Raw genomic sequence first — 72,089 nt, 5'->3', positions numbered from 1 at the left:
AAACTAGTGAATGGAACTGTGGATAGTTCAGAACTCCTAAGCAAAATTTCAATTAAGGTTCCCTCTCGCATACCACGATATCCCATGTCATTATTTGCTTATAAAATCCAGAGAACAAACCTCGGTTATTATTCCCTCATGCCTAGACTGAGTAGGCTCTACAGAGAATTTACAGATAAAAACGAGTCATTAGACATCTTTGCAGATAACCTAGCTGTATTTAAGAATAAACCATTAATGTCATTTGATTCGTCAAATCAAAAGCTATGCAGCACTAATATTAATTTTTATTAATTTACAATAGTAATAGTTATGTATTTAGTTCTTTATTTTCTATGTATTTTTTTGTTTAAATCTTGTATGTTCAAAATCTTTTGAATAGGCAGACAACTTAATTGCCTAAAGCGCATGCTGTAATTACCTTTAAGAGGAATTATATGTAATTATGTAATACCTTGGCATATAACGGATTGTAATTTTTTTCAAACATGTAATTCTGATGGTGGTTCTTATTAAATAAATAAATAAATATAAAGTAACTTTTCCATCGCCGATATCTAGGAGTTGTTTTGAGAACGTTTCAGCGGATGGATCTTGTATCATTTGAACGCGCATATTTACTTTCAGCTGTACTTTTTCAACATTACGCCACAATGGCGATGATTTTAAGCAAGCGTTGATCTCATCAGCGTATGTTGAACGTGGAATGACAAACAATGAACGTGAAATACAAATTTTTACGATTTTTTTTACTATTTGCTATGACGGGTGACAAAATGACATCAGTGATAGAATGTTACAATGTAAAACTGTCAATTGGCGGGGATAACTTATAATTAACCAACTTATAATTTATCATTTATCTAGCTGGATGAAAAATGATTAAATTACTAAAATGGCTATTAAAATATTTTGTTTGGTGATAGAAACTTTAAAGTTTGGGTTGTATTCATTTTTTATGCCTATTGAGCGTGATTAAAAATGATTAAATTACTAAAATGAGTATTTATAAATATTGGGTGGTGATAGAAGGGTGAAAACTTAGGGTTAAATTTATTTTTTAATTCCACATTATAAAAATATAAAAATAAAAAATTTTGTCCAAAAAATATAAAAAAAAGTAAGGTGTCGGCCGATTCTCAGACCTACCCTATATCCACAAAAATTTTCATAAAAATAGTTCCAGCCGTTTCGGAGCAGTTTTTTAACTAACATTGTGACACGAGAATTTTATATATAAGATATATATTTTTTTAATGTATGTTCGGGAATAACTTCGTCTTTTATGAACCGACTTTGATAATTCATTTTTTGTTGCAAAGAAGATATCCCAAGTGTGGTACCATGATAAGGACACCAGGATCTGATGATGGGATCCCAGAGAAATCGAGGGAAACAATCGAAAATAGTAGTGACGACTAATGCGTTTGTTAATTTTTTTCGTTTACTTTCTATTACTTGTCGATGTAATTGAAGTCAGTTTTTTTTCGTTTGCGACCAAACAGAATTATTTCTTTATAGTCCGATCAAATTAGACCAGAAAATAGGGGTGAGGTTACAAAAATTTAGACTTGGCTGATTATTGGTAGGATTGTCCAAAACACTATTATAAATGAAATGTAAAACGTCCTCATCGATCCGACACCTGGAAAAAAAATTAATCGGGGTAAAAGGTCTTAAAAACGAGTGTTTCACGATTTTCGGCAAAACAGTACGTTTTATTAAAAAGTTTAGATTTTTCCGAAATAATTTCCATCAGTTTTTCACTTTCTAATGATTCTTCCTATACGCAAGTCGTACGTGTACCTAACGCATAGCATATAGATAATTCGCCAACTTGAATGATTAAATTGACCGGACTATTACAATTATAGATTCATAGTTATCTTTATTTTAAGTAAGGAAGGTTATATTGTACGTTGAAAGTAATCTCAGAGCATAGTGATATGAATTTATTAAGCTTGCTTAGAGTAATTGCGAGAGCTTTTTTATAGATACACTCAAGAACTTTTCTTCTCATGTAATTTTTTTATCAAAATTAAAAGATACAGCAATTTAACACGACTTAATACAGTATAAAAGTAGTACGTCAAGTTGTACATTTTCGTTAAGTCTGTATAAGTACCTACATAATAACTAGTAATTACTAGCAGACCTGGCAAAACTCATACGACTATATTTTGTTTCGTCAGTATAACAAGTGAGATAAAAAGAATTATTCAATCTAGTACTGACGTTCAAAAGTTATGTGCGTACATACATTTCAGCGATTCATTTTTATATATTAAAATATTTTAAGATTTTGAACACAGATGATTAAATGCTAGAAAAAAGATAGGCATTTGTATATTTATTTTAATTTGAATTATAAATAAACAGAAAACATCTGACGATCTGAATTTACGAGGTCGATTTCGTTTGTGATTACTATTTCAAAAATAGAATAGTTACGCATGTGTACTTGAGGCAGATTATTTTTTTTAACAACGTAATTAAAAATGTTATGGCTGTATCATGTTTAGATACAAAGCGATATCATTGAAGTAAAACTTCTTTACGTACGCTTGACTTGGGCATTAAGCTGGTGAATGCGTGATGACAATTGAGATAGGGCGCGGTGAACGGAAGTTGAGAGGGAGATATAAGTTAATGAAGATAGAAAGAGAGAGAGTTATGTTTCGTAAGCACACTCGTTTTATAAATTGTGAACAGTTTACAACAAATTAACAAAAAACACTTAACAGCAAAAAATGTGTTTTTGATCCGACACGCGACTGGAATTTGCTCCTTAAGAACGATTACTGTAGCACTTAACTTACAATGTTCTTTTAATTAAATCAAATTACAGTTAGTTAATATAACAAAATTCTAAAATCAAAACATAACGTGAAGCTTGCTATTCGTATCAGTACAGTAAGTGCTACTATTATTCCTACATAATTATATCTTACACTATGACGCAATGTAAGTTTCCGAAATTAGTTGAATTTCGGACCCCTTTTAATTGACAGTGGTAATGAATTTCAGAGACGACAAGTAAATAGTTCAGAGTTAAAGGACGAAGAATGGTATGGTTACCTTTCAAATTAGGTAATCATTTGAGCAGAGAGGCCGTTCGTTAATATATTATACAAAGGTACTCAAATTGATTTTTAAATCAGATCGGAGAAACTGGGTTGAAAACGATAAAATTAAGAATTAATAATATGATTTTCTATATGATGCGAATGTAACGCCAAAAACGTCCTAAAAATCGATTTCTAAAACATAAATGCAAAATTCGTATTCGTAAATTATTTATCACTAGCGTCCCGCCCCGGCTTTGCACGAGTGCAAGTCTATACTAAATATACATATACAACAATTACGTTTACAACTTTTTTTTCATTAGGCAATACAAACATGTTTTCTTTAGAGGTGAAAGAGCGACATATAATTGGCCATGTGAAAAACATTCAACGCTTAAATTTAAGTCAGCAACTGGTAAAATTTGACCTTGTGATTTATTAATGGTTAACTTATAAACCTGAGTGACCTTCGGAAAATTTTAGCTCTTCAAAAGCTATTTCATAGAGAAGTGGGGAAAGGGCTAGGGGGGTCTGAACCTTACTACCTATTATTTCTTTGTATTTTCTGAGAACATTTACCACAGTAATGTATATATTTTTTACACTATTAGAAAATAGAGATTTCAACGAACAAAAAGCCTACAGACTTTTAAAAAAAAGCTTATATTTTGACGTGAGAATGTTCAAATGAAAATGAGGGTGTTTATTTGATATTGAGGTCAAAATAAGGTGAAAAAAGAAATACTTTAAATAAAAAAAAATCAGCGTGCTTGGGACATAAAAAAGTACGTTTTTACTAAATTTCGTAAAAAAAAAATTGCTTAAAGTATAAAAATAAAAAACTAAAAACTTGGTTTTTTTGATTTTTCACATGAATTTTGAGGTTATGGGAAAAAAGTGTTCATAAAATCTTTTTAGTACCTACAACTTTGCCATTAAACTTTTTCCATAGGATACTTTAGCCGGAAATCGAGATAAACCGTTTTTTACCCTATCCCCCTCCCCCCTCTCCCCAGCACTTCCCGACCTCAAATCGCCCGTAATTTATTTTTCCTTTCATTTTCGTTGTATTCTCTTTCTTTAACAACGGGTTTCATTCTACTACGATCTAAAACGAAGAATTTCTTTTTTCTTGTTCTTAAAACTTTAGAAGTAGGTATTCATGTAAAAATTCTCAATTGAAACAAGTCTTACAAATACTCGTGGCGATGTTTGACTTTTGATGTACTGAAACAAACTGCGACCATTCATTTTAGTATGAACCGTACAACACTTAGTTGAGTGTTTTAGTGTATTTAATTATACTAACTCACGGTTTGATAATTTATATATCGTCATCACGTCATTATTCTGAAGTGCACTCCGATCCCTCGCTGCAACACGTTATAATTATTTCGAAAGTTTTCTCTATAAATGCTCGAGAGGGTAGCTATCAAGTCTTTTGTGCGATGCTTACAACTAGTGTGCTATCTTGAATACGCGTGCTTAATATAGTAACTCGTATTTATTAATGATTTTGTGACGAAGTTATCTAGTGTAAGTAAAAAGTTTATAGTAAACTTATTTTTACTATGTATGATCAGAAATTTAAAATAATGTACAGACAATTTTTCATTTATTACTCAAAGAAATGGGATGATTTTTTTTGTTTAGTAAGCAAAATTATGGAAGCCGGATACAAGCTATGGTAACTACTCGTAAAAGCTAAAGAATTGTTTTAAACGTGCTGTTACACGGGTTCCGAATAAACAGTTTTTAAAAAAAAGATTTTTAAAAATTACAGAAATTATTTATTTGAATTGAATAATATTACTTTTAAAATAATAAAATAAAACACACGGAACTGGTATAGAAAAAGATGTGTGACCGATATGAGGGATTCGAGCAGACTGACTGCGAGGTCCCGTCCCTACTGCTTCTTTAGAGACAAAATGCTGATGCAGCATCTAAGGCTTGCACCACAGCGCAAAGGGTGCATGTGCTAGGCTATAACAACCCCCCGCTTAAGATGAAACTTACACGGTCAGAGCGTGAAGTTTCTCATAGGAAGTAGGAAAAGGGTAAAATTTTAAACAATCCTCAAACGAGGTTGAGGATCTGGTGAACTTTCTAATCTGTCATCGGATTTTGTAGCGGATCTAGTGAGCTTTATTTTCTTTTGAAAGGTCAGACATCTTTCTTTACAGAAATAGTAAATTATAAACACTAAAAACAGAGATATAGAAACATAGAACATTATTGAATGTGGATTAGTAAATTCAAAATTATCATCTAGATTTAAATTGTTTATAAGATCTAGTAGACTATCAGTTTCGGAATTTAATTTAATAAATTTATTTAAATCTAATTTAGTATTTAATTTTACAGATTTATAATTAATCGTATTATTAAATTTCTTAAAAGCATTGAAGTTGCAACATGAATCATTAATAAGATTAAAATCAGAATGAATTGAATTTGAATAGATTTTAGGATTAATTGAACTTATAAGTTTTACATCTTTGCAATAGCCGTTACATTTTGGTTTCAAATTGACAATACCAGTACCTAGTATCGTTACATCAAAGTTATCGTTTTCACAATTGAGATGTAGTCTTGTGGGGGAGGAATGAGTAAAAATCCATTTATTATTTCCTAACGATTGCCAAAAGTGTACATCTCCCGAAATAAATTTTGTTTTACACTCTTTAGGAAGTGAATTTAGAACTTTAGACATAATTTCTGTTTCACAGATTGGGTTCTCGACAATATTAAATTCTTTTAAATTATTACAAATAAAATTGTCATTGAGGGTAGTTTTACAATTGTATAGATCATCAAGGATACAATAACTGGTTTTATCATTATTAACCGCTACATATTTTGCGGATGGAATAATTAAGGCAAAAGAATTAGGTATATTATTATCATGAGGCAAAGGAATTGGAATACATTTAAACAACTTAAATTCACTAATTAAAACTAATGGAATCTTAATAGTAAACAATAGCTTATTGTCTATAATACAAGAAATAATTTCAGATAATTTTAATACAATATTTATGTTTTCAAGTTCTAACGGTACAGGAAATTCAGTAAATCTAGAAAGATACTTAACATTAGAGACGAGTTCATTATATAAATCTACAGGAGTAATAATAGAAGGATGCAGAGTATTTGTCTTAGCAAATAATATAGAGTTAACAGTATCTTCTAATTTATAGGATAAGTTTAGGAGACTTGATTGAAGCACATTAAACACTTCCTGTATCTTTGCCCGAAATAGAAGAGAATCAGTATTTATTGTCATACTTGTTAAGCTAGATGATAGATTTTCTATGGCGTCGTTAAGTCTTTCTTCATTTTTATTAATTGTAGAAAGAGTTTCATTAAAATTAGATATAGCAGATTTAGAAACGATAAGATTTTGTTTCACTAACTCTAATAGTTTCTTGTCATTATCTTTCAAATGTTGAATCGCGTTACCGTAAAGAATTGCGTCGTTTTCATCCATAGTACCGAATATGTGCTTAAAAATAGTACCGACGCCTGATATCCATGCGGATCTCTTGGTTTTAGAAGATATAAGATGTGAAATAGAATAGTAATCTCGCGCAATATCGTCGAAAATAGAATTAAGAGGTCCGAATATATTCTGACATTCAGATGCACTGATTATCTTATTCCCAGGACAGAGATGTTGTGATGTGTATAACACATGTCTAACGTTGTCGATATGGGGTTTTAGATATTCTATATCTATAGGTATAACTACGTGCAAATAATCGTTAATTAATTTTATGGAGCCTTGTGGATTGAAGTGAATTCCTGGACTCTTCTTTATTTGTTCCACGAATTCTTCTTTATGACAAACTATTACGGAGCTGTAATTAATAAGAAATAGAAGTAGGAAATAAATCATGTTCACAAATAATTAATAGAAAAGAAACTTAGTAAAAAAACTTAATTGTAAAGAATTAGCATAATAAAAAAAAATATAAATGTTTAATGATAAGAGTAAAATAAAATAATTTCTATAATAATAATCATGTAAATAGTAATAATGTTTTACATTATAAATGAGTTAATATTCTAAACTAACTTTTATATCCAATAGGAAATAGTAAACTTAAACATCGACGTTAGCTAATTTTACTTGATCGTAATGATGTTTAACGTGTCGTCGATTTATGAGTAGGGAAAGGGTATGGTTTCCATGGATTTTAACCACCTTATAGGGGCCTTTCCATATGGGAGACAGAGCTTTTCTTAATCTTAAGTGGGCTTTGAGATAGACCCAATCACCGACTTTGTAAGTGACAGGACGAGAGTGTTGATCATAATATCCCTTGGATCTTTCCTTAGATTTAGCAATGTTTTCGAGAGCTTTGTCACGTGAGAATTTGAGACGGTGATTCAGCATTTTGATATATTCAAGGTAAGTATTTGCGGGATTAGTTTCAAATACAGAATTAGGTAAGTAAGGTTTGTGTCCAAAAAGGAGTTCGTAAGGGGTAAATTTTGTCGTGGTGTGGACGTTGGTGTTGTACGCTAACATTGCGGTATAAACATATTTATGCCAATTTGTTTGGTTATCGTTAACGTAGGATTTAAGATACTCCTTTAGAGTAGAATGACTTCTCTCTAGGGCACCTTGGGTTTGTGGATGATACGGTGATGACCACAACTGTTTTATTTTTAAAAATTCACATGTCTTTTTAAACAGGTCAGCTGTGAAATTTGTACCCTGGTCGGTTAAAATCATTTTAGGGATCCCAAACAAAGAAATAAAGTGGACGAGGCATTCACAACATTCTTCTGCTGTTGCGTTAGAGATGGGATACGCTGTAGAATATTTAGTGAGGTCATCTTGTAAGGTAAGTATAAATTTTAGATTTATTTGACCAGCATCAGGAAGAGGACCTACGATATCGAGACTAACTTTTTCGAAAGGAGCAGTGGAAGTGGATGTTATTTGCATCGGGGCTCGGTTTATCTGACGCAAAGCTTTGTTGGTTTGGCATTGAGAGCATTTTTTCACGTAATTTTCAACGTCGGTTCTCATATTTTTCCAGTGGTATCTTTCTTTGATTCTACTGTACATTCTGCTAGTGCCAACATGACCAGCGACGGGTATATCATGATTTTCCCTTAATATCTTGGGAATTTCACTCGGGGTTGGATAGATAATATTATTTCTATATATTTTAATAATGATGTCAGTGTTATGGAAAAGGAAATTGAGAATATTAAAGATTTTAATATACGAGAGTTTTACGAAAGGATCTCTAAAATCAGAAATAGCAATTTCTTTGCACGAGTCATGCAAACCGATTAATAATTCATTGCGGAGTTGTTGCAAGGATTTGAATAGATCTGGGTATGCCACATCATCAAAATGATGAACTTTAGTAAAAAGGAAATAGTAAGATTTAGAACTTGTTTCTAGCCTTAAAAATGAATGTAATCTTCTTTCTCTATTCAGAAATTCTGTGGTATCACTTTGATTAGCTAGGACCTCTTCGATATAGGGATTTGTTTCATCGAGGTCAATGGAAGTTGGTAAGACAATGATCTTAGAATCTGTCGATAATAGGTTATTTGTATACTCGTGAATAGTGGTATTAAAGTTTGTTTTAGGATCGGACATAGCTTTTAGGAATTCTGTATAAGAATTATCAGAAATACTTGGACTTGGTATGTCAATAGGTAAGTTATCATTAGGACTAGCAGAAGGGTTTAGGATGTCATCAGGAATAGGAGAGGTATGAGTTGGAGTGTTAGGGTTAGTTAAATTTTCATTTTCAGGAATCGCAGGAGGATTTAAAAGTTCATCCGGAGTTGGTGAATTGGTAGGTAAGTCAATATTTTCAAGGTTAGGAAGAGGAATCGGAGGTTCACCAAGTTGTTGTAGTGGATCTAAGAAAGGTAGGTTCCATTCGTCGAGATTCAGTGGACTATTCAATTGGTCTGTGTCGACGTATTCAGGATTCGGAGGATCTTGGGAGGTAGAAGGATTTTGCGTATTGGTTGGGTTAATAGTTGGATTAGAACCGGTTCCTATTATGTTTACAGGAGCAAAAGAATTAGGAGGATAGCGGGATAAAGCATCTGCAGCAGAATTAAGCTTGCCTTTTCTATATACGATTTCATACTCGTATTCTTCAAGTTTTAATCTCCATCTCTGGAGTTTGCTAGAGGGGTCCTTGTGATTAAAGAGCCACCTTAGGGGACGGTGATCCGTTATTATTTGAAACTTTCGACCATATAAGTAAGGTCTGAAAGTTTTACAACCATAAATTATTGCTAAAAGTTCCTTTTCTGTTGTACTATAATTAGATTCGCTTCGATTTAAGGTACGGGATGCAAATGCTATAGGTTTATCTCTTCCGATAGCACCTTGAGATAGGACAGCACCGACGGCATGATTTGACGCATCGCAAGTGAGTATAAAGGATTTGGTGAAGTCGGGATAACAAAGGATAGGAGCAGTGGTTAATTTGTTTTTTAATTCATCGAAGGCAACTTGTTGCTCGTTTTGCCATTCAAAAGGGGTATCCTTTTTTAAAAGCTTGGTTAAAGGTTTGGCGACTTTGGAAAATTCTGAGATGAATCTACGGTAGTATGAAACTAGTCCTAGAAAGGATTTAATATCTTTAGGGGATTTGGGTTTTGGAAAGTCAGTTACTGCTTTAATTTTTTCTGGGTTAGGTTTTACGCCATCTTCCGTGATGACATGACCAAGGTAGGCGACTTCTCTTCTTAAGAACTCGCATTTTTCAGGTTGTAATTTTAGATTATATTCTCTTAATCTTTGAAAAACGGATCTTAGGTTGTTAATTGCAGAATTTAAATCGAAACCGTATAGCACAATATCGTCAAGGTAAACGAAACAGCGGGTTCCTTGGAGACCTGATAAAGCAGTATTCATAAGGCGTTGGAAGGTGGAAGGAGCATTTTTGAGTCCAAATGGCATGCGAGTGAATTGATAGTGACCATGAGGAACAGAGAAAGCTGTCTTAACTTTATCTTCCTCTGCGACAGGGATTTGATGGAAGCCAGAAGAAAGATCTAAAGTGGAAAAATATTTACTTGTGCCTAACTGGTCAAGGATTTCATTAATTTGAGGAATGGGATATGTATCACCTATAGTGATGTCATTAAGCTGACGGAAGTCTATTACGATTCGCCATTTCTTTTCCCCTGAAGCATCTAGTTTCTTGGGTACCACCCAGATCGGTGCAGACCATGGTGATTTGGACGGTTCGATTATGCCTTGGTCTAGCATTGACTCTATTTGTTTCTGGACTTCGGCTTTATGGATTTCGGGAAAACGATAGGACTTTACATGGATGGGATTTTCAGATGTAGTTTTGATGGAATGTTTTATAGCGTCAGTGTGAGTTAATCTTTCACCGGGAAGGTGAAATATATCTGAGTAATCAGAACACAAGTTAAAAAGAGCGTCAATCTCTTCTGAATTTAGGTGTGACACTCTCAGATGATTAAGGACTTCTTTAGTGCGTTTATAGGAATCATGGTGCTTAATATTATTAATGGGATATTGAATTATAGGATCATGGGATATAGTAGGAGATTGATTAGTGTCGATTGGGATTAGAGTTATATTTAAGTTGGAATTTAGAGAAATAGGGGATTCCGAGGTGTTCAATACAGAGACATTAACTCTTTTGTTATTTTTTACTTTTACTAAGCAATTAGCGATGAGAATATCTTTTATTTGAGTCTGATCTAAAATCAATCCTTCTTTGATTTCGGGATTGGAAACAGAGCGGGAAAGCTACCGAGCTTGGGCTAATGCGTCGATGTCCCAGGATGTAAAGACCAGCGCATTAAAAAAGGAGTATAACTTTGCCTCCAGGTCCTTCAAAAGAGTCATCGCTGAGGCAAAAGCGGAGTACGTGGGCAGAATTGGGGAGAGATTGGTTCGACTTCCTTCGGGAACTCGTGCATTCTGGTCACTCGCCAAAGCTGTCCAAGGGAATTTTTGTAAGCCATCCCTACCATCATTGCACAGGAGGGACGACTCGTTGGCCCACACCGCGAAGGAGAAGGCCGATCTTTTAGGCTCTCTTTTTGCGTCCAACTCGACTTTGGATGATAGCGGAAAAATACCACCGACGATCCCTCGGTGTGATACAATAATGCCGGAAATAATTTTCCAACAGAGCTCCGTACGCAAAGCCCTTTTTTCGTTGGACATCAATAAATCGAGTGGGCCCGATGGCGTCCCTCCGTTAGTGCTACGAACTTGTGCTCCTGAGTTGGCACCCGTCCTCACGCGTCTTTTCCGGCACTCTTATTCATTAGGCGTTGTCCCACGCTCGTGGAAGATGGCTTTGGTGCACCCGATCCCTAAGAAAGGGGACCGCTCAGATCCGTCCAATTATAGACCAATTGCTATAACTTCCTTGTTCTCAAAGATTATGGAATCCTTAATCAACTGCCAGCTCCGACGGTATTTAGAGGAGCACCAGCTGATTAGCGATCGCCAATATGGCTTTCAACGGAGTCGCTCGGCTGGTGATCTTCTAATATTCTTAACTCACCGATGGGCGGAGGCGGTTGAGAGCAAGGGAGAAGCGCTGGCGGTTAGTTTGGACATAGCGAAGGCCTTCGATCGGGTGTGGCATAGGGCACTTCTAACAAAGCTACCATCCTATGGGCTTCCCGAGAAACTATGTAAATGGATCACCAGTTTTTTGACAGACAGGAACATCAAGGTCGTTGTTGACGGTGCATGCTCGGACCTCAAGTCTGTCAATGCTGGCGTTCCCCAAGGCTGTGTACTATCACCTACTTTGTTCCTCCTGCATATCAATGACCTGTTACAAACTAGTGGCATTCATTGTTATGCGGACGACAGCACCGGGGACGCCTTATACACAGGCCGTCCTAATATTTCTCGGGAACAAGTCGATGAGTGTCGGAACAAACTTGTGTCTGAAATCGAGTCTCTTTTAGCCAAAGTCTCGCAATGGGGACGACATAATCTGGTCCAGTTCAACCCCATTAAGACACAAGTTTGCGCGTTTACCGCAAAAAAATCACCCTTCGTCGTTCCTCTCGAATTTGAAGGCACTCCCCTAACAGCCTCAGCCAGTATTGGGATACTAGGCGTCGACATATCGAGCAATGTGCAATTTCGTGGTCATCTGGAAGGAAAGGCTAAACTAGCCTCGAAAAAACTTGGTGTGCTCAGTAGGGCGAAGCAGTATTTCATGCCCTGCCACCGCCTACAATTATATAAGGCACAGATCCGGCCCCACATGGAATACTGCTCTCACCTATGGGCTGGGGCGCCCCGGTACCAGCTCCTTCCATTTGACCGTGTTCAACGCCGAGCGGCTCGAATCGTTGGCGACAAGATTCTCTCCGATCGGCTCGATTCTTTGGCGCTGCGTAGAGATGTCGGGTCACTGTGCATCTTCTACCGTATTTACCACGGGGAGTGTTCTGAGGAATTGTTCGGACTAATACCTACAGCAGAATTCCACCACCGGACATCGCGTCAAAATTCAAAATTTCATCCACATCACCTCGATGTCTGGAAGTCTACGACAGCTCGATTTTTGCGCCATTTTCTGCCACGCACGACCCCTCTTTGGAACCAGCTACCACCTACGGTATTTCCGAACAAATACGACCTAGGGACCTTCAAAAGAAGAGCATACTCCTTTTTGAAAGGCCGGCAACGCGCCTGCTAATCCTTTGATGTAGCGGGTGTTTGTGGATGTTGTTTTCACTTACCATCAGGTGAGCCAACTGTCCGTTTGCCCCCTCTTCTATAAAAAAAAAAAAAAAAAAAAAAAAAAAGAGCATTCGATTATCATTTCAGATCGAGCAGGGATTGAGTATGTTGGTTCATGAAATTGTAACTTGATTTCTGATTTATTTATTCTTAAAAGATTATGAGTGTAGTCAATGTTGCATCCAAAAGAGTTTAGCATGTCAGTTCCAATTATGCCATCATACGGGAGATCAATTTCGTTTATGACATGAAATTTATGGCTTACAAATTTGCGAGGCGAATCGGTGATTTGTAATTTTAAAATAAAATGGCCTAGTGTTTTAGTTGAACATTTAACGGGATCTATACCTTTTAGACTTATTTTTTCTTTAATTAACTTGGGATGTTTCTCTATGCATGATGATTTAAGGATACTGACTGCGGATCCAGAGTCTATTAATAAAGATAATGGAGTCTGTGACACTGAAGAGTAGACAAGGATATGTGGAAGCAAGACTTTATCAGGGTTGGTAGTTATTTCGTAGATTTTGTTATCAATGTGGATTGATTTATTCGGATTAGTCTTAGATTCAAGGTCCTTAGTACAGGAATCTGTGGATTTAGTATTTGATTCAGTGGATTTAGTATGTGATACAGTGGATACAGTGGGTACAGTTGATACAGCGGATACAGCGGATACAGCGGATACAGTGGATACAGCGGATACAGCGGATACAGCGGATTCAGCGGATACAGCGGATTCAGCGGATACAGCGGATACAGCGGATTTACGATTTGGTTTAACGAGGAGTTCGGAGTCACGGAAAACGGTGCCAGGTTTTGTATGGGATCTCGCACGACACCTATACGAGACGTCTACGAGTTTTTTGAATGGTTATAGTCAACTTCGTCGTGACCGTAATCGTCATCTTTCGAAATATTTGTTTCAACGAAATTTATTCGTGGTTTTGTGTAAGACGAAGGGTCACTATTACGAAACCGATTGTTGTTGAACTCCCGTTTTCGACAAACGTCTATCGAATGTCCCGGCGATTTACAGTACCTACATATTAATTGAGCCCTATTAAAAGGTTTAACGTTAGGGGTTTGACTATTTTCAGCGAAAGACTTTTTATACGGTTGGGCGTGATTTTTACTCGGCTTACCTTCTGTGAACGGAGTAGGAGCTTGTGATCTCCTATACATATTCTGTTGGATTGTCTCTTCACATACAGCAATGTTAATGGCTTCATTCAAGGTCGAAGGTGATTTACATCTTACAATCATAGATATTTGAGGTTTGAGACCCATTATAAAGTGATGGAGAGCAAGGTCTTCCATGGCGGCTGTGCGCCCAGGTATCTCAATGGCTTTGTGGTTTGATATCGAAATTTCGGTAAGAAGTTGTGAGAGGCAAGTTTCTATTTTAAGCGCAAACTGGCCTACGGTGAGCGACCCTTGCCTGCTTTCTTGTAGCTCCGTTAGGAGGTGAGAATAATGCTTACGTTCACCAAATTGAGTCTTTAAAAATTCTTTAAGTTGTTCCCATTTATCGAATTCTTTAATAGAACAGGCAAGTTGCGCCCTACCTTCTAACTGACTTAGTATATATTTTACAAGAATCGGCTTTTGAGCTTCCGACGCTAATTCTATAACGTTGTTACAATCTATTAGAAAAGAATTTAATGTTTCTCGGTTGCCATTATACGGTTTAATAAACTTGAATAACACATTAAGATCCATTGTGATTTTAAGTTTTTTAGAGGTAATTATAGGTGAATTTACAAATTTCTTTTCTAAAGATTCGTAACTCTGTGACTTATACATAAGCAAAATTCGAGACAGTAAAAACAATGAGATACAATTACTATTAAATTAAATATGTATCACTTACAGGAACAAGACGTGGGCGAAAGCGATACGGTGCACCTGCATGTCTAGACGGCGAGACGCTAACGTTGCGGATTTCACGCGGGGACGATGGCGCAGTGGTTATCGGGCTCAGTAGGTTTCAACGGGTTCAGTGAGGTTCAATATAAGGACTCGGCGTTTAGTAGGATTAGTAATGAGGCTACTCGGACGGCGCAATCTGCAGCACTCTGTGGTATTCTACGGCCTTCTGTGGTACTCTGTAGCACTCTGTAGCTCGTAGGATGTAGTAGAAACAGCGGAAACAGCGGGTGCGTCGTTGCAACACGGAGACAGTGGTTGTAATCAGGAGACAGTGGATGATTGCAACCTACACACGATTTAATGAACACAGTTTCTTGCAGATTTTTTCCCTCAGGATACAGTGAAAAGATAAGTTTATCGGCACAAAATTAGTCACTTCACTTAAGTTTTTCAGTTTTTTACTTCACGGAGACGGACCCGAGGATATTTTATATCCCTTTACGCTGCCACCAATGTTACACGGGTTCCGAATAAACAGTTATTAAAAAAAAGATTTTTAAAAATTACAGAAATTATTTATTTGAATTGAATAATATTACTTTTAAAATAATAAAATAAAACACACGGAACTGGTATAGAAAAAGATGTGTGACCGATATGAGGGATTCGAGCAGACTGACTGCGAGGTCCCGTCCCTACTGCTTCTTTAGAGACAAAATGCTGATGCAGCATCTAAGGCTTGCACCACAGCGCAAAGGGGTGCATGTGCTAGGCTATAACAGTGCGAACGTCGTGGGTCTTAAAATAAATAGACCCAAATTATTCGCTCCAGTTTTGCGAACTATCTAAAGCCAGTTTTAAGTCAACCACAACTTATCTGAATGCACAGAACATATAATAACCTTATATTAGGGTTCCAGCATACGAATTCAAGATATATATTTAGGAAGCAACACTTAGTTGAGTGTTTTAGTGTATTTAATTATGCTAACTCACGGTTTGATAATTTATATATTATAAATAGAGCGTACTATCTTATCTTAAACTGTATCCACGCTAGTCACTGTATTTCATGTTTTGTAAACGTTAAGGTAAGTATACCTAAAGGTGAGACTGGCTTAACCTAGAACAAGTTAAATCTATTAATACTACTATATTTTACTATTCTATTCTCAAAACAGCCAGATTTATTATAAAGTACTTGTAAAACAACAATTTTATGTTTTTTTACATTGTTGGCAATAGGCACAGACACAGAAATACTAAGGTATGTTAAAATAAATAGATTAAGGTAAGAAAACAATATCATTTGTTTTATACACACATATTTTTTACTAAATATCCAATATATAATAAATATGATCATCAACATGAGAGCTTAAAACAAATTAAAGCAAATATGACTATCGTGTGTTAACATGTCATGTAAGAGTACTTAATTTAGGATATTAGTCAACATTTCTATAAGCTCTCCTGTTATTTATCACACAACAGAATTGATAACAAATTATTTGGCTGAATTACATGGTATCAGATATGTACGTCGTAGTACATTCATCTTCATTTATAATATGAGTTTAAATTGTGTTAGTACCTCATTTATCAAAACCTTCGTGGTTACAAGAAATTCGAGTAGACATTACTATTACGGTAACTGAATATAACCGTAAAGTACCTACCTAAAGTACCCTTACTTCTTTCACAATGAGATACGTCACAATTAGATACCTTAACCCCTTTTCGAATTTGTACATTCTTAACCACTTATTTTTTAATTAAACTTGTCTCTAAAATTTTGTTTATTCCATAATAAGTTTATAGTTTACTCTAGATTTTTTTTTAAATTTATGTAGTGTTGCGAACAAAAACGTCGTAAATATGCTGGTAAGTATTTAATTAAACTACACTTTCTTTATTAATTATTAAAAAAGTTGTGTAGGGGTTTTTGTCAAATAAATAACAATTAACAGTAAGCACCGAGTTGTGAACCTCAATTTTCATCTATTATATTAAATACCAGTAAATAAATTAAAACCATAATGATATTTTGTTTGTTAACAGACATTGCTAGTGCACGGTCAGTTTCACGCCTAGATTTACGCGTATACAGATTGGTCACTCACACAACTAAGGACGCCACGCGCTCGTAGATTGCAAGATCTATATATGTGTTGTTGTAACTTTAAAAAAAATACAGACATACGAGTATTTATTATTCTTGTTTACAAATTTCAATACGCTGAATACAATAATTGTGTTTGCAGGCAAACGAAGTAAAACCGACTTCAATTATATCGACAAGTAATACAATGTAGGTAGACGAAAAAATAGTCAAGTAAATACGCATTATCAAAGATGGATACGCATTATCAACTCCAAAAGTTGTAATCAGATCTCGATGAAATGTAAATGTGACCACATAAACATCGGCTTTTGATTAAATTAAAAATCATCAAAATCGGTACACCCAGTAAAAAGTTATGCGGATTTTCGAGAGTTTCTCTCGATTTCTGGGATCCCATCATCAGATACTAGTTTCCTTATCATGGTACCAAACTATCTCCTTTCCAACAAAAAAAAAGAATTATCAAAATCGGTAGTCGTAGGTACCTACGTGAACCGATTTTTTTCATTTTGTAAACATTGAAAAATGTATCAAATCATTAATGGTTATCTTGTAGGGTGATTTCCCGTAGAGTTATTAAGTGTGAAAAATCTTTAGTCACTTTTAGCTATGGCTGTTATATTAAAAGAGGTTGAGGAGTAAAGGTAGTGGAACTTATCCAATCAACAAGAGCTTATCTTTTCCAATTTCTTTGCCTATAAAATGCGTATCTTACATTATTTTTCCGATTTCATTAATTGAAATAAATTTTATATATAAAATTCTCGTGTCACAATGTTAGTTAACAAACTCCTCCGAAACGGCTGGACCGATTTTTATGAAATTTTGTGTGCATATCAGGTAAGTCTGAGAATCGGCCAAAACCTATTTTTCATGACACTATGTTGTAACGGGGTAGGGGGGGGGGGGATTAAGATAGTACCATATATGGCAAAATAACGTTTGCGGGGTTAGCTAGTGGTTTAATAAGATTATCAACTTTAATATAAGTCGATGGAGAATAAATATAAGTATTACTGAATGTAACTTTAATGTAGTGTAATATTTATGTTCAGAAAATTTTGTGATAGACAATTTGAATAGTAGTAAAAGGTAATAAAAATATGTATCAGTCAGTTCAGCCAATTGCAGCCCGCTGCTGGACATAGGCCTCCCCAAGTTTTTCAAAATATGTATACAAATAAAAATTTATGTTCAACAATATTTAATTAGTTTGATGTATGCTTATGATGATACATAAATAAAGTTGAATTAGTTACTCTATTTACTAAAGAAAACCGCATCGAAATGCGTAGCATATATATTTTAAAGATCTAAGCATACAGACAGCAGGAAGCGACTTTGTTTTATACTATGTAACGATGTGGAAATAAAATCATCGAGAAAGATGATGTGTGAAGTAAATAAGGATAACGGGAGTCGGTAAAGATGAAAGTTGATGTCTTTAGACTTTCAGCACAACGATAGTGACACGAGCAGACATGTTTACAGATTTAATCTCGGATTGTCATGAAATACGATTTGATTGCCACAAAAATGTCGTAATAACGGTGAAAATGAATTTTGTAAAATTGAGGAAATTTACTGTTAGTAGTAGTCACCAACGTCACTGAAATTAATTTATCCTTTTTATTTCATTTAAGATTAAAATAATTAAAGTAAAACTTTTATTCTATCGCCTCAAAAATTTTCGTTCATCTATCGCATGTCGCATGTAGCAAGTTTTCCGCGGTATTTGTGCGTTTTGATCTGTGTAAATGTTTTTATTCACCAAAGATTTTTTTATATTTATCCTTATACAAAAACCAACAAATTTTATAGCGCAGATTTGAATATTGTAGCAATTTTATCAGTGTGTAAATCATTTTTCGAAGGAGATATATGCTGGTGGGTGGGGTTTTGAAATGACTAGATATAGTTCCTTTATTCTCTCTCTATTAAAAAAAAAGATTTTCATAAGTGGCTTACCATGTTTGTTATTTTGAAAATCCCGACGAAAATCGAGGTAAGTCCCGTGTAAGAAAAACTCGACAGTGACCGTATTAAAAAAGAATTCAGCCATTTTTAATAAAGTTTTATATATATGTCTCAATTAGTTATCAGGTTTCCGTATAAATATTAAATTGGTAACCACAATCGCAATCGTCTGCCGCTCTAAATTCTATCCATAACTCAGTGTTTAACCGACATGATTAAACGCAGAGATGCAAGATTTTCTATTGATGCTATTATAAATATTGTTTTCGTCGAGTCTATTATAATTTCAAAGTTTCTAGGGAATCGGTCTTATAATTAAAAATTTGTTTTTAAAATTTAATAAAGATAAAGGCTAATAAAAGCATGAATAACAAATAAAAGATAAAATATTCATAGAACTCGAATATATTTTAAAGAATCATATTTGTCAGTTCAAACTTACTACTATACCTAGTACGGGCCACTGCCTGCCATACTACGCCACTGCGTAGCGTGTGGGGTGCCGGGGCAGCCATGGCGCTGGGCGGTACACTAAAGAGGGGCGGCAAAATAGCCGCGATATTATCAATTGTCAAAAAAAAACCTAAATCACGTCCAAAATGTAACGCACGTAAAAATACAGTAGAATTGAGAACCTCTTTTTTGACGTCGGTTAATGAACACAGTGAAAATTTCGCGTGCAACAAACAAAGCCACGTATCCATGCTACGCCACTGAGTACAAGAGAATTATCTGGTAGTATAATTAGACATGATCGTTATTCGGTCTAGCAAGACATTAGCTGCGTGGCTATGGCATTAAAGAATAAGGCCACCCCTTCTCTTCCCGTGGGTGTCGTAAGAGGCGACTAATGCATAACACAGTTCAACAACCACCTTGGAACTTATAAAGCCGACCGATGGCGGGATAACCATCAAACTGCTGGCTTTGAAATACACAGGCCGAAGATGTGCAGCAGCGTCTCAGGTGCGACAAAGCCAGCCCTGTGGTTACCAACCCGCCTGCCCAGCGTGGTGACTAATGGGCAACACACATGAGTTCGCGTCATTTTTGTCGCGAACGACGCGACGGCGGGATAACCATCCAACTGCTGGCAATATATTTTATACATTCATACAGAATGTAATTTTGGAACATGAAAAAGATCACAAAAAAGGAAATATAACACTCACTAAGTGACTTTAAATTATTTACATACAAAATCCATTAATTTTACATTTTTAAGATTTGCTTTTAAATACAATATTTTTTCGATTTGAATGTAATTTTTGAACGAAAAAAAAGGGGTCACAAAAAAGGAAATATAACATTCATTAAGTGACTTTAAAATATTAATATACAAAATCCATTAATGTTTCATTTTTAAGATTTGTTTTTAATACAATATTTTCTTGATTAATCCTAAAGTATAATGTGTACGTAATACAAATTCTTAGCGTTGTTTTGTTTAAAGTTGCTATTTTTAATATACGATGTTAGTGTTTTCTACGCTGGTTTGATGGTTGGTTGTTGAACAGATGTTAATCGTAAAGCTGTCAATCAAATGGAGTGTTTATGTAATAGTTGAAGGGCTTGAGAATTATTTAGAGAAATTTATCTGTGATCCTTTCCGGATAGATACATAAATTTTTAAATATCGACTGAACGGAGAGCGTGATAATTCAAATTTAGAAGAAAGAATAAAGTTTTAAATTTAAACATACTAAAAATTTATTTAATGTTTTTAGTAGGGAGCGCTTTTCAGATGCTCATTACTTTACGCATTCCTCGCGAAAGAATTCAGGTTGGTATGCGAACTGCGCTGACCCGGAGGATGTGTCAAAGTGCCTATTAAAATACGGCATTGCTATCATCGTAACAGTGTTTCCCCACGCCTTTATTAATGTATGCTATAATGACGCTCTTCGATTAGCTCGTCTATGCCATCTTCTTACTTAATTATGGAAACAGAGAACAAGCTGCCAACTTGGTAGTTAGAAACAAAGTCTATTATATTGGCTATTAATTACCTAGTATACCTAGGGTATTTTATAGATATATTCCCGTATTTTCTTCTGTGATTTAGTCAGTAAGAGCGCACGCCTTGCGCTTTGTTCACGGCGTCCTTTAACAACATTATCAATTAAAGACAAAGACAAAGGGTGACCAGAATTTTCCAATGTCAAGCATAGGCAGCAAGTATACATATTGATAGTTATGCACATGTATATGTGTATAATTAGCAATAATCTGGTTCAAATTAAATAATAGATAAAAATAAAATGTATGTTAAGATCGATTATTACAAAAAAAAAAAAAAAAAAAAATTGAAAACTACCTTTACTCCAATACTATAAATATTTTTTTTGTCGAATAGAATCGCTTTCAACTTAATTAATAAGGATCAAAAAGGAAAATTTTATATGACAAATTTCTGTGACACTTTCATGCGAAAGTTTAGCTGATCCTCTTACCGCGTGTTACTCGCGATCTATTCCTTTGATGTACGTTTACTTGGAATCTTGAGAGTCAATTCTGAAATCGTTGCTTTTATCCGTATTTATAGGAACGTGTGCGACCATGTGTAAAATGACAAGAGGTACATTGCTATACCGATTTATTTAGGAACAGTTAAATCTGATTAAAAAAAACCTTGTTTACGGTGCACTCGTCCAAAACGGCTTGACTGATTTACATGACATTTTGTCTACAAATAGGCATAGAATAGGTAATAGAGTATGTTTCTTACTTGGTTTCCTATGGTGATTAGGATGACCCCAGATTGTCATTTGTTCAGTTTTTTTTTTAAATTCAAACTTGACGAATTTTAAAGCTCGCAAGATAGGATGTGTGGGGTTAGCTACTAATATATAGGAGGTAATATATTACATATTTTTATATCATAACATCGCATGAACAATAATAACACATCTTATACGACGAAATTAAATAATTATAAAATAATATAGGTACAGTTACAGGTCAAGTTAATAGTCGTTATTATAGACTTGCTGTGCCCGAGACTTCGTGTGCGTGGAATTTAACAAAATAAACCGCAGAAGGAATGGCGATGATTCTTAGTATCTTTCTATGTATGATGGCTATACAGTGTCTAATGTATAGTCTGCGTGATGGCAGTTTGCTTTTATTATTATAATAGCTGTGCCCGCGATTAGTTCGCAGAGTTATAAATAAAAACTTAAAATTAAAGTAGCCTAAGTTACTGCTTATTATACACCAGCTATCTGCCGAAACAAAAAGACAGACAGACAGAGAGATAGACAGACATACAGACTGACAGACACTGCAATCGCCTAAAGTGAGCGGGAGTTTATTCTTCTTTGCTTGCAATTTATTTGATTCTGACACTAGTTTTGAGTTTGGTTATGGTTATTGTACCTCGTTGGATAGCTTCGGAAGTTTAGATATTTTTAAAATAATACGCAGATACACGTTCATCGATTTTTTTTCAGTACGTCATAAGTTTGTAAAACAAAGACATTAATTATTTTCCTCTTTTTCACTTTGGTGAGTCAAGGGTAGAAAATTCAATAAGCTATCGTTATGTTTGTTGTTATCTTATACTATTAAACGAGCAATTCTTGTATATATATATATAATCTGAATCTCGGAAACGGCTCCAACGATTTTCATGAAATTTAGTATACAGGGGATTACGGGGGAGATAAATAAATCTAGCTAGGATTCATTTTTAGAAAATGTCGTTTTATCCCTGTTTTTAGGCAATGAAAAAATGGCTACATATCGTTAGAATAAGAAGGTAAATTTCGCATCTGTCAATAAAGTTGTAATAGCTCAGGGGAAATCGGCCGATCGCGCTCGGCCGAAAAGATCATGGTTCAAATCCTCACGTATTCCAGATCGATTATCGTTTTTTTCTTTTTTTTTCTAAAAAAAATAAAATCGAAAAATATTATTCATATTTTATCAATATGTAATTCGTATTTAAATATGATTTTCAAAAAACACGATTTACTAAAAATACCGAGCTAAGCTCGGTCACCCAGGTCCTTTATTATTATTTAGAATGTTGTTTATCATTTTATGAAGATTTTACGAATATTCGTAAATTAATTTCATTTTAATGAGATAGATTCGGGGGTTTTTCACCAATAATAATAAAATTAAAAAAAAAAAATCTAAAATAGGTGAACATGGATTTTTCAAAATATTTTTCTGTGATTGCCCATACCCTTCCTGACAACCCCTTAAAGGAATCGTGATATAATATGTATAATATAAAAAATGTGGTTTATTTTGTAATTTTTTTCAACATAAAAAGATATTCACCTAAATTACTGTACTCCGTCGTTCCATTAGAATAAATTTTAATACATTAAAAACGTTTTGAAAATGCTTACAAAACAGTCCCTTGCATGTCGCAAAATTGTTACCTGGCGAAATGTTTACATTCACAAGCCCAAATTTCACAATTATTTAATGTCTCTCTAAGCCTAATTAGAAACCATAAAATCGCCTGTTTAGATTTTTAATTCTAAGTTGAAAATTGAAGTCAAAGTTCTCAAAACGTAAAATTTTCACTTTACACTTAGATTTTCACAATTTCCATCAAAGTTAAGAAGCTGAATCTTTTAAGCGGGAAGCTACAGCTCATGACTATTTAGATACAAAAATAAAAATTCTAAAAAATCTTCAATTTTTTTTTAGAAATTTTTAAACTTGTTCAGGTGGAAAATTCTCAAAAACATATAAAAAAATTCATAACTCGAAAACTATGCAAAATCGCTGAACATACATAGGGGTGATACGGATACCCCAAGGGGTGCCCTATCTCTGGAATTCCGCTTATCACTACTCTTTGGGACACCCTGTATATATATATATATATATATATATATATATATATATATATATATATTAACCTATGAAGAAAAGCTTACCAGGGAACTATTTGTTTAGATAAAAATAGACGCAAAGTTGCCCAATTTACAGAGTATACGAGTATATTTTACGCCCAAATTCGGGACAGGAATCGAACCCACAACCCCAGACCAGAAAGGTGGGGTAACTGAAAACTATGCGAAACTATGCGAAATGTAAATGTGACCACATAAACATCGGCTTTTGATTAAATTAAAAATCATCAAAATCGGTACACCCAGTAAAAAGTTATGCGGATTTTCGAGAGTTTCTCTCGATTTCTGGGATCCCATCATCAGATACTAGTTTCCTTATCATGGTACCAAACTATCTCCTTTCCAACAAAAAAAAAGAATTATCAAAATCGGTAGTCGTAGGTACCTACGTGAACCGATTTTTTTCATTTTGTAAACATTGAAAAATGTATCAAATCATTAATGGTTATCTTGTAGGGTGATTTCCCGTAGAGTTATTAAGTGTGAAAAATCTTTAGTCACTTTTAGCTATGGCTGTTATATTAAAAGAGGTTGAGGAGTAAAGGTAGTGGAACTTATCCAATCAACAAGAGCTTATCTTTTCCAATTTCTTTGCCTATAAAATGCGTATCTTACATTATTTTTCCGATTTCATTAATTGAAATAAATTTTATATATAAAATTCTCGTGTCACAATGTTAGTTAACAAACTCCTCCGAAACGGCTGGACCGATTTTTATGAAATTTTGTGTGCATATCAGGTAAGTCTGAGAATCGGCCAAAACCTATTTTTCATGACACTATGTTGTAACGGGGTAGGGGGGGGGGGGGATTAAGATAGTACCATATATGGCAAAATAACGTTTGCGGGGTTAGCTAGTGGTTTAATAAGATTATCAACTTTAATATAAGTCGATGGAGAATAAATATAAGTATTACTGAATGTAACTTTAATGTAGTGTAATATTTATGTTCAGAAAATTTTGTGATAGACAATTTGAATAGTAGTAAAAGGTAATAAAAATATGTATCAGTCAGTTCAGCCAATTGCAGCCCGCTGCTGGACATAGGCCTCCCCAAGTTTTTCAAAATATGTATACAAATAAAAATTTATGTTCAACAATATTTAATTAGTTTGATGTATGCTTATGATGATACATAAATAAAGTTGAATTAGTTACTCTATTTACTAAAGAAAACCGCATCGAAATGCGTAGCATATATATTTTAAAGATCTAAGCATACAGACAGCAGGAAGCGACTTTGTTTTATACTATGTAACGATGTGGAAATAAAATCATCGAGAAAGATGATGTGTGAAGTAAATAAGGATAACGGGAGTCGGTAAAGATGAAAGTTGATGTCTTTAGACTTTCAGCACAACGATAGTGACACGAGCAGACATGTTTACAGATTTAATCTCGGATTGTCATGAAATACGATTTGATTGCCACAAAAATGTCGTAATAACGGTGAAAATGAATTTTGTAAAATTGAGGAAATTTACTGTTAGTAGTAGTCACCAACGTCACTGAAATTAATTTATCCTTTTTATTTCATTTAAGATTAAAATAATTAAAGTAAAACTTTTATTCTATCGCCTCAAAAATTTTCGTTCATCTATCGCATGTCGCATGTAGCAAGTTTTCCGCGGTATTTGTGCGTTTTGATCTGTGTAAATGTTTTTATTCACCAAAGATTTTTTTATATTTATCCTTATACAAAAACCAACAAATTTTATAGCGCAGATTTGAATATTGTAGCAATTTTATCAGTGTGTAAATCATTTTTCGAAGGAGATATATGCTGGTGGGTGGGGTTTTGAAATGACTAGATATAGTTCCTTTATTCTCTCTCTATTAAAAAAAAAGATTTTCATAAGTGGCTTACCATGTTTGTTATTTTGAAAATCCCGACAAAAATCGAGGTAAGTCCCGTGTAAGAAAAACTCGACAGTGACCGTATTAAAAAAGAATTCAGCCATTTTTAATAAAGTTTTATATATATGTCTCAATTAGTTATCAGGTTTCCGTATAAATATTAAATTGGTAACCACAATCGCAATCGTCTGCCGCTCTAAATTCTATCCATAACTCAGTGTTTAACCGACATGATTAAACGCAGAGATGCAAGATTTTCTATTGATGCTATTATAAATATTGTTTTCGTCGAGTCTATTATAATTTCAAAGTTTCTAGGGAATCGGTCTTATAATTAAAAATTTGTTTTTAAAATTTAATAAAGATAAAGGCTAATAAAAGCATGAATAACAAATAAAAGATAAAATATTCATAGAACTCGAATATATTTTAAAGAATCATATTTGTCAGTTCAAACTTACTACTATACCTAGTACGGGCCACTGCCTGCCATACTACGCCACTGCGTAGCGTGTGGGGTGCCGGGGCAGCCATGGCGCTGGGCGGTACACTAAAGAGGGGCGGCAAAATAGCCGCGATATTATCAATTGTCAAAAAAAAAACCTAAATCACGTCCAAAATGTAACGCACGTAAAAATACAGTAGAATTGAGAACCTCTTTTTTGACGTCGGTTAATGAACACAGTGAAAATTTCGCGTGCAACAAACAAAGCCACGTATCCATGCTACGCCACTGAGTACAAGAGAATTATCTGGTAGTATAATTAGACATGATCGTTATTCGGTCTAGCAAGACATTAGCTGCGTGGCTATGGCATTAAAGAATAAGGCCACCCCTTCTCTTCCCGTGGGTGTCGTAAGAGGCGACTAATGCATAACACAGTTCAACAACCACCTTGGAACTTATAAAGCCGACCGATGGCGGGATAACCATCAAACTGCTGGCTTTGAAATACACAGGCCGAAGATGTGCAGCAGCGTCTCAGGTGCGACAAAGCCAGCCCTGTGGTTACCAACCCGCCTGCCCAGCGTGGTGACTAATGGGCAACACACATGAGTTCGCGTCATTTTTGTCGCGAACGACGCGACGGCGGGATAACCATCCAACTGCTGGCAATATATTTTATACATTCATACAGAATGTAATTTTGGAACATGAAAAAGATCACAAAAAAGGAAATATAACACTCACTAAGTGACTTTAAATTATTTACATACAAAATCCATTAATTTTACATTTTTAAGATTTGCTTTTAAATACAATATTTTTTCGATTTGAATGTAATTTTTGAACGTAAAAGAGGTCACAAAAAAGGAAATATAACATTCATTAAGTGACTTTAAAATATTAATATACAAAATCCATTAATGTTTCATTTTTAAGATTTGTTTTTAATACAATATTTTCTTGATTAATCCTAAAGTATAATGTGTACGTAATACAAATTCTTAGCGTTGTTTTGTTTAAAGTTGCTATTTTTAATATACGATGTTAGTGTTTTCTACGCTGGTTTGATGGTTGGTTGTTGAACAGATGTTAATCGTAAAGCTGTCAATCAAATGGAGTGTTTATGTAATAGTTGAAGGGCTTGAGAATTATTTAGAGAAATTTATCTGTGATCCTTTCCGGATAGATACATAAATTTTTAAATATCGACTGAACGGAGAGCGTGATAATTCAAATTTAGAAGAAAGAATAAAGTTTTAAATTTAAACATACTAAAAATTTATTTAATGTTTTTAGTAGGGAGCGCTTTTCAGATGCTCATTACTTTACGCATTCCTCGCGAAAGAATTCAGGTTGGTATGCGAACTGCGCTGACCCGGAGGATGTGTCAAAGTGCCTATTAAAATACGGCATTGCTATCATCGTAACAGTGTTTCCCCACGCCTTTATTAATGTATGCTATAATGACGCTCTTCGATTAGCTCGTCTATGCCATCTTCTTACTTAATTATGGAAACAGAGAACAAGCTGCCAACTTGGTAGTTAGAAACAAAGTCTATTATATTGGCTATTAATTACCTAGTATACCTAGGGTATTTTATAGATATATTCCCGTATTTTCTTCTGTGATTTAGTCAGTAAGAGCGCACGCCTTGCGCTTTGTTCACGGCGTCCTTTAACAACATTATCAATTAAAGACAAAGACAAAGGGTGACCAGAATTTTCCAATGTCAAGCATAGGCAGCAAGTATACATATTGATAGTTATGCACATGTATATGTGTATAATTAGCAATAATCTGGTTCAAATTAAATAATAGATAAAAATAAAATGTATGTTAAGATCGATTATTACAAAAAAAAAAAAAAAAAAAAATTGAAAACTACCTTTACTCCAATACTATAAATATTTTTTTTGTCGAATAGAATCGCTTTCAACTTAATTAATAAGGATCAAAAAGGAAAATTTTATATGACAAATTTCTGTGACACTTTCATGCGAAAGTTTAGCTGATCCTCTTACCGCGTGTTACTCGCGATCTATTCCTTTGATGTACGTTTACTTGGAATCTTGAGAGTCAATTCTGAAATCGTTGCTTTTATCCGTATTTATAGGAACGTGTGCGACCATGTGTAAAATGACAAGAGGTACATTGCTATACCGATTTATTTAGGAACAGTTAAATCTGATTAAAAAAAACCTTGTTTACGGTGCACTCGTCCAAAACGGCTTGACTGATTTACATGACATTTTGTCTACAAATAGGCATAGAATAGGTAATAGAGTATGTTTCTTACTTGGTTTCCTATGGTGATTAGGATGACCCCAGATTGTCATTTGTTCAGTTTTTTTTTTAAATTCAAACTTGACGAATTTTAAAGCTCGCAAGATAGGATGTGTGGGGTTAGCTACTAATATATAGGAGGTAATATATTACATATTTTTATATCATAACATCGCATGAACAATAATAACACATCTTATACGACGAAATTAAATAATTATAAAATAATATAGGTACAGTTACAGGTCAAGTTAATAGTCGTTATTATAGACTTGCTGTGCCCGAGACTTCGTGTGCGTGGAATTTAACAAAATAAACCGCAGAAGGAATGGCGATGATTCTTAGTATCTTTCTATGTATGATGGCTATACAGTGTCTAATGTATAGTCTGCGTGATGGCAGTTTGCTTTTATTATTATAATAGCTGTGCCCGCGATTAGTTCGCAGAGTTATAAATAAAAACTTAAAATTAAAGTAGCCTAAGTTACTGCTTATTATACACCAGCTATCTGCCGAAACAAAAAGACAGACAGACAGAGAGATAGACAGACATACAGACTGACAGACACTGCAATCGCCTAAAGTGAGCGGGAGTTTATTCTTCTTTGCTTGCAATTTATTTGATTCTGACACTAGTTTTGAGTTTGGTTATGGTTATTGTACCTCGTTGGATAGCTTCGGAAGTTTAGATATTTTTAAAATAATACGCAGATACACGTTCATCGATTTTTTTTCAGTACGTCATAAGTTTGTAAAACAAAGACATTAATTATTTTCCTCTTTTTCACTTTGGTGAGTCAAGGGTAGAAAATTCAATAAGCTATCGTTATGTTTGTTGTTATCTTATACTATTAAACGAGCAATTCTTGTATATATATATATAATCTGAATCTCGGAAACGGCTCCAACGATTTTCATGAAATTTAGTATACAGGGGATTACGGGGGAGATAAATAAATCTAGCTAGGATTCATTTTTAGAAAATGTCGTTTTATCCCTGTTTTTAGGCAATGAAAAAATGGCTACATATCGTTAGAATAAGAAGGTAAATTTCGCATCTGTCAATAAAGTTGTAATAGCTCAGGGGAAATCGGCCGATCGCGCTCGGCCGAAAAGATCATGGTTCAAATCCTCACGTATTCCAGATCGATTATCGTTTTTTTCTTTTTTTTTCTAAAAAAAATAAAATCGAAAAATATTATTCATATTTTATCAATATGTAATTCGTATTTAAATATGATTTTCAAAAAACACGATTTACTAAAAATACCGAGCTAAGCTCGGTCACCCAGGTCCTTTATTATTATTTAGAATGTTGTTTATCATTTTATGAAGATTTTACGAATATTCGTAAATTAATTTCATTTTAATGAGATAGATTCGGGGGTTTTTCACCAATAATAATAAAATTAAAAAAAAAAAATCTAAAATAGGTGAACATGGATTTTTCAAAATATTTTTCTGTGATTGCCCATACCCTTCCTGACAACCCCTTAAAGGAATCGTGATATAATATGTATAATATAAAAAATGTGGTTTATTTTGTAATTTTTCTCAACATAAAAAGATATTCACCTAAATTACTGTACTCCGTCGTTCCATTAGAATAAATTTTAATACATTAAAAACGTTTTGAAAATGCTTACAAAACAGTCCCTTGCATGTCGCAAAATTGTTACCTGGCGAAATGTTTACATTCACAAGCCCAAATTTCACAATTATTTAATGTCTCTCTAAGCCTAATTAGAAACCATAAAATCGCCTGTTTAGATTTTTAATTCTAAGTTGAAAATTGAAGTCAAAGTTCTCAAAACGTAAAATTTTCACTTTACACTTAGATTTTCACAATTTCCATCAAAGTTAAGAAGCTGAATCTTTTAAGCGGGAAGCTACAGCTCATGACTATTTAGATACAAAAATAAAAATTCTAAAAAATCTTCAATTTTTTTTTAGAAATTTTTAAACTTGTTCAGGTGGAAAATTCTCAAAAACATATAAAAAAATTCATAACTCGAAAACTATGCAAAATCGCTGAACATACATAGGGGTGATACGGATACCCCAAGGGGTGCCCTATCTCTGGAATTCCGCTTATCACTACTCTTCGGGACACCCTGTATATATATATATATATATATATATATATATATATATATATATATATATATTAACCTATGAAGAAAAGCTTACCAGGGAACTATTTGTTTAGATAAAAATAGACGCAAAGTTGCCCAATTTACAGAGTATACGAGTATATTTTACGCCCAAATTCGGGACAGGAATCGAACCCACAACCCCAGACCAGAAAGGTGGGGTAACTGAAAACTATGCGAACAGGTTGGTCATTTTGATCTTATTATTATTCGACTTAATCTTCGATAATACTCGACTGTCTAGAGCACACGCAGAATCCTCATCACACCATCACAGCAGCCTTACGCAGTCCACTGCTGGACATAGGCCTCCACAAGTTCATGCCAAAAATGGCGTGAACTCATGTGTTTTGCCCATAGTTACCACGCAGGGCTGGCTTTGTCGCACCGAAGACGCTGCTGCCCGTCTTCGGCCTGTATATTTCTTAGCCAGCAGTTGGATGGTTATCACGCCATCGGTCGGCTTTTTAAGTTCCAAGGTAGTAGTGGAACTGTGTTATCCCTTACTCGCCTCTTACGACACCCACGGGAAGAGAGGAGGTGGCTATATTCTTTGATGCCGTAACCACACAGCATAGACCTAGAATCCTCAATTGTTTTAAATTATAATATACTAGCTGACCTGGCGAACTTCGTATCACCTTATTTTTTTCTGAAATATAATAATAACATAATATATCAAAATAAAATATAGCCTATCTTTTAAGTTGGATCAAACTGCACACGGTGTGCAAATTTGACTAAAATCGGTTAAGTAGTTTAGGAGTCCATTGAGGACAAACATTGTGACACGAGATTTATATATTATAATATATAGCCGAGACGACAGATGTCAATAGAGATAAGTGATGTCTTATACGTATATTATCCAGATGTCCTTTTAAAACACATAGCTTTACAATTCGTCTTTAAATATAATACAGTTCCTATATCTAATTTTTGATAAATTATAGTTTATGGGTTTCTTTTCTATTCTATTATATCTTTAGTTTCCAATGTTCCATCAAATTTCTTCCAATAGTCTAAAAATAGCAATAACGATTTTATCAATATCACGCAGAATGGATGTTAAAAATATAAAGCTGCCTAAGTACAACTTTTACGTAACATGATAACAAAGAAACGGTCTGGTAATGTGACTTAAATAGGACAATAGGAGATCCGCAAGTAGATGTAATAAACATTGTTTTCATGTGGATATCACAAATAAGACGTTGTGTAGATAGCATAGCTCGTTTTTTTTTTAAGTCCAGGGCTAAACAAAATTGTATAATCACTGTCAAATCAGTTTGGTAATGGTTAAAAATATTTCAATATCATGTAAATATTTATATGAGGAATGTTTTATAATTACTTTTCTAAATATATTCTGCCAAACTGTAAAAGTGATACTGCTCTTTTGTAGTCGTGTATGTGCAGTATAGGTGTCAAAAAAGGCGGTTGCTGGTTCGATTCCAGCTCAGGAGGAGTCTGGGTGTCTACCCTTGTGAGTCTCCCCACCGTGCCTTGGCGAGTACGTAAAGCTGACCGTCCCGGTTGCTATCATCATCATTTCTTTACTATCGTAACCACACAGCGGTTGCTATCCCAAGCACCTAATAGCGATCGTCACTAATACTAGGGAGTATTTTCACCAACCTGTGGAGGAGAAGCGTAGTGAATTAAGATCTGACATGTAGGTGAAATATAATACACACAGAGAAATAGATCTATGTCCAACAGTGGGATGTTAAAGGCTACATCAATGAAACTCTAAAAATAACACAAATTTAATTTTTTTTTGTTTAGGGCGATTTAAGTGCCTTTTGAAATGACATGACACAGGAATGTTACGTAAATTTTATGCAAGGCTACAAACGGCTAGAGAATGAGCTTTAGTTGGTGTTTTCATCATTACAGCCTTTACAGTCCACTACTGGACATAGGGCTCCACAAGTTTACGCCAAAAATAGCGTGAACTTATGTGTTTTGCCCATAGTCACCACGCTTGGCAAGCGGGTTGGTGACCGCAGGGCTGGCTTTGTCGCACCGAAGACGCTGCTGCCCGTCTTCGGCCTGTGTATTTCAAAACCAGCAGTTGGATGGTTATCCCGCCATCGGTCGGCTTTTTAAGTTCCAAGGTGGTAGCGGAACTGTGTTATGCCTTAGTCGCCTCTTACGACACCCACGGGAAGACAGGGGGTGGCTATATTCTTTAGTAGCGTAGCCACACAGTTGGTGTTTTAAAATCCTTCAATACAATGTTGGTAAATAATATAATGATTTTCTGCAGTTTTTTTGCAAGAATTTTATCGTACTCAATGCTGCTTCTGTTAAATCTAAAATATTATATTCAATTCTAGCGGCCCACTCCGGCCTCGCACTATCACTAGACTAAAAACTATCACTAGACTAAAAATACCTGCGCGTAAAGGTAAAGCTGTCCTTTTTGCTATTTTGTAAATAACTTAGCACTTATATTTAAAAACAAGGAAGCTATTAATGTAAAAAAGAAAGAACAAATGTCCTTAATACCCTAAATGTGACCTTGTGGTGCCAAAAGAAACTTTATTTGTTAAAAATTCACATTTTGTTAGTGGCAGTACCTTACTATTATTTTAATTAATGTGTCATCCATTATATTAAAGATAGTTCGCTAAAAGGAAAATCAATGTCAATGTCAAAGATAATAAAGCCCAACTAGCTAAGCACATTACCATCTTATTATCTAAACTTTTGGAGTACGTATCAACTAATAGGCTTCTGATACGTTTCAAGGAAAATGACTTCCTGTCATGTAACAGGATCATGGGGATGATTTTGTTTACGTAATTTCCATTTAGAGGGACGGATTTTAAAATTAACTAACGTGCCAGTTCACTTGACGTTTCAATAGTCTTTAACTATATCTTGCTAAAAAAAAACGTCTCACACTCAACGGCCCCCACTTGGACTTATTTCTTTGTGGAGTATCGTAGTATAGTTGTTTATAGCACTCACCCACTGGCTTCTGACATTTTGTATTTGTTGCTCGAACGATCTTTTCCTAAGCCATAACGTGGTTCACGCCAATACAGGTTTTTAACTTTATATGAAATTTTAAGTTACGTCGTACATTGAATTTTGCAGACATTTGTGAGTTGAACGTGACGAGTGAAACTCTGAAAATCTGAGAGTAACGTTACTAACGAACTTACATACATTCACATATACACATATACTCATATTTATAAATATAAACAATTCATACACATTTATGTCATCCAAAGATGAAAAGACAACATGGCGAATTTAGCAACAAATAGTGAGCCTTAAGATACTTTTTGAAGCTAAAGACAGATTGAGCTTGGCTTATAGAGAGAGGAAGAGAATTCCAGAGCTTAACAGTTGTTACGGAGGGGTTGGCGTAGAAAGAAGAAGTGTGATGTGGAATCTTAAGAACCAGATTTGAGTCAGATCGAAGAGACCGATCATGGGTGTGGCAGAAAACGCAAAGCGTTCTTTGAGGTAGTGAGGTGTGTCACGGTGGAATAATACACAACATAATAACGATATAGAAATAGCTCGCGGCTCAACTCGCTCAGTTGAGGTACCCAAGAGAGATGGCTATCGAAAATGACTCCGAGATTTTTCACCTTGTCGCTGTAACTAATAGCGGAATTATTAAAAATGACAGGTGGTATGTGTGACCAATCTATTCGGCGATTTGGACTACCAATAATAGTTACTTGACACTGATGGATTGATGTTTAATCCATATGAGTTGCACCAATCAAGAATGTTGTTTAAATCACTATTTATATGATCCTTTGAATACATGTTGGTACGTCAAACAGTTTGGCGTGGGAGTAAATCTGGAGATCGTCTGCGTAAAGGTGGTAGGGAGAAGATATATAGGGACGGATGGTATTTATAAAAATTGAAAAGAGGAGAGAAGATAAGACGCCTCCTTGTGGGACGCCAGCTTTTACGTCTAACCTGTCTGAGAAAATAAACTGGAAGCGCAAACTCTGCCAACGCCCAAACAAGTAGCTACGGAACCACTCAATTACCGATGGAGATATGTCAAGGGAACTCATTACTGCAAGCAATATATCAAAATCTACAGTGCTGAACGCATTGCTAAAGTTTAGCAAGGTCAACACCGTGAGACTCTGATTGTCCATGGCGAGTCTGATGTTATCGGAGACCTTTACGGTAACCGGACTGGCAAGGACTTAGGAGATTGTTTGAGGTAAGGAATGATGTAAGTCGTTGATGAACAAGGCGCTCCAAAACTTTGGACAGAAAAAGAAGGATTGCAATTAGTCGAAAATCAGAAAAAGCTGTGAATTAGTTTTTTTTGGGTAGAGGAATGAGTTGAGCGTCTTTCCAGCAGGTAGAAAAGGTATTGGAAGTTAAGGATTCATTAAAAATGTGGGTTAGGACAGGTAGAACAGAATCTATAATAGGGATGATCATGTTACGACTGATGGAGTCAGAACCCACCACGTTTGAACTTAAGAGAGAAGGTAAAATTTGTAGAAGGTAAAGGAGTCCTAATGGCAGAAAGATGGTTAAGAGTATTAGCATTTGTTTTTTTTTATATCACCAGGTCGGCAAACAAGCGTACGGCTCACCTGATGGTAAGCGATTATCGTAGCTTATAGACGTCTGCAACACCAGAAGCATCGCAAGCGCGTTGCTGACCCAATCCCTAATCCCCCCAGCTCTGGTCACCTTACTCACCAACAGGAACACAATACTGCTTGAAAACAGTATTATTTAGCTGTGGTCTTCTGTAAGGTAGAGGTACTACCCCAGTTGGGCTGCCCCATATTTTGAGCAGGAAATTCCTGCTGTGCCCTACCTCAGTTGAAGCATTATTGGTTAAAAATCGTGTGCGATATATTTATAGTTTGAGAATAATTTTTGTTACGATAAATAATTCGACCAGTTTTAGTAAATTTTTATTTCAGACTTTATTCATCATAGACATAAAATAGTTTTGTGGAGCCGGCTAGTCTGGTCAATCTATTTTTCATAGAATAATTAGATTTGCTCGCAAACGAAAAAAAAAACTATTTAAATTTACGTCGATAAGTAATACAAAATAGGGAGTAGGAAAAATAATCAATGAAATACGCAATATAACGAATAACTCCACATGACAAGCATCTTCAAAATCCACCCAGTAAAAAGTTATGAAGTAACACATATAAAAAATACAACGACATCTAAAACCGTTTTCTGTTTTTGAAGTCGGTTAAAACTTTTAAAAAGGTGCTAAAAAGTACCCTTGTATACACCAGTACACCAGTAATATACACAGTAATACACCAGTAATATTGAAACTTATTTTGCATCTTATCGTTTACGTTCTTTTAAAATAATGCCAATCGACATTGGCATATATATACGTTATTTGCGACCTGTCCTGCGGGAAAAAGTGTGGAATAATTACTTAATATTAGACGTGAAAATAAATCAAGACTACAGTGAGACGAGAACGAGATGAGATGCCAAGTTAACTTGGACGTCGAGCTTAAAGTAAAACTTTATAATTCTATTACCGTTTTTCCATTTACACGATTATCTTTTCCGTTTGAAGTAACTTTTTAATATTTATTTAAAAAAAATTACAATTAAAAAAGCAATTACGCCTTAATTATAACATTTTTGTCCAGAATTAAGCAAGAACCTAGTACATTTTATAGATTCGGATTACTTTTCTAGTTTTTTAAGATTTTTGTATCAAAATAATTTGTTTTTGTGTATACTAAGTAACTATGCTTGTTATACTTGAATTTTTTTAAGTGTATGAATTTATATTCATAATGTAAAAATTAATAAACATTTCATATCAAGCAGCACCGAAAAAGATGCAACTCTTGGGTCCAGGGAGCGGAAATACAGGTAATGTAATTACAAACGCCTAGATCATGACAAAAACAGTCGCATTATTAGGAATAACTCAAAAATTACTCGACCGATCTTATTAAAGTAGTACAACCTTTACTGTATAAGTAAAACTATAAAAAAAAAATCCGCCTTAGATGCGATGGCAATAAAATTTACGTGAAGCATATTTTACAACCTACTTACATATATTACATATATTGTACTATATACCCTTTACAGGGCCGAATGTATCGTCAGAGTTACTTCGGAACACCATAAAAACTGTCATACCATATAATTTCAAAACTATATAATACGTATATATACATATAATATATTTATGTGTACCAAAAGTGTTAGTTGACGGATTCATACAAAATATGCTAAAGTATTACACGTACGAGGAATCAAATTTGGATAGTTATTTCTATTTAAACCGACTACGGTGCAATAAACTAATAATAATGAGTTTAGACGACTGCGACCGCTTTGTAGTAGTGCAGCATGATCTGAGTAGGGGCTCAAGCAATTCGATTCCTGCTCAGGAAAGATATTTGTATTTGTACAAATATTTGTTTTCGGTTTGGACGGTTGTCCTTGTAGGTCTTCCCACTGCGCTTCGAAGAGCACGTTAAGCTGTCGGTTCCAGTTCGTTACCTACTCTTGATTATTATTCATCGTAGCAAAATATTATCCGCCAACCTGCAGTGGAGCAGCGTAGAATAAGCTCCGACAGTTCTCCTACATGAACCGTGAACGTGACCAGACGTAACGTTTTGAACTGGATCGTCCCGATTTTTACTTGTCCCGATGTCTCCAAATATATATCCCTTGTCGGTATCCTCCCCGTTCTTTTTATAGCACGTAAAGCCATCGGTCCCAGTTGTTATCATAAAAAAACTGATAACAATCGTTACTTATAGTGAGGAATGTTTCCGTTTATCCGTAGTGGAGTAGAGTGGTTCATGCCCAGCAGCCTACTGCTACTGCGGATATTAGATCGGCTGAATCAATTCATTAATCAATGATTTGAACACATTATTTCATTACAATAGGATTAAAATTATTAATCACTACAATTATTTAAGTTCTGTATTCAGCATAAAACAGTTTTTATACTACCAGACTTATCGCAAAATCTGTTCTTGGTTTAATGTCTTCTAACTATTAACTACCTCCCTGTCAAATTTCAAGTAACATCAAAATGAGTACTAAAACCTGTATGTGTATTATTATATTTGTATTGCCGTTTTTAACCGACTTCAAAAAAGGAGGAGGTTACTCAATTCGACCGTATATGTATATTTTTTCATGTATGTTCGAGGATAACTTCGTTGTTTATGAACCGATTTTGATAATTCTTCTTTTGTTGGAAATGAGATATCCCTGGTGTGGTACCATGATAAGGAAATTAGGATCTGATGACGGAATCCTAGAGAAATCGAGGGAAACTCGAAAATCCGCATAACTTTTTACTGGGTGTACTGATTTTGATAATTTTTAATTTATCTCCCTGGTGTGGTACCATGATAAGGAAATTAGCATCTGATGATGGAATTCTAGAGAAATCGAGGGAAACTCGAAAATCCGCATAACTTTTTACTGGGTGTACCGATTTTGATAATTATTAATTTAGTTGAAAGCCGATGTTTATCATGTGGTCACATTTAAATTTCATTGAGATCTGATTACATTTTTAGAGTAATCTTTGATAATGCGTATTTACTTGACTAATTTTTCGTCTACCTACGTTGTATTACTTGTCGATATAATTGAAGTGGGGTTTTTTTCGTTTGCTTGCAAACACTATTATTAAAATTAGTCATTAACTATAAAGAAAACGTGTTACGTGTTTACGTGCTCTCCGAGGCAGGGTGAGGATACCCACAAGGACTGCACAAACACTCACACTACGGCAAACATTTGTATGGCCAATACAAACGTTTCTCATGTTCGGGGATCGAACCCCACAGCGCAACAGCAACAAACCAGTGCTGTAATCATTGCGCCAACGGGTCGTCAAAAATATGAAAATATGTCTAACCACTGTCCAAAAATTCAACTCCCATGATGTCTATATAATCTTTATTTGTCAATTGTTCATTTTAAAAGTAGTGTAATCTAGTATCCAATACAATTTTAGTAATTACCAAACAATCGGGGACGTTGAATCTTATGTCACAGCACCCTCGAAAGGGAGGAGGAGCACCCGTGACATTAGACAATTAATTGTAAATAAATAGCTTTTAAGAAAAACATTCCTCACAGCAGCCTTTCGCAGTCCACTAGTGGACATAGGCCTCCACAAGGTTACTAATATACTTTTGTTTTTAAAACTTATTACACTTCTTCAAAGTGAAAAAAAGAGACAAGATGTCATACACAACGTATATAATTTTACAAATCTTCTTCAAGAAACACAATTATTACAGACACCAGAGTGCGGGCAAGAAGCTCTTAATCTTCTTTGAAACATAGATTTTCTGTAAACGTTAGAATCATTGCTTTACTTAAAATGTCTTTAGTTATCTCTCAAACTTCTTATCTTACTGTCATGTATAACGCCCAGTCTGAAAAAAATAACAGAAGTTTGCAATAGCATTACTGTGCATACTTTACGAATAAAACTAAAAGGTTTATTAAAGGTGTATTTTTGTATAGAACAGATTCAATTTACATACAGATAAATGCTAAAGTAAAATAAAAGTTTTTTTTTGTTACTTTTATGCTATGAAGGACATTAAAATCGTTTAATAATCGTTTTACAATGTTATAAATATTCCAAAGGATGTTTTATAGCAATTAACTTTGATTGCTTTTTAGTTTTGCTGATCGTAAACACAAGAGTGAATGATGATGATGATGATGATGGATTTATTTCTCGTCGCATGTAAAGAATTATAAACCACAAGCAACAAATTATTAGTCAAGTTAGTGCCAACTGACATGCGAAATACATTCAAAGAAAAAAATATCTATAAAGTTGCAAAAAAGGTGTAAAATAATTATCAACACAAATTACTCATTTTATGGTGGATATTTACAGATACTGATAAAATGTAATTTAAATTAAGGAGATCCGATGGCCTAGAAATTCCGAAAAAATGTTTATTTTTCCTATTTCGAAAATATACAGTTAAAATTTGGTGACGATAATTTCAGTATTTCATGTTGTAAAACCCATTTTAAGGTCAGCGCCATAGCAGGTAGTCGAGCCGGTCGGCCCAGTGAACTAGTAAGTAATTCTATCGTTTGGCGGAACGCATCTTCTTCGGTTTTTTTTACCTGAGTTGTAGTAAAGGGAAATATTTTAGTTTCGAGAGCTGAAAAAACTGAAGTAATTGAAGAGTTTGAACGGACTGAGGGTATACTGTATGGGGCTGGAATAGCTGAATAATCGTAAGTATACGTTCAAATCTAATTTTCTTGAGAATTACTTTTACTAAAATTTTAAAGGCGTTTATCTCAAAACAAACAACTTGTTTCTGTATGGCGCGCAGAAAAAAAACTACCTTGTCGATTTGTTTTAAATTTTAATATGTTATTTAATACACTAACAGCTATGGCAGGATGAAAAATAAAATTTTGTGTCGAACATTTTTATTTTGTAAAACGTGATTGAAAAAACGAAAATTTTCAGACTACAAATCGCGCCATATCTTCAAATTAAAATAAAAACATTTTTTCAGTTTACGTTCTGCGGTAGATTTATTTATAATGATTAAAAGCCGTTTTGTTTTTTATTCCAGATCCATAGAAGAGCAAAATCATCGCGAGGTTCTTTTTTCGACTTCAACGCCATCTTTAAGATAGTTAAAATATTTTTTTGTTTTTGTAATAATGTTTTTTGTATACTTAAATAGTAATAAAATAGTCCTTTAAGAGTTTCAATAATTTTGATTGGTATTTAGATACATTTTTTTTTTTGTAAAAACTCATGTAATTCTGAGCTTCTAGACCACCGGACCACCGCACCGGTCCATAGTGATGTTTATATTAAGTGATGACTAACAATGTAAGATATTTTTCTCATTGTTTCAGATCTGACTGAAGTTTCACATTTAGAACTCATCGACAAAAATATATTTTGGGCTACGAAAGATAAGAAAATGTGATGCAGAATGATTGATTCTTATGGTGACTTCATAACCGAATCGATCGATTTACACAGTAACTTGTCTACAGTCTACGCCACATATGATGAGAAAGAAAATAATGCAAACTTCAACAATTCAATTTGGGCAGATGAAGCGGTCTGTTCGTCAGTATCCACAGGAAGTTTTCTTTCAACACCAACTTTTCAATATTTCATTTTCTTCATGTATGGTACTATATTTATTGTAGCTTTAATAGGCAATGGACTTGTGTGCTATGTTGTGCAAAGTTCACCTCAAATGAAAACAGTGACCAATTACTTCATCATGAATTTGGCTATTGGTGATATTTTGATGACAATATTTTGTGTGCCGTTCTCGTTTGTTTCGATGTTAGTCTTAAGGTATTGGCCTTTTGGCATATTTATGTGTAAAATTGTGAATTACTCTCAAGCAGTTTCAGTACTAGTTAGTGCTTATACACTTTTAGCTATTTCTATTGATCGATACATGGCAATAATGAGACCCTTACGACCGAGGTTAGGTAAAACTATGGCTAAAATAATAGTGGCAGGAGTGTGGGGAGGAGCTTTATCCACTGCAGGACCAATAGCCATAGTTTCTCAAATACAGAGGCCTACAGAATGGCACCAGTACTGCAAAGCGTAAGTGTTAATAAATTTTATTTACTATATTTATATATTTGTTATTTTTTTCATTGCGTGTAGCCTAAAATATATAAAGCAACATCAGCTTTCGTTTGTAGACATTTATTATATCCGGTGTAAGAGATGACAAGATATCTATACAAATCAATAAAATTGGAGTGTATGTTTGTAATATTAAATTAACGGCTTTTATTTAAATTTATGTGTATGTGTTAGTGATGTCCCGGATACCCGTATCCTTATCCGTATCCGCAGATACCGGCGGGAAAAATTAGATCCGTATCCGTATCCGTCACTTTTCTCGCGGATCTTATACGGATCTTTTATTAATTTTCAAATTCGATTGGCAGGATTAAATACTGCATAATAACTTAGATTATGTGATTAAGTAGTATAATTAAAAAATATTTGGCACCTTTAATTACAAACATATATTCTAGTAAGTTATTATACTAAGAGTATAAAACTCAAAAATACTAAATCAACTATCTTATGAGATCACTATTACACATAGTAAGCTATGACATTACTTATATATATATATATATATATATATATATATAATAAAATGAAAAACAAATAACTTTTTTATTGAAATCACTTTTCGCGGTTTATTAAGTTTTTTAGATGCCCGGCCTTTTTCTGGACCTGGTTGCTAAACAAAAGTAATATGCGCGCAATGCAAGTCGAAATGTTTCCTTCCTAGGGTTGCCAGATGGTCAGGATTTGGCGGGATTCTCCCAAATTTTTGTATACCCTCCCAACTGCCGACAAAGAAAAAAAATCTCCCGAAAAACAACTTCAGTTTAGAAAACAATAATTTCAAGTTCCGAATTTTCATCAAACGAAACGTTGCCACTCGGTGCTCCGGCAGTATTGGCATGTTGTTATGCAACTAAGGTGGAGCACAGCAGGAAATATCCTGCTCAAAATCTGGAGCTGCCCGACTAAGCAAGTACCTCAATCTTGATAATACTGATCACAGCTAAATAATACCAATTTCAAGCAGTGTTCTGTTTCTGTGGTGAGTAAAGAGTCCTGGGGGGGGATTGGGGGTAGGGTCAGGAACGCGCTTGTGATGCTTCTGGTGTTGCAAGCGTCTATAAGTGACGGTAATCGCTTACTATCAGGTGAGCCTTACGCGTGTTTGCTGACCTAGTTGTATGTAAAAAAAAACATGCTTTAATGAGAAAGCTATTAGCCAGCTCAAAAGCCGAATACAAGAAAAATTCTATGGCAGTAAGAACAGATCCATCCATATCAATTAGAGTATCCGATGCTGAAAAGGAACAATTTTATAAAGAAGCAGAAAAGTTTTTCAAACGAGCTATTGAGTACTTAGAACGATTTTATTTCAGTGAGAACTCCTCATATAAAACACTGCCAATTTTCACTAAAAAAGGACACTTTATTCTCATAGAATGTGCTCCTGGATCTAGTAAAAAAAATGAATATTTCCAATGATATCAATAATGATTAATTGTATAATGATTATTGTTCTTTAAAAGAAACATTTAATTTAAATCACCTCCCAGAAGGAAAAATGAATATGTCCAATGACAAAATATGGTATAACATATTATATAATGTTACTAATTTATTTTGGTGCGTAATTGCTCCTTTTTTTTGCTAGGCGTTGTCGTTTATTGGCACGGTCTTTGTGACGTGTGGTTTTCCTTATGTGGCCATTGGTGCGGATTAGGTGAGCAGGGTTTAGCTCATGAGTATATAAGCGTTTGTGGCGAGTGGCTCATTTTTTCCTTCATCTCCAGCTACGGCCAGGTTCAGAGTACGATTTGTTGGGGTCCTTGGCGAGGCGATCACGAGTGGCGCCGGATGCTTCTGGTGTGACTACATGGGGAGTCATTTTGCCCAACGTTCCCGATTACGATGTTGTCGACCCTCTGGCAGTCGGCGACACTTGATTCACGTCACCAGAAATCGTGGGAAACTGCGTGAGCTTAACCACGTGGTGCAAGGTGGTGTAAGGGCGGTGCCACGTGGTGCCTCGGAGCATGATCGGCTAAATGACCTTTTAGAAATTCCAACCATGTGCCAGGAATAAGTCGAACCTTAGATAGCTAGTGCTATAGTTTTTTTATTTTTTATTACGAGTTTGTGTGTTCATAATTTTAATTTTAATATTAAAAATTTGTCATCTTTTATTAAGCTACATGAATTTGTTACATTAAAGTATAATGTACTATGTTGTGTTATATTTTTAACCGACTTCCAAAAAAGGAGGAGGTTCTCAATTCGACTGTATTTTTTCTTTTTTTTTATGTATGTTGTTACATCAGAACTTTTGACCGGGTAGACCGATATCGACAAATTTTATTTTAATCGAGAGGTGGTGTGTGCCAATTGGTCCCATTTAAATTTATTTGAGATCTAACAACTACTTTTCGAGTAATATCTAATAATGCGTTTTTACTTGAAGCTTTTTTCGTCGACCTACGTTGTATTATACCGCATAACTTTCTACTGGATATACCGATTTGAATAATTCTTTTTTTGTTGGAAAGGAGATATCTCTAGTTTAGTACCATGATAAGGAAACCAGGATCTGATGATGGGATCCCAGAAAAATCGAGGGAAACTCTCGAAAATCCGCAATAATTTTTTACTGGGTGTTTCGATTTTGATAATTCTTAATTTAATGAAAAGCTGATGTTCATCATATGGTCACATTTAAATTTTATCGAGATCTGATAACTACTTTTTGAGTAATCTTTGATAACGCGTAGTTACTTGACTATTTTTTCGTCGATCTACGTTGTATTACTTGTCGATGTAATTGAAGTCGGTTTTTTTTTTTCGTTTGTCTCCAAACACAATTATGCAATAAATTTTTTTATCGCACGACAATGGGCCTATTTTATTAGTAGGTGCAATGAGGTAAAAAAAAAGTGTTTAGTGTCAGTAAGCAATTCTTATTGTGGAAGAGTATTTAGTTTATTGAAGAATCTATGATTTAATTAAAACAGAGGTAACAATCAGTCAACTTTAAGGAAAATTGTTTAATTACAAATTAAATAGTGAACAATCACAGAAATGGTAAAACCTGTGAAAAGTAACACAAAATACACGTGAAAAGCTAAAAAATAAATTACTATATTCAATTTCGTCGATTATTGATAATATAATAATATTGGTAGTGAGAAAACCATTATCTGTTTTGTTTTTTTGTTAGTATTTATTTATCTAGACATTTGTATCGGCAGTGGACGATGTAACAATAACGCTAAATGTTGTTGTTTTAAAAATATATAATATACCAGCTGACTTGGCAAACGTTGTCTTGCCGCTAAATGCTATTTAAAAATATGGGTTGGTGGTAGAAGGGTAAAATTTAGGGTTGTATGTATTTTTCAAGGCCAAATCATAATAAAATAAAAAGTAAATAATTTATCTAAAAATAAAAAGAAATTAGGGGTGGACTACCCTTAACATTAAGGCGAATGAAAAAAAGATTTTGCACACAAAATTTCATGAGAATCAGTCAAGCCGTTTCGGAGAAGTTTAACTACAAACACCGCGAAACGAGAATTTTACATATTAGATTAAATTAAATTAAATTAAATTTTTGTTTCTTCCGACCAAAGTCCCAATATCCCGAAAAATTGTTTTATTCTCCCGATAATAGGGTTATTCGATTTGGCAACTCTAATCCTGCCCGTCGTTGTGGCGGGCATGACGTCAGCTATCGTTTCAAAGTCACGCACCTACACCGATTGAGTGAGTAAATAAAGATCCGTATCCGCGGATATACATTTTTGACGATCTGGCACATCACTGTATACACGCTACAAATAGCAAAATATATATTTTTTTATAATTTTTGTCTGTCTGTCTGTCTATCTGTTTGTACCAGTGAACTGTCATTGGCAGATAGATGATGTAATAGGGAGTAACTTGGGCTACTTTTATTTTAGAAATTTATTTTTTTATAACTATGCGAACTGAACAATAACTTTTTTGTTAAATTCCACGCGAAGTCACGAGCACAGCTAGTTATTCATAAATTTGTATTATGTAATATTTACTTGCTTTCAATATTTTTTAGAATTAGAATATATTTCTTCTATTGTAAATTAAGTCTACCATTTATTTTCTTTTCATTTTCTCAAAGGCTTAAAATAAATTCATGGAGGGTAAAGTTTGTAATATTAATCAGTATTCGCAAATGTAATTACTAAGTGCTACTTAATGCTGTTATTTCCTTTGTGAAATTATGATAACATTTAGAAAGCATATTTTTAAATAATGTTTCAATAATCCAAGCGAATTAATTAATAGTAATTGATTTAAAATTGCCGCTTAACTATCATTTCAAATTGTTAAATATAATTCTAATTTAGAAATAAATTAAATTAAAACAAATTCCTGACATACTTTTCATTGTTAACTTATGTTTGTAATTGGAATATAGACTAGAATTACAATACAACGCATAGGCGTTGGTTTCAATATCCTTGGTTTTAAGGAAAATGCAATGCATCTGTGTTTAATTTTATTTCTTCAAACATAACTAATTCGTTATTTTATGCTGATAATAGCTTATCGTTAGTTTATTACTTATTAAGTAAATATTCGTTTTTAAACACACAAATAATATAAGTCGAAAAATGATTACATAAATATTTAAGTATTACCTTATTATCTTGGTAAGTATTCATTGTAATTGAATCACTTTTGTAAATAACCTTTATTTTGCAATTTTTCAGTCTCTCGGATCTTTTTAAAGTAAGACAAATTTAAACAGTTACTTACTAAATTAATTTTCCTTTTACAGTTATTTGTCTTTTTTATGTTAAGCCTCCTTCACAAAGGGAGATCTGTGTCTATCATTACTTTCCTCTCTTCTCGTACTTTCATGCTGCATACTAAATCTTTCTTTCATCCATTACCATTCGCACTCAGATTCTCTTGTATTTTTTCCTATTTCTAAACTAACTTTTCTTTATTTATTTAAAATAGGGCAAAGAAAACAAAAGCAAGAGGCATTTTTTATTCATACCATTCCCATGCGGCATTTTTAACTGTGTCGTTTAATAGTTTTATTTAACCCCCTCCCCCCCTTGACCATGAAGATACAATATCTCATTTAAATCCCACAGAAAGTTTCCGCTTTATATATAATATATATAAAAGCGAAAGGTCATTCATCACGAAATCTCCGAAACTATAACACCTACAAACTTGAAATTTGGCAGGTAGGCTCCTTATAGGATGTAGACATCCGCTAAGAACGGATTTTACGAAACTCAACCTCTAAGGGGGTAAAATAGGGGTTGGAAGTTTGTATGAGAGTCCCATGTTTTTGAAGTAAGAGATTTGAAATTTAAAATGTATGCTCTATAGATAGTGAGGAGGTGTTCAAATAATGTATCGTTAGAAATCAACCCCCTTTTGGGGTTAAAACGGGGGATGGTAGGTTGACTTACTCATCACGAAATCTCCGAAACTATAACACCTACAAACTTAAAATTTGGCAGGTAGGTTCCTTATAGGGCGTAGACATCTATTAAGAACTGATTTTATGAAACTCGACCCCTAAGGGGTTAAAAGTGGGGTTGAAAGTTTGTATGAAAGTCCTATGTTTTTGAAGTAAGAGACTTGTAATTTCAAAGGTATGCTCTATAGATAGCGAGAAGGTGTTCGAGTAATGTATCTTTAAAATGAACACCTTTTTGGGGTTAAAACGGGGTTGGTAGGTTGACTCACTCATCACAAAATCTCCGAAACTATAACAGCTATAAACTTGAAATTTGGCAGGTAGGTTCCTTATAGTGCTTAGACATTCGCTAAGAAAGGATTTTACGAAACTCGACCCCTAAGGGGATAAAACGGGGGTTGGAAGTTTGTATGAAAGTCCTATATTTTTGAAGTAAGAGACTTGAAATTTACAATGTATGCTCTATAGATAGTGAGGAGTTGTCCAAATAATGCATCGTGATCTATATATATAAAAGAGAAAGGTCGCGGACTCACTTATCACGAGAACTCAAAAACCGCTGGATGGTCCCATCCACCCAGGATGGACAAAGATGAAATTTGGCAGGGGGGGGGGTAGATTATAGTTAGTAGACTTCCGCTAAGAACGGATTTTGTGATATTCCACCGCTAAGGGGGTTTAATTGGGGATGATAGTTTGTATGAAACGTATACAGCAGCTATAAGTTCGCCTGATAGGTTATTTAAAAAAATAATTTGCGTTAAAAATCTTAATAGTACATATCTTCATAACTATGCGAACGTAGTCGCGGGTAACAGTTGTAGTAACAGGTATTATAAAACAAAGTCCCCAAAAGTGTATGTGATTGATTCCCTCAAAATCTACTGAACGGATTTTTATGCGGTTTCACCAATGGAGAGAGGGCTTCAAGAGGAAGGTTTACGGAACGGCTAAGCCGATTTTGATGATAGTTTCACTGGAGGTTTACCGGGAAAACTTTGTGACACACTGATTTCAACGCGAGCGAAGCCGCGGGCACAGCTAGTTCGTAATATTTACGCGGAACAAATCATCTCACAAATGTTTGTTTTGACTAAGTAATTATTATAAAGTAGGTACTTACTTAGTATTATTAGGTTAGTATGTTCCCGGTCGTTACTATTTATTAAAATAGTTTTATTAAACATAAATAACTACTCTATTGCACAATAAATACTTTTAGTGCAGTGGTTATTTCCTCTTTCACCTTTTTTATTGTAGTGAAAAATAATATTTTATCTTTCCATCGGTGGGTACTAAATTTAAATCAGATCATTATTTTTTATGGTTTCCTTCGAAGAGAATGCATTAAAATGTGACTTGAGTTCTTACAAAAAGATCAAATTGTCTTTTCACAATATATTATCTATGTCCTTAATATAGTTTGTCTTATTAACTTATTATTATTGTAGTTTACATCGAAATAAACTATAATAGGTCGCATTTAGTTGTCAAAATAATGTCTTGACAATTTAGCGATAATTGAGTAGAATGGACGTATAAATTCAAAAACGAAATTAATAAGGAAAATTATAAGTAGATAAGAAATAAATAGATATTTGTATTCATTTCCTGTAAGATGCAAAAATGTAATTTTGTTAATTCATAAACTGTAGACACAATGATGTATTTGAAGTAGTGTAGTTAAACAGCATACCGACAACAAACAACAGATTTTGCAAATAAAAAAATGCGTAGAAGAAAATAATTACCACTTACAAAAAGGTGTTAAAAAATCAATTATTCATTTCAATATTTCGATATATATTTTTATAAAATGACCGTGTTGTAAAATATTTTAATTATTCGCTACTTATAAGTATTTATTATTATTTTCAAACTCATTTTATTATTATCTTAGTGGATGAATGTAGAAAACTTTATAATAATAAGTTAGTATATTAGTAGTATTGATATCCCTAATATGATGATGGATAATTTCGTTAATAAAGCTACACGTTTCCATAGAAATTCAGTGACTTGCATGTTACTTAATTCACAGAACAGTAGCGTGATGAATCAAGAGTTCTTTTATCTAAATGCGAGTAGCGCTCAGGCTCAGCAGTGGAAAATTTACAGATTAAATTTTTAACAGATACCTATATTTTTTGACTAGCCTAACTAAAGATTGGATGATCTTGTAAAAGGGACAATAATTCCTGCCACGTATGTGCTCTAGTCCTGTTAGCACATAAAACTTGTGTATTTTTGTTAAGAATAGGATCTATTTTTTAAGTCTTTTTTAATTTTTTTTTGATAATATAAGTCTATGTCACTCGCGGACAGTGTAGCTTCCCAACAGTGAAAGAATTTTTCAAATCGGTTCAGTCATAAGATAAGTCAGTTTCAGAGCCTATTCAATGCAAACAAATAAACAATCAAATCTTTCTTCTTCATAATTTTTGTATAGATAACTAGGTCGGCAAATAAGCGTACGGTTCACCTGATGGTAAGCGGTTACCGTAGTTTATAGACATCTGCAATACCAGAAGCATCGCAAGAACGTGGCCGACCTTATCCCCAATTCCCCTCAAGAGCTCTGGTCACATTACTCACTAACAGGAACACAAAACTGCTTGAAAACAGTATTATTTAGCTGGGATCTTCTGTAAGATTGAGGTACTATCCTAGTCGGGCTGCTCTATATATTGAGTAGGGAATTTCCTGTCGTGCTCTACCTCAGTTATTACTGTAGTTACTTTAACGTGTCTTACGATGATTGTCTGTTGATTGTTTTATGGTCTATGGATGCCTTTTTGCGTAACTGTCTCCACACTAGTGTCTAAGATTGTCTTAGAATTTAATATGACTTTTTATATTTTCGTTGGTTTCAGAGATGTTTGCCTTGAAAGATGGGAGCAGGTGGAACAAAACGAACAGTACTCGTGTGCGTTAATGGCCCTTCAGTTCGGTTTGCCACTTGGTGCTTTGATTTGCACATACGCACGCATAGCCTACGTTGTGTGGGGAGGCCACCCACCCGGCGAAGCGCACACTGCGAGGGATACGCGTATCCAGCGCTCCAAAAGAAAGGTTAACTGTTTAATACGTTTGATCTAGAATGTATTATAAATTAACAAGTGTACAATTTATACGATAACCTTTCTGGTATAATGGTACACGTGCCGTGTCGGCAGCTCCAAAGCACCGGCGGTCGCGGGTCGGTCATTCTCCGATTCGGCGTTCTTTGCCTAATTACCGTGACGTTTTTTATTTTTCACTGATTTGACTGAAATACATTAAAATATGAAACAAATCAAAAATACGAATTCAATAATTATTTTGGCATGTAACAGTTAATTGTGGTTTTCTAGATAATGAGACTTAAAAAATTAATGGTTATGGTAATTAGAAAATTTTTATATTTAATGTAACGGTAATTAGAAAATATGCTGTGTGGTTACGGCAGTAAGAATATAGCCACTCCCTCTCTTCCCGTGAGTATCGTAAGAGGCGACTAAGGGATTACACAGTTCCACTACCACCCTGGAACTTGAAAGTGCCGACCAATGGCGGGATAATCATCCAACTATTGGTTTTGAAATATACAGGCCGAAGACGGGCAGCAGCGTCTTAGGTGCAACAAAGCCAGCCCTGCGGTCTCCAACCCGCCTGCCCAGCGTGGTGACTATGGGCAAGACAAGACAAGACACATGAGTTCACGCCACGTTTTTCTTGAAATATATTCTCTCTTGCCAGGACAAATGCGACTGATCTCATCTTGCTCTACAAAAATTTGGACGTCTTGTTTAGTTTTCTCTACAGTAGTCCCTATATTATTATTATGTAAATACTTTGGTTCTATTTCTTTATCATGACTTTGTTTTGGTTTTGGATGTAGCGTGTTTTATATTTCAGTCTTAATGCTTGCTTCCTGTACTTTTCTTTTGCTCTTCTTAGCTCTACTGTTTGGTCTCAAATATGACATTTCTTTATTTGTTTTCTATACATGCCTTCTAAATAACAATAAGAGTGAGATTTTTTTACTTATCGGTTTCTCGACAGTTATCTTTGAAGATGGTGAAGTTGGTGAAGTTGGTGTTGAACACAAGGAAGACGCTCGTTCCGTAACATTCACACTTGTATCTTTATTTTCGGTCAAATGCTCATTATTGATTAATAATAAAATAACATACTTTCAGTAGAAGATGATGACAGAGCACTAGATGGACGCGGCGTTGATCTGGTTAAAGAAGGTTTAAAATTTGGTGTCTTTTTCAAGGGAACTAATTCTTTTTCAAAAGAAGTCGACTGCAGAAAAATTTGGTCTTGCTGATTATCTTCTTTTTTTGATTTGGGATTTTCGGGACAATTTAGTACTCTTTTAGTGTACTTTTTAGCGCAGCGAGTATGATAAATCATTGAGATGTGGTGTGACAAAGTTTCAAGAGGATCTGTTATATTGTTATCAAGCACCTCTATATCTAAGGTCACTTCTTCTTCGATTGTTTTCAATTTTCCCTTTTCCTTTTGTCTTTTATAGTAAGCTATGAAATTTTTTCTACTTCTTTTTTGAGTTTTCTTCCGGCTTTTGGTGACATTTCGCAGATAGGCAGTATTTTTTTATTTTTTTAATTGTACCCTTCTTTCTCCTTTATTTTTTTTTTTGATTGCTAATACAAAAAGTTGCATTTTTAATTCGTTCTCGGCATTGTCGCTCGGCAAGCCTTCTATTTTCTTTAACTTCCTCTTTGGTCTTTTTAGGTTTTCCTATCTTATCAATTAAATAATTTTATGAATGGTCAGCATATAATATAGACATATTTACGGACAATAATAATAATAATCTACGAAAACCGCGGTAAACAAGTATTACTTTTTCATACAACGGTAATTATAAACATATGGTAATTAGTATACGGTAATTAGAAAACAATAAATTTTCATAAAAATGTTTAAAACCGACACAGTATACAAATTCTAGCTTATTATAACGTACGGAGGCCAAAGTACTGTCTCCATTTACATGATCAACTTGGGTCTATCTTAAAAATCTAGTATTAAAATAAGAACAACGGTAATTAGAAAAGTTTTTAACCAAGGCTACGGTAATTATATACTCACGTGCTTCATTGGCGGTACACTAACATGAGAGTCATACAACTGCTGATGGACCTCGGTACACACTGAGGAGACGCGATGCGTACGGTAGTGATGTGCCAAATACTTTTATTTAGGGATGTGCACTCGAGAACAGCAGATGTTACGGTAATTAGAAGTTTCCATTGGACATACGATTACTTCATAATAATTATTTGTAGACTGGTTCTATTAAGTTGATATTTTGTTATGCGATAGACGATGCTTAATATCGTTTAAAACGTTGAATGGATCAAAGTAAATCTATACGCTATAAAAATTACAAGCAAGTTTTAAGATTAAGTTGGTGTGCGGACACGCCACGGTAATTAGAGAACAGAGGTTTTTTGAACATAAGTTAAATTAATTTAGTCTTAATTACTTAAAACAGAAGCCAATATTTTTTTTACAGCTAGGTACGGATGCTATCTTTAATATATAAAAAAGTGCATGATTGAATATGACGATATTACGGTTTAAACAAGCCCGGACACGAAAAATTTGCTAATCGGAGAATGGCCGGGGTACGATTCCCGCTTGGAGGGTATATTTGTGTTATATAAATATTTATTTCCGCTCTAGTGTGTGTCTCTACACGGAGAAAGAGGCATATCCCCCACAGCGGGATGCTACAGGCTGAATGCCTAGTTGTCTTACTCGAACTTTAGTAGTTTCTTAAAGTAGCACGCTTAAACAAATAAATTTAGTCTTACATCTTGCTATATATTGTAGTGTAGTAGTGGGTTTATTGTATATAATAATAATTTAATTATCTTCAATAAATTACAATTGTTTAAATGTAACAGTTTATGTCTTTACGCACTGACCATTTCTCTGCATACTCATTACTTTTTTGGATTGAAACTTTCTTAGAATCGTAGTGATTTGAAACTCGATGAAACGAAAATGCGTCACGATAAAGAAACAAATACATAAATGTATATGATTACATCGGCGGAAGAGTAAGATAGAATACATTACACAGTATTTATTATTTTATTTTATTTTTATGACTTTTATTTTTTTATTTTTTATCGAGGTTCTTTTCACCGAAAAATAAAAATCTCTCGTAAGCTACTTTTCAGAAGTTTCCCTTTTGTGTGAATGAATTGCACACACAATTTTTTTTAACAGCTTTTATTTCAGGAGAATAAACTATCATTTGTCGATAAATTATCATCATCATCAGCCACTTTTATAGTCCACTGTTGGAAGTTAGCCGTCCGCTTTTGACATCCAGTCACTACTAGTTACCTCTCAAGTCCTACCTCTTTTAGTTGTCGGGCCAAATGGCTGAATGGCGTCTAACCCTACATTTTGTCGTTATGTCACCAGCCCACTGCCACTTCAGTTTGTTACACTTTTGAATTTTGTCGGTCTTTTTTGTCTTCTGCTGGATAGTCTCATTTCGGATCTTGTACCTTAGTAAGATTCTAAGCATTCGAATACCTTGGTATTAGGCCATTGTGGCAAGGATGTCTCAAAGATGTGACGCAACTTTCCAAACTCTGCTCTTCAGCTGCACTCGTCTAGAGATTTCACCTTCAAAGTTATCTTTACCCAACTGATTTGTTTGTTCAAGATCTTCGAACCTCTGTTCCACGCCATTGGGGTAGTCTCGTTATTTAACACTGATTTCAAAGATACAGCACTATCACATGCTTTATCCTTGAGATGTGCTGCTGGCCATATTCCGGTACGCCAGTTAACCTTCTATCGGCTTTTACGATATCCAGGAGCAGATATGAGGTGGTGCTATTCTAAAATCCCGGCATTACACGGCGATTTGCCAATAATTATATTTCTCTACATACAACTGATTGAAATAAAGATACATCTCTGTCTCAATCAGTTTTTTCACAATAAATGTAAATAAGTACCATTATTATAGTTTGTTGAGTGATCACTATGCTTACAAATCGTCAATAAATAAACATATACAAACGTATGTAACTTATTATTTATAAATTGTTTCCAGATGATTAAGATGATGGTCACGGTAGTAATCGTGTTCACAATATGTTGGCTACCTCTCAATATTTTTATTGTAAGTATTTGTGTACATATCAACACAAATCGCTTATTTTTCCTTTTATCATAAATGTATAAGAGATATTTGAATTTATATATATATATTGTAATTTATAACGAAGTAATTGATAAAAAAAACAAACACAACAAATAAATAGAACAGAATTGTAATGATGAACAGGTTGAATTTGAAACGGATTGTTTTGTAATAACATGCTGATAATTACGCAAAATCAAATGGCGTGAATAGCATAATATTACGACTGTAAGCTAGCTACTACGGCTAGCTACGGCTAGCTGTAGCTAGCCGTAGTAGCTAGTATTTAGCTAGCCGTAGCCGTAGCAGAGCGTACTGTCCGTAAATATCACGACTCGATAGAGTTCGACCAAGTTCGAAACTGTAGTTATATAAATTCATATTTTAGAAACATACTTACATAAAGACACAAAAGTCATTATCAAATAAACACAAACACACGTTTTTGAAATCGTAAAATAATGGCTGTGTAACGAGTTTAGCCTATACGACTTAACCTTTGATTTTTACTTTAAATTATCCACGTTAATCATATACGTCCCATTCTATTTTCAATCAAATTTATTTCAATTTATGTATACGTTTGGAATAACTGTGCGAATAGTATGTTAGTGTTAAATTTGATTACTTTTACAGTTTTCTTCCATTTCTAGTTCTTATGTTCACGATGGTAGAGTTACTAGACACTATCGTTTATTTTCTTACTCTGCCACTTTAATATTTTAAGCAACCAGAAGTAACTTCAGTACTATTGTAGTGAAGTAGTTTAGAAGACTAATAATGCTGAATCCAAGCTATATCCTACTCTCAACTTCGTATCGTCTAAGTGCTGTTAGTCCTCATAAAATGTTTTTATTCTTTATAGTTGTGTTCCAGTTGCTTTCGATAGTAATAAATCCATACTTACTTTTGTTATAGTTTTATTATTTATTCAGATTCTATGGACAGTTCACGAGAGGGACGATGCTTGGGCAACTTGGCCTGGTATGCCTTATATTTGGTTTGTTGCCCATTGGCTGGCAATGTCTCATTGTTGTTACAACCCAATCATATACTGCTACATGAATACGAGATATCGTCGTAGATTTAAACAGGTAAAACCAATTACAAATATCAATATTTTAATTACAATGGGCGCTATGCCTTATTCAAATTTGGGAAGGAATATCTGCATTCGTGCAAACTTATATTTACAGAGAGAAATTACTTTTGCGCCGTATGTTTCACCGTACTATAAACAATAAAAGCTTATTTAACAACTTATATCACAACAACTTATAACAGCGGAAGCAGAGAGCATGGGAAAAGTTAGAAACACATGAACAGCTTAAAAATATTAAATTATTTGTGCGTTGAAGTTTATATACGTTTCCGTGCGCGTAAAAAATAACTTTAATTTGTGTGATGTTGATACCACCGTTACCGAAGCAACATATCTTCTTTTATTGTATCTATATATATAATAATGAATGTTTGTCGTTATGTCCTTTATAGAATCGCAAACTATGCATTTGAACATGTCATGATCTTCAGCAAAGTGTTGTGCATGAGCAAAATCGGTACACTTAGTAAAAAGTTAAATTAAAGTAAAAAAAAAATAACATTAAAACTGCTGTCGAATTGAGAACCTCCTCATTTTTTGAAGTCAGTTAAAAATTACCCTGTCTTGATCATAATATAAAAGTACATTTAAAATATAAGTATCACCTAATTATATATATACTGGTAAGTCATTCTTATAAAAAGATTCTTAATTTCTAGGTGTTGAATAGTCTGCTACCACTTGCTCGTATGCGTTTAGATCAACCGTTGCAGTCGGGCCAACGTACTAATACGTGTGATGGCATGCCTTTGACAGGTACTTGTATGAGATTTTTTTACCTATTGACATTATGTTGATATTATTACAAAAAAAAAACACATTTTTCAATCAAAACCTCGAAGAAATTGCAACATTATGTTGATGTTTTAATTTTTTGCGATCTATGCTATTGCCAAAGTTTTTGTCTTAGATAATAAATTCGACATAATCTTCCTATATCGTGATGAAGATGACATAATATTATTGATTGTTCGACCAATCTACCGTTGACATATATTTATCCTTACGAACAGAATTATACTTCTAAAAAGAACCTAATTAAGACTACCTTTACCATATATAAATCTGATCTTTGTATTAGATTATCATAATGAGGTGAAAATTTTTGGCAACTTTTGTTTTAATCGTGTTCACTGTCCAAAAGAGGTGTTTCTAAATATTTTTTTTATCCATTCTTCGCAACTTTTATTTATTGCTTCATTTATTAGGTTAGATGTAATATAATTACAAAGGCCAATTATGAACATCTATCCTTTTAAAATTAAATTAAGTAGAACAAATATGTGCAAATAAAAAAAAAAACACCAAGACAAATAAATACTAAGATAAAAATTAAAAAAAATAACAATTTTATTTTTATATTAAATTAATTAATACATATAATTGATATCCTTTGAACTTTAATTATTTATATAGAATTTATTATATTTTTAAAACCAATACATACATTAAAATATGATATATATATATATATATATATATATATATATATATATATATATATATATAATTTATCATCCAATTCGTCACGAATCACAGCAGTCCTTAATAAAATAAAAATAATTAGTAAAAATATTTAGATAACTATGAAAACTTATTTATACGCATACGCTGTGTGGTTGCGGCAGTAAAGAATATAGTCACCACTTATATTTATTTTATTTACTAAAAGGTCGAACTCTTTCTTCAAATTGTTCTCTAATGTCAAGGGAATTAATTTAAATAACTTTAATAGTATCATCAATGCATCTGGAAAAATTTCCGGATATCCTATTAATTATTCCCTACATTTTTCTTGGATTTTTAAAATTGTTACACACATCTGACATAATATACTCATTTATGTACCTCAACCCTACAGAAGATCACAGTTGAATAATACTTCTCTCAAGTATTGTTGTGTTTCAAGTATTGGGGGTAATTACTTGTCACCATCTGGTGAGTCGTACGCTTTTTTGACGACCTAGTAGTATAAAAGAAACTAGCTGTTTAAGTAGTAATGTTCCAGTATAGATTTGATTAAAATGATTCATATTTTAAACCGACTTCAAATGAGGAGAAGGTTCTCTATTCGACTGTATTATTTATATGTGTTACCTTGTAGTTTTTATTGTCTGTACTATTTTTTTTTAAAACAGGCTCCCGTATTATGGTCCTATTTAAAATTAAGCAAAATCTGACGAGTACTTTTTGAATTATTCCTAATAATGCGTATTTAACCGACTTCGACTACCTACGTTGATGATGTTCTTATTTTATTACTTCTGCATGTAAATTGAAGTCGTTTTGATTTATTTATTTTTGAGAATACAGTTATACAACGAGAAAGATTTTAAATGTATATTTTTGTTTCCAAAGAGTTGGCTGCCATTAATAGCATCAATCGTCGAGAAAACAGCAGCTGTCCCAGTCGGATAAACAGCAGTTGTTCCAGTCGGATAATTCGTGCAACAAATTCTTCTTCGACGACGTCATTTCGCGGTAAAAAACCTTCATGACAATTTATTATCAAGACATATTATTTCCTCCACTTCTCCGCTATCTTTTCGACCATAAACACAATTGTAATTTACTGTTAATAAACATAACTTTATATAAATATATGATATAATTATATTATACAAAATATAAGTTAATGTAAGTTAACAACAAAACATAAATTAAATAAGTCGAACTCGAAGATATTGTTTATAAAATGTGTTTCTGGTTAAATAAGTTTAATTTCTATACCTACTAAGATCTGTTTTAAGATTTTTGCATTAATTTTTTTTTAGTTATTGCACCTTTTCATACTGTAAGTTTAAAATAAAAATAAATACAAGTTAATCTATTAACTAGTCACTTATTTTGTCACCATTATCAAAACGGCCATTAAAAATAAAAATATTAAAAATAATAGCTGTTTTTGTATTATAATCAAAATAATAGCTGATAATAAGTTTGCACAATGTGCTTTAAACTCGTGAGATCTTTTGAATGGAATGTCCAAAATAAATAGTTCAAAGTTCAGTAGTTTCAGAACCTATTCAATGCAAACAAACAAACAATCAAATCTTTCCTCTTTATTAACCGACTGCCAAAAAAGCTATATCTAATAATGCGTTTTTACTTGACTGTTTTTTCATCGACGTTCGTTGTATTATACCGCATAACTTTTTACTTGGTGTACCGATTTTAATGATTTTTAATTATTCGAAAGCCGATGTTTATTACGTGGTCACATTTAAATTTCATCGAGATCTGATTACAACTTTTGGAGTAATCTTAGATAATGCCTATTTACTTGACTATTTTCTCGTCTACCTACGTTCTGTTACTTGTCAATGTAATTGAAGTCAGTTTTTTTTCGTTTGCGAGCAAATACAATTATAATATTAGTAGAGATTATGTGTAAAGAAATAATAATAAAAAAGTGTAAATATTTTTCCATGTTTTCGCTATCATACGTTATAGATATATTTCTAGCGAATGTACAAACTAGAGAAAGTCTATTGCCTGTAGTCAGATTCTGACATTTTTCTTCATTCGAGTAATAACAAAAAAAGCTAATTAATGTAAAACTATTTCTTTGATCTTTATCATCTTATTAAAACAGTTATTAAATTATCGAATTAAGGAAAATAAATGTTAGCTTTAACTTTTTACAATTGAGATAAATATTTTCGAATTCTTTATAATTTGAAGTAACTTTTCTTGTACCGGAAATTGTTCCTGCTAAGTAACTATTCCCGAAATCGATTTCCGTTACGTTTCTCTGGTACCAGTCAAAATGAGATTATAACTTGAAGGAAATCGTATACAAAAAAAAGGAAGAAGACCTGGCTAGCTTCGTATCCTATTTTTTTTTTAATTTTGCAATCGAAATATCGTAGTCATTAATCGAAATAAAATATAACCTATATTTTAAATTGAACAAAGTTAAGAGTAATGATAAACGTGGAATATGGTTTATTATTTGAAAGATGAAATTAAGGAACTTAACTCTGTTATGCTCAATCCTGTTAAGTTACGGAACTTATATAAATATTTATTAAAGTTTATTATTCCTAATCGTTCATAAAATAGTTTTACATCAAAGTCATGAAATTTTCTTTTCTTTATTAGCACGGTAGAATAAGAAAACTTTTTTTAAATACACCGCCTTCTAATTAACAATATATAATAATATATATGATTTCTACTTGTATATATTGACTCATCACGATATCTCTGGAACTATAAGACGTACAGACTTGAAATTTGGTAGGAATATTGCTTTTGCCGAGTAGAGGTCAGCAAAGAACGGATTTTAAGAATTGCAGGGGCGTTAACAAAGGAAAATTCCCGTTTTTAAACTATAGCTCCTATTGACTCCAAATTTGGTAGGAATATCCTATATGTGATGTAGAAATGATCAATGAGCAGATTTTATGACAACTCATCCCCAATAAGGATTGCGGGGGTGGGCGTTAGCAATGAAAATTTTAAATGTATGCAACTCCGAAACTACTGAACCAATTCTTATCAAAAGAGAATGGGCAAAATCGTATGGCGCTTGGTCTATCAGCGGCCAGGAACAATTTTAATTTTTTTTTGGTGTATTATCACCCTACAATCAGCCTTTGTAAGCATCTGTAATTTGGTCGAACTTCGAAGATAGGGTAGTTTTTTGTCTCAATTGGACCTGGTAGGTGCTGCCAAATTTGGTCGGTATGTAAGCTGTCAAATTTGGTAGCTGTTTTCCGGGCAGGATAACGTCTGCCGCTAGTATTAAATAAAAGTAGCTTTAACAAAAGTTTTGTTCCTGGGATTCAGTCAAGCAAGGGAATTTTTTTTTCGGATATTTTTCTGAGCTACTCAATGATTTTATTTTTATTTATTTACTCTTTATTGTACACCACAATATGCAAATACAAAATAATAATAATACAGACAACTTAAGAATGTGTAGTACAAGAGGCGGTCTTATGGCTAGTTAGCCATTTCTTCCAGACAACCCGAAATAGGATTGAATACTATTTATTTGAGGATCGGGTAGGTGGTGCAGTTATATTGTAATAAACTTACATACAAATATCTACACATTAATACTTATAAGCAATACATATATATACATTTGATTAATATAATATAATAAACTAATAAATATAACAACAGTATCTCATAGCAGTTACAATCAATTTCGCCATAAATAAATTAAAAAAAAAATAATAAAATTAATAAACAAATAAATTTAATTGGAATCGCTCTCAGTATTAAGGTAATCTTTTGAACGATGGGAGTGATTTGGCTTCTTTGATACATAATGGTAAATTATTCCATAGTTTAATTGCCCGAATGGTGAAAGACTGACTGAAAAATTTTGTTTTATGAACAGGCATTTTTAACATTAGTCTCCTCGAAGATCTTAGGGAAGAAGGGTCCCCGATAAATTCAAACTTATCTTTTAAATAAGACGGAGCCTTAGGATCAAACAACGCACAGTACAGAAGAGATAAAATATGCAGGTTTCGGCGAGAACGTATTGGAAGCCACTTGAGCTTGGAACGAAATTCAGAAACATGGTCATATTTGCGAAGGCAGAATATAAACCGTATAGCAAAATTTTGAAGACGCTCAAGCCCATTAAGTTGGTCCTCTGTTAGATTAATATAGCTTACATCTGCATAGTTGAGAATCGATAGGAGGAGAGAATTCGCCAACATAATTTTGGTAGGAATTGGTAAAAAAGACTTGAGGCGCCGTAGGGAGCTCAATGCAGCGAAAGTTTTTCTTCTGACTTCTTTTAATTGTTCTGACCACGACAAAGTCCGATCGAGTTGTATACCAAGGTCCCTTACGGTGGCACAGTAAGGCAGACTAATACCATTATAAAAGATAGTAGGTAGTGTTGAGCTATCAACCGCTGCGATCAAGCTTGGACTACCAATAACTATAACCTGTGATTTGCTCGGGTTAACATTAAGTCCGTAGCGTCTACTCCACTTAGAAATATTAGCTAAATCTCTGTTGATTAAATCAATTGTACTATGGAGATCTTGAAGCGTTGCGTGACGATAAATTTGGACATCGTCTGCATACATATGGTAGAGAGAAGAAATGGATTGAGTAATCGAATTGATAAAGATTGAGAAGAGCAATGGAGATAGAACGCCGCCTTGAGGTACGCCAGCTTGGACATCACACCATGAAGATGTGGCATCATCGTAGCGTATGCGCTGTCGTCGCCCTTTGAGGTAGCTCAGAAACCAGTCTATCACCGAGTGAGACATGCTAAAAGCGCGCAACACACTCAATAGAATGTCGTGGTCAACACAGTTGAACGCGTTACTAAAGTCCAAAAGTATTAAAACAGTGAGTTGTTTATTATCCATAGCCAGTCGGATGTCGTCGGTAACCTTGACCAGAGCTGAAGCCGTACTATGACCAGAACGAAATCCAGATTGAAGAGGATTTAAGAGGGAATGTTTGTAAAGGAAACTATTTAATTGTTGGAAAACTAACTTTTCTAGGATTTTTGAGAGGAAAGGAAGAATAGAAATCGGCCGGAAATCGGATATACAGGTAGCACTAGTTTTTTTTAGGAATAGGGATAATATGTGCATCTTTCCAGGTTTTGGGAAACTTACTACACGTGAGAGAGTAATTAAGGATGTGTAACAAAATAGGAATAATTATATCTAGGATAGGGATGATCATATTACGGCTTAAGCAGTCGGCTCCGACGGCATTCGAAGCCACAGACAGCGCAACTCTTCTAACATCACTCCCGGTGACAGAGGAGAAAGTAAACGGTAAGATGTTAGAAGTTGATAGTGATGAAAGATAATTTAAAGTTTGTTGTTTATCAACATCATTGAGTATCGTGGAAGAGGAGAAATGCTTATTGAGAAGCTCAATGTCAATATTTAAAGAGTTTTTACGAGACGATTTACCAACTCCTAAGGTTTCGAGAAATTTCCATGTTTTAGCAATGTCGCCGTTTTCGACAAATTTATGGATGTGGCGTCGTTGAGCATCTCTACATAATGTATTGCAGCGATTACGGATTTTTTTATATTTATCGCGGTTACGGTCAGTGTTATTGATTTTATATTTATACTTGGCTTTGTTTTTATCGGCAATTAAAGTTTTAAGCTCCTCAGATAGCCACGGAGCCGGATGGTGCTTTAATCTCACAGGCCTTATAGGTGCGTGTATGTCATATAGCTGGATTATTCGCATATTAAACAGCTCCACCTTTTCATCTATAGAGTCAGCATCATAAACCTCAGACCAGTCCATTCGACGAGCATCGTTACAGAGATGGTCTCTATCAATTCCGCCAAAATTACGTTGGAGAAGAGTTTTTGATTTGGATTTGGGAGGACGAATTTTGTATGAGAGAAAGATCAAATCATGATAATTCGCGATGAAATAATGATATTTCGCGATAGCGTTTCAAGAGTCATAATATCTTTACCATGATAATAGAAATCACTAATTTGATTGACGAAAGTGTTGAAGAGCTTAATGGCGTTTTCAAAAATGCTGTCAACGTGACTTTTCATTTGTTTTAGACAAAAAATATATTTTCGATCCTATAAGGGTTCCACTTTTTCCTTTTGAGGTACGGAACCTAAAAATAACGATTTTTTGCCTCTTCTATTTGCTATAGTTAGGGAAATCATTTTTGTAAAATGTGATATAGCAGTGTTCGTGAACATCGATATTTTTCAAGTTATACTCCTTTGTAATTAATCAATCACTCTAAGTATTCGATGCTATTTTTTGTCATCTCGTGATTTATATGTGATTGTATTTAATTTCACAATAGGTTCCAATTCTTCGTTATCAACTTTATTATCTGGCCATCTACGGGGCTTGTTCTGCAGGTCGAAATTTTCAGAACGAAAACGCTACAACCAAAAACGCGCTGTGTTTTCTTTTGAGCCGATTCTGCAGGACTGGTGCAACGGTGGAACGTACTCGTAAATAACACGATATTTCAAGTTGTCCATTTTGTAAACTGAGTGACGCAACGATGAAAAACAAAAGAGGAGGGGAAAAATGAATTATGGTTTTCAAAACACAAATCCATGATAATAAATTTGAATTTGGAATTTTTTAACCTAAGAGGAAATATTTGAGATCAAAATGGCCAGTACGACAAAACGCCAATTTCATATGTAAAATAAAAAATATATTTTATTTTATTTATTATATGCTTAATGATTATTCCTTTGCTTTAATTAGTATGTTGTTTTAAGACATAGTTTAGGGGATATGGAAAAATTAAAACTAACGGCTTGGCTAGTTCGTTATAATATTCGTCCTTACAAAAAATTGGGATGGCACAGTGTGTGGATAACCTTACCCAATGAGTCCTCAAGTTTGTATAATTACGGGCTTACACATGTCTCCCACATTGTATCTAGCTGTCTGACAAGTTCGCAAGTAATAACTAGTTAAGACATGCAGTTTGTAAGTTGCTAATTAAAGTTTATATAATCAGCTCCTTACGGTACGAGATCCGGTTGCAAATAAAATTATTGCACTCATCGCATTTTTGCTAAAAACTAAATTTCTATATATATTTATAATAAGGAGAATATATTTTTACCAGGTTGCCTATCAAAATGTGGCCGCCAGTATTTCTAATTAAATTATTGTCAATTGATTTTTGGTAAAAAAAATCGTTTACTTGTTTTTTAAATAAAATATCGTAATATATTCTCCTAATTATTAATATACGTAAAAATTTGGTTTTTAGCAAAAACTCGATGAGTGCACTAATTTACAGCAGGATCTTGACCATTACTTCGTAGTGGAACATAAAGAGACAAAACAAAATCGATATAACTTTTCGTAGAAGCCGAGTGATTTACAAAAATAAGCAATTTCGGAGATGTACACATTTTTATTGACGTGACAACATCTAATAAATAATTGATGATTGACCTATGCGTCCGAGGAGATGTTTTGTTATGACGTTGTGTCATTAAACTAGCGTCCGTAAATCAACTTTAGAGACAACCAGTTTTTTAATAAATAGGAAAAAAATTGTTTTATGGAATTTTACCTAACGATTGCTTTATTTGAAGTTATACTTCTTTTGGCGTGTTTTACGATGGGCGCGCACACCGTCACGAAAACAAACCGACACCCTGAAGGTAGCTAGTCAATGAATACGCGCGCACATCGTCCCCTGAAGTTAGCTAGTCAACGAAGAACAAGTTAACAACGTGAAGTGAGCTAGCAAATGAAGTATAACTTCTTACGTGCGTATATAAGTACACACACACATTTTTTTTTATAAAATATTTAATAATTATACTTATAATATTTACTTTAACACACATACATAAACTACATAAACTACATAACCTGTTTGTTACTCCGTTGAACTTTATGCATGACAGTATAATTTTCCATTTGTTATTGATTATTGTCAATGGAATAATAGAATATAACTTGGAAAAAAACGCTAGTCAATTTCGTATTTTCATTGAAATTGAGGGAAACACCCTGCAATGATTGCTTAGTTTAATTTAAGCTGATGGGTTATTTTACTTGTCGCCCTAATGACTATTTATATGTAGCTGATTTCGTATATTATGAAAAAATATATCTTGGTAAGTGGACCAGAGCACGCTATTATTAATTAAAAGGTATAGTATTATTTTGTTTTATGTTGCCTTGTTAAGTAGGTATTAAGGTTCATTCTAACATAAAAAAAAAAAACTTCAACGTACGTCACATAAAACATGTATTCAATATAATTCACTTTTCTGACATCAAGATATTCATACATTTATTAAATATTATGTACAAACCTTAAAACGTAAAAGAAAATATAGACATGTACAAAAGGCGGTCTTATCGCTAAAAGAGCGATCTCTTCCAGACAACCTCTAGCATGAAAAGGACATGACTAAAGAATTAGACGGCATGGAGGTGTACATACATAATATATACATATATATATATATATATATATATACATACATACATACACATACACATACATACATACATATATATATATACACATATATTGAATTTATTTTAGATAAACAATCTTATATCAATTCTGATACTTGAGTAATTATTTAGATTTTAGCATACAAGGGTTAATTCATTAAATGGGATTAACAGCTATCGTCAAAAGTGTAATTTAGAAAATATCAGATAAAAAAGGGTTAGACATAAAGAAGATTGTTGCGGAAAATGAAGTAAAAATAAATGTCAGTCAAGTTTGTTTTTGTTTGACATTAAACTAACATCTTAATAATATCAGTACATTATAAATGTTAGGCTAAACCTGAAAACTGTACATTTATGTTACAAGTCTCTTGACATAGTATTATTCTTGGGCCTAATGGCTTTCAGTTGCGTGACATATTAACTGTACATTTAACTCTTTGATGTAGGAACCCTAAATACATCGATCAAATTTGACACTAAAAGGCTACATAAGGCCTTATTTATATACATATATAAATATAAATCAACAGCTTCTATTTAGACGCTGTATGTCGGAGGAATAGAATATATTTTACTAGCAGTGATCGCTGCGAAAACTATTCATAATTTTGAATTAAATTTAACAAACACAAATATCATTTCACTTTAATGTAAACATGTGTACAAAATTTCCACCTATCTTCGTTACGAATTAGTCAAAGTGTGACCGAACGGACAGAGCCCGCGCTGGTGGTGAAGGTCTAGTGAGTGTTGAAGATATGTGTCGTAGCGAGGTGCACGACGCACATTTCCTACTTAAGTCGTCACTACTCAGACCCTCTCTAGAGATTCTACATTTGCACCTGGAAATACTTTGCTTTGTCGAAAATCTATTGGTACCCATCAAATCTGAAAAAAAAGTCATAATTAAATACGATGTCTAAGGTATATAGCTTATAAAATTTCTTACTTTACCTTGTATTTTTTTTTCAATAACCTATAAATTAAGTTCACCTTACAATGTATTTTTTTTGACGCCGCGTTGGCGCAACGCTCACAGCACTGGTTTGTGGCTGTTGCGCTGGCGGTTGCGGGTTCGATCCCCGCACATGACAAAAAATTTTTTGTATTGGTCATACAGATGTTTGCCGTGGTCTGAGTGTTTGTGCAGTCCTTGTGGGTCTTCCCACCGTGCGTCGGAAAGCACGTTAAGCCGTCGGTCCCGGTTGTTATCATGTACACCTGATAGCGATCGTTACTCGTAGTATCGCCAATATATCCGCCAACCCGCATTGGAGCAGTGTGGTGGACAAAACTCTGATTCTTCTCCTACATGGGGAAGATGCCCAACGGTGGGATATTACAGGCTGAAGCGTACAATATTTTTGAAATTATTTGAGAGACACAAATAGACATAGTTTATTAGCCCTCAGTAAAAATTTAAATATTCTACTATGTTTACTGAAAGGGATTTTGAAGTAGGTGAGTGAAATTAAATATAAAAAACTAAAATTTTCAAAAACTAATAGAATATACTACAGTATTTCACTCTTGTAATAATTTTTAAACTTACAAATAAAAATCGATTTTTTATGTTTATTTCAAGATTCTCATAGCTTCGTTAGTTAACAGTACATAAAGTACACACATATTTTAATACCTTCATAAAATTATTGAATTTCCACCAAAACGCAAGATTTTTAATACAGTAGTTGAAAAATTTACCTGAAAGAGGTACTCTCTCACATTCACTTGATCGATGACACGAACGGCTGCCTGCATCATTTTTCAAACGCAAAATTTTCCCGATGACCTGTCAAAACAAAACAACATCAAATGCCCATCAAAATTTACCTGTCGATTAACTGTGTACTAAATTTAATTTTGTATTTTATATTTTAAAAAACGCGTCTCGATTTTATTATAACTGGTCGAAAAGTAGCTGTTAAAAATGAAGGGATTTTGGTAATATTTCAACTTTTGTATAACGCATGTATCTGTAGTGATAGAAATTGTATAGACTTATTATTGTAAGAGGTTGAAACAAAAAATGATCCGTATGTATGTATGACATTATATCACATTTGAAGACACGTAGGACGTTATTTACTTTATTAGTGTTGTAGTGTTGGGTTAGCATGCAGACACATCAACATTTTCGACACTTAAACATTGTAGTAACATCATTGATCAATCACGTACGTGACCTTTGTGACAAATACCACATACAATCAGAGCTAGCACACGTTAAAGAGGTCCGACAGCGGAATGGATATAAGGTACGAAACACAGCCACAAGGGATAAAAAGTTACATATTGAAAGAGAACCAGCCATTTATGCCATATATTAAAAGAATGACAGATAAGAAAGCTAGAGTGAGAGTCACTCTTTTCAAGAAGATAGGACAAATGTTGCGTTTGCCTAAAGATAATTTTTCCCTGGAAAAACCCGGAGTATACAAAATCTATTTTAGTTGTCGTAAATCTTATATTTGATAGACGAATCGTACCGTATCTTGTCGTATTAATGAACACATCAAGGCAGTAAAAACAATGATACATGGAATCGGGACCAAACCATTTGATTGAGTTTCATAATACTCAGATTCTCGTGACAGAATGCTATTATATACTCCGACGGGTACAGTCTGGAGACAAGACTGGTTAGACTGGAGTCAAGTACTTAATATAGTAATTTCAACAGGGAAGATGCACAGACACAGTTGTAACCCAGTGATTAGATTATGCAATGCCTTGAAGAATGATATAAAAAAAATCGTGAATCGATACAGTAAGTTTCGTTTGGATCGAGTGTCGAGTGTACGTAAAACAAGGGACAATAGTAGGGGTGAAAGTGACAATAGTAGTGGTAACCAGTGTTTACGCAGCAAACGTACGAGAATGGAGGTAGTCAGGTATGGACATTTCTAATGCTGTCATCATCTACGTACAAACTAAGTACGTACTAAGTACAAAGTTATGTTGAAACATCGAGTTACGCAAAATAAAAATAAAAAACAGGGTAAATATCCCATTTTAAACCATTTTAGTAATGAAAAAAGCCATGTTAATTTATCTTATATGTGAATCGTTTATTTTTATTACTGATTTTTTGACGAATTTACGAAGTTTAGAACAATTAATTTGTCTAACAATTCTACTTATATTATAAACGCGAAAGTTTGTATGTGCGGATGTATAGATGTTCGGATGTATGGATGTTTGTTCCTCTTTCACGCAAAAACTACCAAATGGATTTTAATGAAAGTTTACAGTAATATAGCTAATTCGTTAGAATAACACATATGCTATAATTTTTGAAGATAGCGTGTGAATTGTCCAAAATATAACGATAATTGTCAACTAAGTATATTCTATTCTAAGTCGGAAAAAAATCTGCTATCTGCGAGCTATACTGGCGTGCGCTCTAAAAACTGTAGAGTTAGCACGTATATAATGTATAAGTGCAATGTTTATCTTAAGTAGTCCTAGAAAAATGTCTGCGACAGCATATATCTATCTTTTATGAGTTAGACATTATCGCAAAACAGTTAACCATAAATACAATAAATAAAATATTTCTAATGCACATTTGGTAGTAACAAATTTACTTTTATGTCGCAAAACCAATTTTGATGAATTTTGGTATAAAGATAGTTATTGAGAAGATAATAAGCTACTCGAAATACTTATTAATCCTGCGTATACGAGGTCGCGGGTACCAGCTAGTATTGTAATATAGAATAGTATTTTCTTAATTTTGTAATATATTGTATAGATGATTCTAAGATTTCAATGTTTCTTCTTGTTGTTTATTGTTTTTTATTATTAATCGTATCAACCGCAGTTGTCATTTATTAATTTGGTTGCATATTTAATTTTTTCTCTTTTCCCTATATGTATATATATAAATGAATGTTAGTCTGTATGTCCTTTATAGAATCGTAAACTATGCATTTGATCATGTCATGATCTTCAGCAGTGTTGTGCATGAGCCCACAAAGGTTTCTGAGTTGGTACGACCAAAAGAAAGTATAGGCACGCGCGCAGGGTACACAGCTAGTTTGTTATATTTTTATATTTATATATATTATTATATATATTTTGAATTATTTATTTGAAGCGATATAATTATTTTAAAATATTTTATTGTCTTTAAGATTTAAGCAAATTTTGAATGATTAAGTTAGTCCAACAGTAAATTGTTTTTTAATCTAGAATAATTTAATTTTTCTACTAGACTTTTAAAATATGTCGTTTTGAATTTTTCTACTGTATTGCAAAATAATATTTGAATGTAACAACATGTATTACTATTTAATTAATTATCCGAGCGCCAGTATTGTAAATGCCGAGTCCATCAGCAATTGCGGGTACACGAACATTTTAACAAAATGAATTTAAACTAGATAGTTTGCTGTGTACCTTGCGTGGATGAGCCTAGACTAAAGAAATAAATACAAAGCGGATGATTAAGTACACATTATTTTTAAGGTTTATCCAATGATTCTGTAGCAGCAGGCAGTCTTTATAATTAGTTATAGTCTTATAGATTTTCGTATCATCTGCATTCAAAAGTATTGAAATGATTTAAAAACATGTTGAATATTATTTACAAATACGTTACAGAGGTCCGAGATGAAAGCCTCGAGGAACACAAAAACACAAAAGCCTTAATCGCAACAGTTTAACTTCTATCACGTACAGGTTTATAGATCACATTAAAAAAATCATCTGTATAATCTATTTAAACGTTTACCTTAAAACAGGGACTGTATATAACATAAACCCGTTTATGCCACATCGCATATGAAATTACGTAAAACAAATGGCAATTAAAAAAGTGGTGTTTAAAAATTACCCGAATAAAATATATTTAGATTTCGGTACGGATGGAAGTACTTTATCGTATGGGATTATTTACAATTGTTTAGGGACAAACTACTTACGTTTCAATATTAATAAAATTTAAACTATCTATTTCTTATTGAGTTTTAAAATAATTATTTTTCATAAACAATTTCCTATTTTTTTATTTTTCTTGAAATAAAATTTTCATTACACAAATGAGTTTTTAAACTATTTAAGAAGTTATCAAAGAACAAATTTTCTCGTGACTTATTTATTTTCTTGATTGAAAATATTCATCTAATAATACCTTTTGTTGAAAAAGTACACTTGTCAATAATGTCGAGAGAGTTTTAGAATTGTTTTAATGATTCGTTGTTTGAGATACAAGGTAATCAACCGAAAAAATATTGAATAGTCAAGAGCTATTCATTGGGTTGTTAACAGTTTAAATTTAACTATTTCTGTAATTCTGATATAATCAAATTAAACTTTACACATTGTTTTTCAACCAATAAATAACTGTATTCATTAAAATACCCAGAATCGAAACAATAGAATAAAGGAATCGGTCATAGCCCGAAATGTAATAATTGTATTTATTAAAACTATTAATCACAGTAATGCATTTATATATAAGATACTCTGCGATGGCAAGGTTCTTCTGCATGCCGTCCAATGAGCGCGTGAGCACGGCTATAAAATCTACAATAAATAACATTCTGCGTGGAAAAGAATTATTTTCAATTCGCAGTTCCTTACATATTGTTGTATTCGTCAGTTAGTAATAAATTTCCTTTTAAATGCGTGTTAGTTGTGTTAGTGTACATTCAGTCAAAGAGAGATGGAAAAAATATTAGAAGATTCAAACTAAAAACGACATTCATCCATTGTTAATGAATAAAAATTATTCTATATTTATTTTAATATATTCAAATACTAGCAGTTACCCACGGCTTCCCTCGTGTAGAAATTGATAATATTTACAAAAAGTGGGCTAAAATACGCTTCAGCCTGTAATATCCCACTGCTGGACATTAGGCCCTTCTTCTCCACCACGCTGCTGCAATGCGGGTTAGCGGATATATCCCCTACTCAACTCACAAAGACTGCACAAACACCCATACTGTGGCATACATCTGTATGGCCAATACAAATGTTTGTCATGTGAGGGGATCGAACCCGCAACCGCCAGCGCGCCAGCGGCACAAACCAGTGCTGTGAGCGTTGCGCCAATACAGCGTCAAAATGGTGCATATAATCATTACACTAAATGTTTGTATTGGCCATATAGATGTTTGTCGTGGTCTAGGCATTTGTGCTTGTATATGTTTCCGTACCCCCGACATAAGAAAAAATCCTGCTCGTTGAGTGTGAAGCTGTTATTATTAGAAAGCTCGCACTTTTGAACCATACTATTTTCGAGTGTAATTACGAAATGTCTCACCACAAGACTAAAGAAATTCCAAAAACCGGAGCAGGCTAAGTTTCTAAATGGCTACAGCACCGCAGACCACATCCATACTGTTGGGCAGATGATACAAAAGACTGAAGATTATGATCAGCCGCTGTGTATGGTATTTGTGGACTACAAGAAAGCCTTTAATTTTGTTGAGACCTGAGCTATCTTGGATTCTCTCGTCATTATCAGACCAGTAAACGAGACCGATTTTCTTTCGTCGCGGTCTAAAACAGGGGGATGTAATGTCGTCGAATCTGTTTACTACTGAGCTGGAGGATGTCTTTAAAGGTCAACAACGGATGTTCTCGGACGTTACGTTCAACGGCACGTTCTCCGGACCGCTGGTTACTAGTGTGGGCTGACACCGGGACGTCTGGCCCGAACTTAGGGAGGCCTATATCCAGCAGTGGACAGCAATAAGCTGAAATGGCTGATAAGTTGTCATCCAAACTTTTAACCCCATTTACCCCTTAGAGGTATAATGTTTCAAAATCTATTCTAAGTGGGCTATTAACAAGCTAAGGATCTACAGTGCCTAAGTCCGCTCGCGCCTAACGAATGCGGCCCCAGCCTAGTACGTACTCTGCTCAACGTACCAGGCTAGAAGATTGCTAGTCCAACCGATGCCTGCGCTTGATTGTAGGAGTTCCGAAGTACGTCGGAAACGATTTATTATGTAATGTGTTCTGTAATTTTTTTTTTGTATACTTAATATATTTTCAATATGTGTATGTATTGTATATGTATGCATGTATGTGTGTATATTTGGTTTTCTTCCTGTTCTCTTAATTTTAATTCTGTACACCCTTTCTGCTTTTTTCACATTATCTCCTCCAAGCTGGTTGTCTGGAAGAGATCGATGTTTAGCGATAAGACCGCCTGTTGTACATTTCTTTTTGTGAATCGTTTTGTAAATTGTAAACTTTTTTTATGTGTACAATAAAGAGTAAATTAAATTAAATTAAACATCTTCGGAGGCGTGCTATAATTACATCATATATAATATTAAACAGATGTATGTCGGTTGTATGTCGTTTCAAGTTCGGAACTTAAACAAAAAAAAATTAAATATAA

At 33.9% G+C, this 72,089-nt stretch overlaps 2 protein-coding genes across 2 annotated transcripts in view; one reads left to right on the top strand and one right to left on the bottom strand.

Moving 5' to 3' along the window:
* The first annotated feature begins 40,394 nt into the window (after positions 1-40,394).
* On the top strand, positions 40,395-61,420 carry LOC123655135 (RYamide receptor-like). Its single transcript, XM_045590971.1, has 6 exons — positions 40,395-41,032; positions 49,367-49,565; positions 53,590-53,658; positions 54,615-54,773; positions 55,441-55,537; positions 61,374-61,420. The coding sequence occupies exons 1-6, from the start codon at positions 40,395-40,397 to the stop codon at positions 61,418-61,420; spliced, it is 1,209 nt and encodes a 402-aa protein (XP_045446927.1).
* Positions 61,421-65,417: 3,997 nt separating this feature from the next.
* LOC123655134 (RYamide receptor-like) overlaps positions 65,418-72,089 on the bottom strand; it is a 21,761-nt gene continuing 15,089 nt past the window's right edge. The window contains exons 5-6 of the mRNA XM_045590969.1: positions 66,431-66,518; positions 65,418-65,614 (exon numbers count right to left, since the gene is read on the bottom strand). Coding sequence (XP_045446925.1) covers positions 65,418-65,614; positions 66,431-66,518 — 285 coding nt within the window. The remainder of the gene's footprint in view (positions 65,615-66,430; positions 66,519-72,089) is intronic.

This window comes from Melitaea cinxia, chromosome 7, assembly GCF_905220565.1.
Source record: "Melitaea cinxia chromosome 7, ilMelCinx1.1, whole genome shotgun sequence".
NCBI classification, from domain to species: Eukaryota; Metazoa; Arthropoda; class Insecta; order Lepidoptera; family Nymphalidae; genus Melitaea; species Melitaea cinxia.
The sequence above is the reverse complement of the archived record's forward strand: the minus strand, read 5'-3'. Positions and strand labels throughout refer to the sequence as shown.

Coding starts and splice junctions, on each gene's coding strand:
- LOC123655135 (XM_045590971.1), top strand. CDS start 40,395: ATGATTGATTCTTATGGTGACTTCATAACCGAATCGATCGATTTACAC. Junction 53,659..54,614: donor TACCTCTCAATATTTTTATT/GTAAGTATTTGT, acceptor TTATTTATTCAG/ATTCTATGGACAGTTCACGA. Junction 54,774..55,440: donor ATCGTCGTAGATTTAAACAG/GTAAAACCAATT, acceptor CTTAATTTCTAG/GTGTTGAATAGTCTGCTACC.